This window comes from Lactuca saligna, chromosome 2 (genome assembly GCF_052625555.1).
Source record: "Lactuca saligna cultivar CGN05327 chromosome 2, ASM5262555v1, whole genome shotgun sequence".
NCBI classification, from domain to species: domain Eukaryota; kingdom Viridiplantae; phylum Streptophyta; class Magnoliopsida; order Asterales; family Asteraceae; genus Lactuca; species Lactuca saligna.
In genome coordinates, this window is record NC_136418.1 from 163,390,848 (window position 1) to 163,451,795 (window position 60,948).

At 36.9% G+C, this 60,948-nt stretch overlaps 4 protein-coding genes and 1 pseudogene across 7 annotated transcripts; 3 read left to right on the forward strand and 2 right to left on the reverse strand.

Annotated features, from left to right (window-relative positions):
• Positions 1-17,450: 17,450 nt before the first annotated feature.
• LOC145032506 (5-methyltetrahydropteroyltriglutamate--homocysteine methyltransferase) lies at positions 17,451-22,080 on the reverse strand. 2 transcript variants are annotated; one of them, XM_078981337.1, is made up of 10 exons: positions 21,922-22,080; positions 20,390-20,743; positions 20,212-20,299; positions 19,988-20,115; positions 19,511-19,902; positions 19,181-19,425; positions 18,901-19,067; positions 18,723-18,828; positions 18,376-18,626; positions 17,451-18,292 (listed from the first exon to the last, which is right to left on the reverse strand). In XM_078981337.1, the coding sequence occupies exons 2-10, from the start codon at positions 20,737-20,739 to the stop codon at positions 17,722-17,724; spliced, it is 2,298 nt and encodes a 765-aa protein (XP_078837463.1). In that variant the 5' UTR covers positions 20,740-20,743; positions 21,922-22,080; the 3' UTR covers positions 17,451-17,721. The 2 variants fall into 2 exon arrangements, with proteins under 2 accessions (XP_078837463.1, XP_078837462.1); XM_078981336.1 differs by lacking the exon at positions 21,922-22,080 and adding an exon at positions 21,275-21,418.
• Positions 22,081-29,803: 7,723 nt separating this feature from the next.
• Positions 29,804-34,048, reverse strand: LOC145032508 (protein VAPYRIN pseudogene; annotated as a pseudogene).
• Positions 34,049-45,260: 11,212 nt separating this feature from the next.
• Positions 45,261-49,504, forward strand: LOC145032509 (Polynucleotidyl transferase, ribonuclease H fold protein with HRDC domain-containing protein). Its single transcript, XM_078981338.1, has 14 exons — positions 45,261-46,153; positions 46,254-46,409; positions 46,491-46,649; positions 46,717-46,800; positions 46,904-46,983; positions 47,065-47,115; positions 47,212-47,320; positions 47,416-47,498; positions 47,639-47,684; positions 47,779-47,866; positions 47,963-48,132; positions 48,284-48,442; positions 48,532-48,621; positions 48,722-49,504. Exons 1-14 carry the CDS (start codon positions 45,413-45,415, stop codon positions 49,373-49,375), a joined length of 2,670 nt encoding a protein of 889 aa, XP_078837464.1. The 5' UTR covers positions 45,261-45,412; the 3' UTR covers positions 49,376-49,504.
• Positions 49,505-50,894: 1,390 nt separating this feature from the next.
• On the forward strand, positions 50,895-52,316 carry LOC145032510 (membrin-11-like). The gene is made up of 4 exons (XM_078981339.1): positions 50,895-51,217; positions 51,606-51,726; positions 51,842-51,991; positions 52,067-52,316. Exons 1-4 carry the CDS (start codon positions 50,970-50,972, stop codon positions 52,226-52,228), a joined length of 681 nt encoding a protein of 226 aa, XP_078837465.1. The 5' UTR covers positions 50,895-50,969; the 3' UTR covers positions 52,229-52,316.
• A 5,104-nt stretch (positions 52,317-57,420) lies between these two features.
• Positions 57,421-60,637, forward strand: LOC145032511 (uncharacterized). Of its 3 annotated transcripts, none has more exons than XM_078981342.1 (10): positions 57,421-57,610; positions 58,067-58,283; positions 58,379-58,536; positions 58,621-58,766; positions 58,903-58,965; positions 59,075-59,167; positions 59,258-59,419; positions 59,515-59,606; positions 59,720-59,901; positions 59,979-60,115. In XM_078981342.1, the coding sequence occupies exons 1-10, from the start codon at positions 57,502-57,504 to the stop codon at positions 59,990-59,992; spliced, it is 1,236 nt and encodes a 411-aa protein (XP_078837468.1). In that variant the 5' UTR covers positions 57,421-57,501; the 3' UTR covers positions 59,993-60,115. The 3 variants fall into 3 exon arrangements, with proteins under 3 accessions (XP_078837468.1, XP_078837467.1, XP_078837466.1); XM_078981341.1 differs by having other exon boundaries at positions 59,976-60,111; XM_078981340.1 differs by having other exon boundaries at positions 57,423-57,610; positions 59,995-60,637.
• Positions 60,638-60,948: the final 311 nt, after the last annotated feature.

The window sequence follows — 60,948 nt, forward strand, 5'->3', positions numbered from 1 at the left end:
TTAGGTTTTTGAGGGAACTACTCTAGAGGGTGGAGGTTGAAGGTAAGAAGGGTTTCCAAGAGGTTAAGGCCTTTAAATAGGGTCTAAGACACTACGTTGCATCACATTGATCTTGGTACTAGGGTGAATCATAGTGATCACTTAAGTCATGTACACCCAGCGTATAGTTTAAAATCTACCCTATTCAAACTTCTAAAGACCATAACTTAAGAGTCCCAAATCTGTTTTGGCATTCTTTATATGCTCGGAGAGGTAATGAAAAACCCTATAATCTCATCAAATCTCCTTCGACTTAAAACCTTTCGAACTTAAATCCTTAATTCAAGAAAAGGTTTGAAGCATCGTGTAACATCCTAAAAATTGAGGGTAAAAATTTCATTTTTAATATATTGATTCAAACATCCATTTACATTTATCCAAACATTAAGGTATTCCAAATTAAAACAATTATCAGAGTAATTCCCAAAATCATAAGTTGTGGAAAAACATAGGTGTGTGCGCTGTTATCAAGTCGGGCCATTCCCTTGCGAACCGGAAGTGCATGAAACCATAAATCTCAAACTGTAAGCACGAACCTTAGTGAGTTCCCCAAAATACAACATACCATACATAACCATGAGCAAACATATCATCCATATCCAATCAATCAATAGTGTTATGTTCCAACCATAGTCTTGACCTTATGCCACGAGCCACCTCGTGGTCTTCCTTGCCAGGCTAGGGACCACAACCCTGGGTCATACAAAAAAGTGCCAGGAGCCACCTCCGGGTCTTCCATGCAAGCATCACAAAGACAACTAACATACAATCTACACTACTTAACTAATTAACTATCAGAGTTCAGACTCTGGTCTTGCATATAGTTTTCCAGGAGTCGCCTCCTGGTCTTTCATTCAAACTACCAACGGTTACCCCCGGGTCCTCCTACAATACATAAACCAAATGGGTCGGCATTGGTGCCTTCGACCTATAGAACAGTGAGGAGACTCATCTCGAATGCAAAAATTCACTGAAAGAAATCCCTAGTTGTTGCCTTGACGATTCCTCCAGGCTATCAATACCAAGATAACACCTAATTAGCAATTGGGTTCCAAAATATGATCTATAACCCATACTTGGGCTCAAATGACCATTTTACCCCTAACCCAACCTGAACCAAAACTGAGGCCCAAGTCCAAAAACCATAAAGGCCCGAAACCAAAAGTTCCACAAAGGCCCACTAATGGCCCGAAACCAAAAGTTCCCCAAATTGGGCCTAACCCATATGGGCCTTATCCTAAAGCCCAAAAATTCCCTTCATCCAAAATTTGATCTCAGATGGCCCAAAAGGCCCAAAGAAACAAAACCCAAAACCGAAATGACACCATAAGGCCCAATAAGGCCCAAATCAGCAAGACCCACATCCAAAGTTAAGTCCAAGCCCAACAACCAAAAACTCCATTGATAAGATGAACGTAAGGAGTTCCATGGTTGAACGCACGACGTTCGCCTCCGGACAAATTGATAGGGACTCAAGAGGGAACATGTTGTGTTCCCATGGGCTATGCACGGCGTTCGCAGCTAAGTTCCAAATTCTCATTCTAAGGACTTAATCCATTAAGTCCAACATCTAGAACCCATAATAGTCTCATAACAGTGACTTAACCCATAAAGTCGAAGGCTTTAAGCATTTGTATGGCTCAAAAAGGTCCAATCTTGATTTCAAGCACTCAAACTTCACAAAATGACCAATAACTCAAACATGGGGGAACTTAATGCATCACGACTCCAACTTTATATCAAAACCAACTCAGAAAAGGCAATATCTACAAATCCTAGGCTCTTGGATTGACTCAAACTCACAAAGAGCTCTCAAAGGACCATACCATGCATACTTCACGCCCTAACTTAGATCTTATGATGTAGAACCATCAAGTTGAGAACTTTATACCTTTAAATGTTAGATCTATTTGAATAAAGCTTGGAGCCAAAAGCTCCAAGCCAACTAATGACTCTTCAAGAAGCTCCTTCTTCCTCCTGAAGCACTAAAACCCACTTAAACCACTATAAAGCTCAAGAATCACTCAAATGGAGGCTAGGGTTTCGTTCTCATGGTTATAGAGAATGGAGGCTGAAGGAAATGAGGGTTGGAGGTGAGTTAAGGTGTTTAAAATGGTGCAAGACCCTAAATTAGGGTTTCCATCTGATCATACGAATTCCTTACGTTCCCAAATCCTCCCGCATCCGCATTTCCCATGTACGCGATGCGTATATATCTGGTACGCCCAGCGTACCCGGTTCGACCTAAACCCTTCTAACTTCAAATGCTCATAGCTTCCTCATTATAACTCCAATTTTGACGTTCTTTATATCCACGGAAAGGTGGCGAGAAGCCCTACACTTCTAACAACTCACCTTCACCTTAAAACCTACCGAACAAAACCCAAAATCCATAAAATACCGAATTATCAAGTTATGATTATACCCTTGACCTCCGAAGACGCAATCGAACACTTAGATCACTTAAACTATAACACCCACACCCGAGAAGGGCCAAATTCTTCATTTCCCAAAGCCCTAAGTCTCATGACTACTGAAGATTGGGTCGCATCCCCGAATAAAGAAGCAAATCCAAAACCGAGTGTTAAACATCGCTTTTACCATTATACCCTTGGACTCCCAAAACACAAACTGAAAGCTTGGATCACCCAACTGATATATTCCACACCCAATTTGGTCTAAAACCCAAACCCTATTATTCTAGGGCCCTAACTTTATCCATTTAATGCCCATAATTGTAACGCACGTAGATCAGGGCTAGTCAATTTAGAGATGATAAGCGTCAAAAATAACTTTTTGATGAAAGATTATTTAGAATGAGTAATATTAACTAAGTTATAGTATATGTTACAAGCATTCTGTACATATAAAGAACGCCGAAATCCGAGTTATAACAAAAAAGTTATGACTTGTCGAAGTTTCGCGACAGAACCGACACGACACAACGCGATGTAAAAAGTGAATTTATGTTAGAATGACATTTAGCCTTAGCGATCTAAACAAAAGTCGTATAATACGTTAAACCGTGAGTGTGCATAAAAAGAACGTCCAAATCTGACTTCATATGAGTAAGTTATGATTTTTCTAAGTTTCGACTTAGCGGTATGCAGCCCGAATACTCGATTTGAGATCGAGCGGTTTTTAGCCGAAACAATCTAAACAAGAATCAAAGATCTCGTTAATATCAGTGAAACGATAAAAAGATAGGCGAAAATGGACATCAAATGAAGAAGTTACGAATTTATAACGAAATTTTCCTGTCCCGACCTACTAAAAATAAATAATAATAAAAATTCAAAATTAGCCGACGGAGTCTAAACGAAAGTTGTAGAGAGTAGTCTCATTTACGCGGAGATATAAAGAACGTAGAAAATGGAGCTCGTATGAGGGAGATATGAATTTTTGAAGTTTATTCAAATAAATTCGATATTAAACTTAAATATAAATTCCCGATATTATCCAAAGAGGGGGGGGGGGGGGGGGAGTCAGCGAGCTTATCCAGGTTACGCCCAGCGTAATTCGGTGGTTCAACCCCTATACAAGGGTTGCGAAGGCAGCCGAGTTCTTTGCTCATTTCTTCCCTTTCTCTCATGTTTTGGCATTGTTTTTCGTGCAAGAAATATCCCGAAGCCCCGGTATCATTCTCGAGCCCCGAAGCAAGTCCCGAGGCCCCAAAGATCCCGAGAAGTGAAATTCCCGAGCTGAAGCTCTGCCCGCGAAGAACCCGGTTTTTGTGAAGATCTTTCAGATCTACCGAAGAATACTACTTTTACAAGCCGTAGTGTTGTCCGATCATCTTCTGATCAAGTGAGTGTATAGTTACTTTCTTCTAACACATAAATATAAAGTATTAGCTATAAAATATGTGTTATGTGTTATATATATTATTTATCTATTTGAGATGGGCTTGGAATTGATGTTTTTATACGGGTGTTAAATGATTTAAACTGTATATGTATTTTATATCTAGAAATGTGTCGGGTAGAACATGGGTAGATGAAATAGTGTCCACTATGAGACGTAGTGCCTATTGAGTAAAGCCTTGGTGACGATGCGACTTCGTGCCTATTGAGTAATCTTTGCTGACGATGCGACTTCGTGCCTATTTGATAAACCTTTGTGACGATGCGACTTCGTGCCTATTGAGTAAACCCTGGCGACTATGTGACTTAGTGCCTATTGATAAACCTTGGTGACGATGTGTATCTGATAGATAATCTTTGCCAGCAATGGAATTTGTATAAAACTTGGTGACTATGGAGTTAGCGCCTGATAGCTATGGATTTAGTATCTGATAGATAAGCTTTGCCAGCAATGGACTTCGTGCTTATTCCTTAGGTAAATCCTTAGGAATAAATGAATGGAGGTTAGTGGATTCTGTAACGCCTGTGTTTCTAGGCTTTCCATTTTTAGCAATGTAATAGTCTAGGTTAACCTTTGTAACTCAACTTGAAATAATAAGAATGTATTATTTGTGAATTATGTGAATTATGTGATTTATGTGTTTATTTTCTTGATTTTTATAATTTAATGAATTAAGAATGAAATAAGCATCAAAATTAAAGTGTGAAATACGCCCGATATCTTTGCATAAAGTTGTAGTGGTCGAAACAAGGATTTCGGAGATATAAGGAATGCCAAAATCCGAGTTATAACGAAGAACTTATGACCTGTCGAAGTTTCGAGACAGAACCGGCACGACGCCGAGTGACGTAAAATATGAATTTAAGATAGAACGATATTTAGCCTTAGCGATCTAAACGAAAGTCGTAGATTTCGTTAAACCGAGAGCGTGCATAAAAGGAACGCCCAAATCTGACTTCGTATGAGGAAGTTATGATTTTCTGAAGTTTCGACGTGACAGTATGCAGCCCGAATACTCGATTTGAGATCGAGCGGTTTTTAGCTGAAACAATCTAAATGAGAATCGAAGATCTTGTTGTTAGTAGCAAAGCAATGAAAAGTTAGGCGAGAACGGACGTCAGACGAAGAAGTTACGAATTTATAACGAAGTTTTTCTGTCCCGGCCTTCTAAAAATAAATAATAAAAATAAAAGTCAAAATTAGCCAATGGACTCTAAATGAAAGTTGTAGAGTATGGTCTGACCTTCGCGTGGATATAAAGAACGTCGAAAACGGAGCTCGTATGCGAAAGTTACGCAATTTAGAAGTTTGACAAGTCAATTACGCCCCGCGTAATTTGAGTACGCCCCGCGTACTCAGTCGGTTGCAACTTGTCTGACCAATACTCGAGTGCCACCAGTCGACGCACGCAGTGACGTCAAAGTACGCCCCGCGTAACCCGAGTACGCCCCGCGTAATTTGAGTACGCCCCGCGTAATCCCAGACCCAGCAGCCTATAAATAGAACTCGAATTCAGCCATTTTCTCTTGTTCAAACTCTTCTTTCTCTCTAAGTTTTGCCTTGTTTTGCGTGCCGTTTATACCCCGAAGCCCCGGTAATATTCTCGAGCCCCGAAGCAAGATCCGAAGCCCCGAGAATCCCGAAGAGCGTTATTCCCGAGCCGAAACGCTGCCCGCGAGGAGCCCGGTTTCGTGAAGATCTTCCAGATCTACGGAGAAACACCTCTTCTGCAAGCCGTAGTGCTGCCCGATCATCTTCTGATCATGTGAGTGTGTAGTTACTTTCATTCCAACACAATATTATGAAGTATTTCCTATAAAATACGTGTTATGTGTATATATTTGGTTGTTATACGTGTGAGTGTATATTCACTCTCTTCTATCTTATAGATCTGATTATTTCTCTATGAAATACGTGTTATGTGTGTGTGCCTCATCTGTTATGTGAAAAATGTTTTGATTGAGCATGCTATACAGGTTTTGAAACTACGTATAAAAATGTATATTTTATCTACTAATATGTTGGGTAGAATATGGGTAGATAGTTGGTGTGTAATAAACAGATGAGAGGCCTCGATGTTGTTTCGATCCAGTCATCTAGCGGAATTTAGATGACGACCACGGACTTTTCTAGATAGTCCAGTGGAACGCTAGCAGGCTCATAACCTGTAGGTGTTAATGAACTTGGGTGTTCATTCGCTGTATTCCATCCCCCCCATGGTTGCCTTATTTGACTTATATTGCTGAGGAACCCCCGAAGCATGTGTAGTCGCCCCGATGAAATATTCTTAGACTAGGTCCCTTGTGATAGTTATTTTAGGGACATAAAGTGAGAATAACGGGAATGGGTAACTGGGTTATTGTTGGTTGATAATAATTAATTTAATTATTTATTGTGGGTTGAAAACCCTATATGCTCACCAGGCTCCCAAGCCTGACCCACTCAGTTGATTTATTTTACAGGAAGTGGCGCAAGAGCTTAAGATGGGCGAACATCAAGTTGTTTTGTTTACAAGTCTGTATATGCATATATTTGTTGAAAGACTTGTAATGCTATCGTTTATGCTTTATGATCTGTATCGGAACATGACATCCCAACTTTTGATTATGAAATGAAATCTTATTTCTTTATGAAATGTTTTGATAAATATCTATTTTATCATGTTTTGTTTTTGGGAACAAATTCCGCATCTCTTTTAAAATTAAAAGGATTTACTCTGAAAATTATTTTAAAAAGCATAAATGAAATCGGCCTTTTCGGGCCGAGATTTTGGGGATGTCACAGTTGGTATCAGAGCATTAGTTTAAGCAAACTAGGAATTTGTAGGATTTCTAGACTTAAACTTAGAATGCTAAGTGGAATTTTGAGATGTGTCTATTATGTTTTAAGACACAAGCACTAGTTTATTTTAGGAAAGTTGCCTAAAATGCTTTATGTGCTAAATGTTATATGTTGCCATATATGATATTATTTGTTCGGATCTATGGTCTGTTGCCGACCGGATCTAGAAACCTTATGTGTGTAGGATTCTAAGCGTACGTCTACGATATTAGAACTAGCATGTAAACGTTTCGGAGTGATAAGGATGATTTGAATATCTATCGTGAATAAGTATCTAATTTCACCTTATTCGGTGTGTAGATCAAAAATGGTGAGAACAAGAAGTGGAGTTGGAAATGCTGATGAAAATAGGAATCAACCACCAGTGATTGAACAAAGACCTGTTGTAGCAGCAACACCTGAGCCAATAACCATGGCTGGTGTGCAATTGATGATTCAGACAATGTTGGATCGTCAGATGGAGGAAACTAGACGGTTGCTTCAACAAAATCGTGAAGAACTGTCGATTCGTGTGGAAGAGCCTGAATTAAACGAAGGGCACTCAGAAGGTGGAAACTTCAGTGGATCAGTTGGTCAAGCCAACCCACCGATAGTTAGGCAAGATAACCACGATGGAAGGAATGATGGAATGGGATGCAAGTACAAGGACTTTTTGACTTGCAAACCATCGACCTTCAATGGAAAGGAGGATCCGATTGGAGTTATGGATTGGATCTCAGAAATGGAATTGGCCTTCATGACGTGTGGCTGCAGAGGTAAGTTGCAAACTATCTATGCCGTGCGTCAATTCCGAGGTGGAGCCGTTCGTTGGTGGAACACTCTAGGGAAGACTTTGAGCCCTAATGAGCCACTGCAATTGTCATGGGCAGAGTTCTTGGTGCAGTTTAAGCGCAAGTTCTGCTCGGCTCAAAATCTGTTGGAGTTGGAGAACAAGTTCCTGACATTGACTAAGGGCAGTATGTCAGTTGATGAATACACCAATAACTTCACCGATAAGATGGAGTTTGCCTTGCGTATCGTTCCAGACGAGCTGACGAAGGTAGACCGGTATGCGAAGGGACTCCCATGGGAGTATGAGGTGCCAGTACGTCAGGCACATACTTTAGAGGCAGCTATCTGGGCTGCCAAGTCTGTTGAGAACATGATAAAGGGGAGAACCACCAACAAGGTTGAGGTTGGTGAGAAGAGGAAGTTTGAGGGAACATCTGGTTCCGGTAAGAAAAGCAAATTTTCGAAATCTGATTCGAAAAGGTTTGGTGGGGGTAAAGGAGGGGAAGCGAAGTGGTGTGAAAAGTGTAAGAAAAAGCATTTTGGGAAATGTAGCGAGGATGTAACTTGCTACAAGTGTGGAAAGGTTGGACATTTTGCCAATGAATGTCCGAACAACAAAAGGATGTGTTTTGGTTGTAATGAAGAGGGGCATATTTTGAAAGATTATCCGAAGAAGAAGGAGGCAGCTAAGCCCAACATTCCACCAAAGCCGAAGGCGAGAGCATTCCAGATGACACTGGAAGCTGCTAAGGATGAAGCTGATGTCGCTTCAGGTACCTTTCTCGTTAACAATTTGCCTGCCCAAATTTTATTTGATTCTGGAGCCAACTACTCCTTTATATCGCATGAATTTGGTAGAAAACTAGCTTTGCCTGTTGATAGACTAGATAATGCTTTATTAGTCGAAGTTGCTAGTGGCAAGTTTGTACCTGTTAGCCATCGTATGAAAAACATCTTAATCGACTTGAATGGGAATAAGTTCCACGAGGAATTATTGCCTATCGAACTTAATGGTTTCGACATCGTGTTGGGAATGGATTGGCTCAGCGCCAATGATGCCGAAATTTTATGCAAAAAGAAGATAGTTAAAGTAAACCCGCCTGGAAATAAATCGTTTATGGTGTATGGGGACAAACGCCGAGTGAATTCTGGAATCATTTCCCTAATGAAAGCCAGAAAGTGTTTGACCAAGGGATGTACATCATATTTAGCATTCGTGATTGATGCTAAGAAGGAAAAGAAGGTGATGCAGAGTATTCCTGTGGTGTGTGATTATCCGGAAGTATTTCCCGAAGATCTTCCTGGATTACCACCTGATAGACAAGTAGAGTTCAGAATAGACTTGCTACCAGGAACTACGCCAATAGCAAAAGCACCTTATCGATTAGCACCAACGGAGATGAAGGAGCTGATGATACAACTTCAAGAGTTGTTGGACAAAGGTTTCATTAGACCTAGTTCATCGCCCTGGGGAGCTCCGGTGTTATTCGTGAAGAAGAAAGATGGAAGTATGAGAATGTGCATTGATTACAGAAAGCTGAACAAGGCAACAATAAAGAATAGATATCCGTTGCCAAGGATTGATGACCTATTTGATCAATTGCAAGGTTCGAGCTATTTCTCGAAGATCGATCTTAGGTCAGGATATCATCAGCTGAAAGTAAGAGAGCAGGATATAGAGAAGACTGCGTTCAGAACTAGATATGGACACTACGAGTTCTGGGTTATGTCGTTTGGACTAACCAATGCTCCGGCAGCATTCATGGATTTAATGAATAGGGTTTGTAATCCGTTCCTTGATAAATCTGTGATAGTGTTCATCGACGACATTCTGATTTACTCAAAAAGCCAGGAGGAGCATGGCAGACACTTGCGAGAAGTGTTAGAAGTTTTGAAGAAGGAGAAGCTATATGCTAAGTTCTCCAAATGTGATTTTTGGATTCGTGAAGTCCAATTCTTGGGTCACGTGGTCAACCAGGAAGGGATAATGGTTGATCCAGCAAAGATTGAAGCTGTAATGAAGTGGGAACAACCGAAAAGTCCCACGGAGATTCGAAGCTTTTTAGGATTAGTCGGATATTACCGAAGGTTTATCCAAGGCTTTTCTTCGATTGCTAGTCCATTAACAGCTTTGACCCACAAAGGAGCTGCTTATGCTTGGAGTGAGAAGCATAAAGAAGCATTCGAGAAGCTAAAGAAGAAACTATGCGAGGCACCGATACTTTCTCTACCCGAAGGAGTTGAAGACTTCGCTGTTTATAGCGATGCGTCTGGGGTTGGATTGGGTTGTGTTTTAACCCAAAGAGAAAGGGTGATAGCATATGCGTCTCGACAACTAAAAGAGCATGAAAAGAACTACCCGACTCATGATTTGGAGTTGGCAGCAGTAGTTTTCGCTCTGAAGATATGGAGGCATTACCTCTATGGCACTAAGTGCAAACTTTTCACTAATCATAAGAGTCTCCAATATCTCTTTAATCAGAAGGAATTGAATATGAGGCAACGACGCTGGCTGGAATTACTCAAGGACTACGACTGCGAGATACTTTACCACCCCGGTAAGGCTAATATTGTTGCTGATGCTCTCAGTCGGAAAGTCAATCTTGAAAGGAAAAGGCCAAGAGCGTTGAGAATTGAAGTTGTCTCGACCATTGTGGAAAGTATAAAGAAAGCTCAAGAGGAAGCTTCTGAGAAAAATGACCGAAAGGAGGAACGTTTGGGTAAAACGTTGGTGTTTGGTACAAACGGTCATGGACTGAAGGTATTCCAAGATCGTATTTGGGTACCTAAGTCAGGAGGAATTAGAGATCTTCTGATGGAAGAAGCTCACAAGACCATGTATTCGATTCATCCCGGTAGCACTAAAATGTATAGGGACCTGAAACCCTACTACTGGTGGCCGACGATGAAGCTTGATGTTGCAAAGTATGTGGCCGAGTGTGTGACTTGTGCGAGAGTCAAGACACAACATCAGAAACCGTACGGGAGTTTAGAACCTTTACCTGTGCCTATGGGTAAGTGGGAAGACATTGCCATGGATTTTGTCACTAAACTGCCCAGAACAAAGAATGGTCACGACATGATTTGGGTGGTCGTTGATCGATTCACTAAGAGTGCGCATTTCATAGCAGCCAAGGAGAAATGGTCTATGGAAAAGCTTGCGAATTCTTACGTAAAGGAAATTGTGAGGCTTCACGGTGTTCCATTAACAATTGTGTCGGATCGTGATAGCCGTTTCACCTCACGATTTTGGAAAAGTCTACAAGAGGAATTGGGTACCAAGTTGTGTTTAAGTACAGCTTACCATCCGCAGACTGATGGTCAGAGCGAACGGACGATACAAACACTTGAAGATATGTTAAGAGCATGTACCTTGGAATTCCTAGGTAATTGGGATGAACATTTACCTTTGGTAGAATTTTCCTATAATAATAGTTTTCACTCGAGCATAAAGATGGCACCTTATCAAGCCTTGTATGGACAGAAGTGTCGTACGCCGTCTTGTTGGCTTGAGGCTGGGGAAAAGCAGTTTATGGGACCGGAGATGGTTCATCAGACTGCTGAAAAGTTGAAAATAATTAGGGAGAGAATGTTAGCAGCTCAGGATCGTCAAAAGAGTTATGCTGACAAAAAGCGAAGACCGATGACTTTTGAAGTTGGAGATTCGGTTTTGCTTAAAGTCTCGCCGTGGAAGGGACTTATAAGATTTGGAAAAAGGGGAAAGTTAAGTCCAAGGTTTATTGGACCGTTTAAAGTTCTTCAGAGGATTGGGAACCAAGCTTACAAGCTCGAATTACCCGAAGAACTGAATGGAATTCACAACACATTTCATGTGTGTTATTTGAGAAAGTTCACGGGAGAAGTTCCCGATATAATTCCAATTTCGGAGTTGAGAATCGATGAGAACAAAAGGTTGATTGAAGAACCAGAGGCAATTGTTGACCGAAAGACTAAGAAATTGCGACGTAAGATGGTGGAGTTAGTGCTTGTCCGATGGAAACACACGAATGGGCCAAATCTCACCTGGGAGACGGAGAGTGACATGAGGAGTCGCTATCTGCATTTGTTTGTTGATGTGTGATTCCGGGGACGGAATCATTCTAAGGTGGAGAGAATTGTAACGCCTGTGTTTCTAGGCTTGCCATTTTTAGCAATGTAATAGTCTAGGTTAACCTTTGTAACTCAACTTGAAATAATAAGAATGTATTATTTGTGAATTATGTGAATTATGTGATTTATGTGTTTATTTTCTTGATTTTTATAATTTAATGAATTAAGAATGAAATAAGCATCAAAATTAAAGTGTGAGATACGCCCGATATCTTTGCATAAAGTTGTAGTGGTCGAAACAAGGATTTCGGAGATATAAGGAATGCCAAAATCCGAGTTATAACAAAGAACTTATGACCTGTCGAAGTTTCGAGACAGAACCGGCACGACGCCGAGTGACGTAAAATATGAATTTAAGATAGAACGATATTTAGCCTTAGCGATCTAAACGAAAGTCGTAGATTTCGTTAAACCGAGAGCGTGCATAAAAGGAACGCCCAAATCTGACTTCGTATGAGGAAGTTATGATTTTCTGAAGTTTCGACGTGACAGTATGCAGCCCGAATACTCGATTTGAGATCGAGCGGTTTTTAGCTGAAACAATCTAAATGAGAATCGAAGATCTTGTTGTTAGTAGCAAAGCAATGAAAAGTTAGGCGAGAACGGGCGTCAGACGAAGAAGTTATGAATTTATAACGAAGTTTTTCTGTCCCGGCCTTCTAAAAATAAATAATAAAAATAAAAGTCAAAATTAGCCAATGGACTCTAAATGAAAGTTGTAGAGTATGGTCTGACCTTCGCGTGGATATAAAGAACGTCGAAAACGGAGCTCGTATGCGAAAGTTACGCAATTTAGAAGTTTGACAAGTCAATTACGCCCCGCGTAATTTGAGTACGCCCCGCGTACTCAGTCGGTTGCAACTTGTCTGACCAATACTCGAGTGCCACCAGTCGACGCACGCAGTGACATCAAAGTACGCCCCGCGTAACCCGAGTACGCCCCGCGTAATTTGAGTACGCCCCGCGTAATCCCAGACCCAGCAGCCTATAAATAGAACTCGAATTCAGCCATTTTCTCTTGTTCAAACTCTTCTTTCTCTCTAAGTTTTGCCTTGTTTTGCGTGCCGTTTATACCCCGAAGCCCCGGTAATATTCTCGAGCCCCGAAGCAAGATCCGAAGCCCCGAGAATCCCGAAGAGCGTTATTCCCGAGCCGAAACGCTGCCCGCGAGGAGCCCGGTTTCGTGAAGATCTTCCAGATCTACGGAGAAACACCTCTTCTGCAAGCCGTAGTGCTGCCCGATCATCTTCTGATCATGTGAGTGTGTAGTTACTTTCATTCCAACACAATATTATGAAGTATTTCCTATAAAATACGTGTTATGTGTATATATTTGGTTGTTATACGTGTGAGTGTATATTCACTCTCTTCTATCTTATAGATCTGATTATTTCTCTATGAAATACGTGTTATGTGTGTGTGCCTCATCTGTTATGTGAAAAATGTTTTGATTGAGCATGCTATACAGGTTTTGAAACTACGTATAAAAATGTATATTTTATCTACTAATATGTTGGGTAGAATATGGGTAGATAGTTGGTGTGTAATAAACAGATGAGAGGCCTCGATGTTGTTTCGATCCAGTCATCTAGCGGAATTTAGATGACGACCACGGACTTTTCTAAATAGTCCAGTGGAACGCTAGCAGGCTCATAACCTGTAGGTGTTAATGAACTTGGGTGTTCATTCGCTGTATTCCATCCCCCCCATGGTTGCCTTATTTGACTTATATTGCTGAGGAACCCCCGAAGCATGTGTAGTCGCCCCGATGAAATATTCTTAGACTAGGTCCCTTGTGATAGTTATTTTAGGGACATAAAGTGAGAATAACGGGAATGGGTAACTGGGTTATTGTTGGTTGATAATAATTAATTTAATTATTTATTGTGGGTTGAAAACCCTATATGCTCACCAGGCTCCCAAGCCTGACCCACTCAGTTGATTTATTTTACAGGAAGTGGCGCAAGAGCTTAAGATGGGCGAACATCAAGTTGTTTTGTTTACAAGTCTGTATATGCATATATTTGTTGAAAGACTTGTAATGCTATCGTTTATGCTTTATGATCTGTATCGGAACATGACATCCCAACTTTTGATTATGAAATGAAATCTTATTTCTTTATGAAATGTTTTGATAAATATCTATTTTATCATGTTTTGTTTTTGGGAACAAATTCCGCATCTCTTTTAAAATTAAAAGGATTTACTCTGAAAATTATTTTAAAAAGCATAAATGAAATCGGCCTTTTCGGGCCGAGATTTTGGGGATGTCACAGATTCTTAGGGTAAACCCTTGATAAAATAAAGTAGATATGGGGATGGGTATTTGGGTTGATTGTTTGATAATTGAATATAATAAATGTATTATTGTGGGTTGAAAACCCTATATGCTCACCAGGCTCTCAAGCATGACCCACTCAGTTTTCTTTGCATTACAGGTAATGGCACAAGGGTATAAGTTGGTGGACTTGACGAGAGATTTTGGATTATAGATCACTAGTTATAAATAATTGTTGTAAGGTCTATTTTATATTGTTTATGTTTTTGTTCTGTATCGGAACATGACATCCCGAGGTTTTATTATTATATAAAAAATACATTCTCTTTGAGAAATGTTTTGATAAGTTATTATCATATCTTGTTTTGGGAACAAATTTCGCAACCGTTTTCTTTAAACGATTACTCTGATTTATAAAACAAATCATAAACAAATCGGTCTTTTCTGGCCGTGAAATTGGGGATGTCACAATAATTCCCGAAATAAGAAGCTTCTTGAAACCGGATATTACAACATTAGGATTAGGCTAATACTCATTAGGGTTTAGGTTAGGCCAAGAACCCATTTTGTATTCCTACTTATATAATTATATAAGGCTAACAAGCAATATCAAGCTATCTATTATCTTATACGGTATCATAATTCTAGGTTAAAACCTTATTGTTGACCACAACCCGCAACTGCCATCCTATACCTCCAACGACCTTCTTTAATGGTTGTTTGAGGTGCCTTCATTATGCTCAATATTGTTCTCTTTTCTTCTTTTTCCTCCTAAATAATATTACAGTCACCAACACCAAATCAGAGCTCCATTATCGTCTTCTTCTAATGCCTTACTACTTTTGCCACCTCCTCGTATGACCCCTGCCTCCGAGCCTTCTGTCTCCTTCTCGGATGACCTACTCTTCTCTGAAATCCTTTTTCTGGATCAGAATCTTCTTGTGTTGTTGCCTCTCTCTGATGACATCTTCTTCGTCAGACAACCTCTTATCTGCAACCGTCTCTCTCTCTCTCTCAACATTGCAGTCGTCGATCTCGTTGGAATTGGCTTCGTCCGACGCATCTCAAGCCGTCTTTCTTTCTCGTTGTCTTTCTCCAGCATCCTCTATTGTTAGCAACATGATCATCGTCGTCGTTGTTCCTCTCTTATTTTACAATGGAATCGCCTCTAATTGTTGCTTCTTCTCTCTTCTTCTCCGACGAACAATCGTTGTTAGTCGCCATCGACAGAGTTATGCCACCGTCGATGTTGTTGTCTTCATCTATATTTTTATGTTCTGTTGTTTTATGTTTTCAGTTTAAATTGACTCTTCCTTATCAATCCAAGGAAGGATGTTAGTGACTAGGATTATGCTAATACCCATTAGGGTTAGCCTACTATCCATTAGGGTTTATGTTAAGTCAAAATTCTATTTTGTATTTCTATTTATATGAGGTTAAATCATCATTATAATCACACAATATCAAACTATCTACTATCTTACAACGTTTTGTGGTTTGTATATGAAATTTGGTCTGCGCATTTAAGTTGGTTTTGTTTATTTGAATATATATGTTTGTAAATATGTCATAATTATATAATTTGCATTGTTTTCTTATAATTCAATTTAATAAAATGTGATAAAACATTAACGTGAATAACGTTATTCCACCAAATTATTGGAAGGGGCTTTCTCGACTTCTCTCCTCGCAATTGATAATGTGTATATGTAAATTTTTAAAAAGTTCGACAAAAATAGCAAAAAAGTTATGATATAAAATTATAAATGTCTAACTGATGGCTTTTGTTTAATCGCCATATAAATATGATATACATTCTACCTTCTACTTTTTTTATATTATATGAGGGTAGAGGTTGGTGGTGGGAAGTGGTTGACGAGGATGTTAGTAGTGAGATTCCATGACAACCTCACTTGTTTGCATGATGGAACCTCTTTCAATATGATTTTAATTATGCCATAAAAGTAAATTGAATCTAAAATAAATATATGTTTTAAAATTCTTGAAGGTTGTCAAGACCAGCAAATAATCATGACCTATTTAACACAAATAAATTATATCAATTGAAGAGAAGGTCATGTACATATAAATTCAGTTTATCAATTCGTGCTAGAAATTCATGTTAATAAGCGGCAAAAGCCGTTCTCAATTAAAAAAATAAAGGAAAATAAATAAATATATAAAATAAATTAAAGACATTCATGCTAAATAAACTCGCAAAGAGCTAAACAAACAATTACATCAAAATATTCAAAAGTTGAGTTTTGTAACCAAAGATAGCCAAACGAGTGATACTTTTGTTATTCATAGAGACAACCCAATTAAAAGAATATAAAACAACATTTTCGAATAGCTTTTTTTACCTTAAAGTTATTAAGATGGAATAGCTTAGTATTCATTGCCGATCATATTTCTCGTATCGTTGTCAATGTCACCACTTGAATCGCATTTTTCTTCATTGGAGTCGGGAGTTGGATTTAGCGGAGTTTTGTCCGATATGTGTAAGATTTTCTAGAGGGGTGTGTGGGTAGGAGGGACGACTTGACTCTTTTGTTCATTGGAGTCAGGAGTTGGATTTAACGGAGTTTTCTCTTTTGTTGACTTTTCATTAGACTAACATAATGAATTTGTGATTTGATTATAGTAGTATTCCATATACATTATGTTCATGAAAGCTATGATATCAAGGAACACTTTGAGAGATGAAAATATATGCTTAATTGTTGTTTCCTCTTTCGTTGCCTTTTCTTTTTCCACTAGATCATTTTTCATCGAAACGTTTTCTGTTAGATTGGTTCCCAATTCCGACCAACAACTAATTGATTTGGTGCATTACATTAAAGCCTCTTCCAAAGGAGAGCCACCACTATCTACCAGCACTTGAAACTTTTCGAATAATGTTTCTCAAAGTGGTTCACGTATTCTAATTGACTACCCCTATAACATTGCAATTAAGATGTTAGAAATAAAATTTACATTAGGTATGTCTTCCACACCTATCTTTTTGACCAAATTTAATATTTCAGGAAAGTTTATATTTGACCAAAATTTTACACCATAGATCTTAACAAAAAATCTAACGTCTTGAATTTGACCATTTACTCACCGTCATAAACCACCTATACAATTAACAACAAAATACTTGGTAAACTTTGAATTCATAGTGTTTTGCCATGTAAATGATATCGAACAATTGTTTATTAAAAAGGTTTAATGTTTAAGAAAAACTTTTTTTTTTCTTAAATGTGCAATATTAATGTGAGTCGTCGGTACAAAAAATTGAGAAATATAAGATTATACCAGAAAACCTGCAATTTCGTTCCTACGAGAAATCGTTTTTCTTAGATGACATGCAATTTCACATTTGTCATGAGAAAAATGATCTCTCACCGATCATAGTAAATGAAGAAGAGTACGTGTCTAAACCATAAACCGGTCATAATTATTGAAAAAGAGTATGTACCTAAGTTTTGCAATGTGAACTCACTTCCATAATTTTTGCAATTTATCGTTGGTTAAATCCCAAACAAGCATAAGAAATATCATATACGAAAATCATCAATGAACGGTCTTATACATGCAAGCTGACCTTCCATATTCCATTATGCTTACACTTTCAAGACGTAAACCGTTTAAAAAATTCTACACTTATTACTCAACGATAACACATAGAAAACATCAATCACTAAACGACACTTACAATTCATGATATGATACATGCAACCCATTTCCCACATATACCCATATGGTGTACAACTTTCAAGTATACTTTACACTTCTGACTTTTCTTCTTCTTGAAAATCATCAATCAGGGTTGCTCACTTGGCGCTGGCGAGCTCGGCGCGGAGCTTCTTGGCAGCGGTGACCATATTCAAAAGAGCGGGTTTGACCTCGCCGTACTTCCTTGTCTTGAGGCCACAATCCGGGTTGACCCACAAGATGTTGGTCTCCAAAACGGCAAGCATCTTGTTGACCCGGTCAGCAATCTCCTCCATGGATGGGATTCTTGGAGAATGAATGTCATACACACCGGGCCCAATTCCAGCACCATATTTCACTCCCTCACGGAACACAGACAGAAGCTTCTCATCGGATCTTGAGTTCTCAATGGTGATGACATCAGCATCCATGTTGATGATGGAGTGGATGATGTCGTTGAAGTTTGAGTAGCACATGTGGGTGTGGATCTGTGTGGTGTCAGCAACGCCTACATTTGTGATTCTGAAAGAGTGAACAGCCCAATCCAAGTAGAAGGCGTGCTCCGCTTTCCTTAGCGGCAATCCTTCTCTCAGTGCCGCCTCGTCGATTTGGATAACCGTGATTCCGGCCTTCTCAAGATCCTCAACCTCATCCTTGATAGCAAGAGCAATCTGGTAGCAAGTTTCAAATCTGGAGACACAGAGAAAATATGTCAGTTTTAGAAACCTACTTTTTTTTTTAAAAAAAAAAATGATTAAATTTGTGATTTATACCTGGGTTGGTCGTTGCGGACAAAGGACCAGTTAAGAATGGTGACGGGGCCGGTGAGCATACCCTTCATGGGGCGTTTGGTCATTTCCTGGGCCATGGATGACCAGAAGACGGTCATGGCCTTGGGTCGGCTGACATCACCGTAGATGATTGGGGGCTTCACGCACCGAGATCCGTAGGATTGCACCCATCCGTTTGCGGTGAAGGCAAAACCGGACAGCTGCTCACCAAAATACTCAACCATGTCGTTTCTCTGAAACAAAAACATTAAATGCAGTTTTTTAGCCAACCCCCTTTTTTATGAAACCGAAGAAAATGAATTAATTTAGATTGTGTTTATCAAATATACCTCTGGCTCTCCATGGACAAGGACATCGATGTCAAGTTCTTCCTGGAGCTGGACAACTTTGAAGATCTCCTCCTTGATGGCCTTAACGTATTCTTCCTCAGAGATCCTTTAAATATAAACATATGGTTTTATGAGATTTTTTTTCTTTTAATATATAAAAAGTATACAAACCACTCACTTTTTAGCCTTGTACTCACGACGAACTCTCCTGAGCTCGATGGTTTGTGGGAAAGAGCCAATGGTGGTGGTTGGGAGGATTGGAAGGTTTAGCTTCTTCTGTTGGGCGTCCAGCCTGGCACTGACATTGGTGGCACGACGGTGGTCTGAGCCTCTCAAAGCAGCGGCCTGAGAATGCAGGTGTCAGTATCAACTCTTTTTTAACAGTATATATATATATATATATATATATATATATATATATATATATATATAAAGGGAAGGCGGTTTTAATCACTTACAGCCTTCTGCACGGATTCGTTTGTGACTCTTGGGGAGGACTTCCTTGAAGCCTGAGCAGCAGCGTTGGCTGAGAAGTAGGCCTCGTCTTTGTGACCAGCTAGAGCCTTGGCCAATGCATTGACTTCAACAACCTTTTGAGCAGCAAATGCGAGCCATGATTTGATTTCATCATCCAATTTGGTCTCGTTAATAAGATCGACAGCAGTGTGAAGGAGTGAGCAAGAGGTCGAAACCACAAGCTTATCTACATATTTCACATTTTATGTTAGGGGATTCATTTGGGTATATGAAAGGAAAAGATTAATATGGTTAAAACGAAAGAAAAGCACCTTTCCCCACAATGCCCTCAAGAGACTCAAGGACAGTGAGAGAACCAGCAAGATCATTAGCCCAGATGTTCCTTCCATCAACAACTCCAGCAAAAAGGTATTTCCCTGATGGGAAGCTGCTCTTGATCAATTCAAGAGTCTTTTCACCACGGATCAAATCAAAAGTGAAACCAGCAACTCCAGGCAATGAAGTTAGGGTTTTGAATGCTTCAGCGGGAACATCAGCAAAGTAGGTGGCAACAATAACATTAAGACCAGAGCAGGCCGATTCTAGCTCAGAGTAGGCCTTGGTGAAAGCTTCCAATTGGTACCCCTCAAGATCCTTCACAAGGGTAGCCTCATCAAACTGGATCCATGTAGCACCTGCTTCCTTCAACTCGGCAATCACTTCCCTGCAGGGGTAGTTCTCGTTGTAATGAAACTGGGATTCTACTTTATTGTAAACAGCATGAAAATGATCAGGGAAAAGAAGCATACTTGTAGATTGGAAGGATTTTATCAAGAAGGGACAGAAGATCAAAGGTTTTCTCGACACCCTTTGCAGGTTTTGACAGCAATAAGTAGCTGACTGGGCCAACAAAGACTGGTACGGTATCAACTCCAAGCTGTTGCATTACAAACAACCAACCAACATATTAATCAAAAAAGATTACTACATCCTGTTTAAAAGAATCCGGAAAGAGCATATCAAGAGCACGTACAGCCTTAGCCTCCTTGTATTCGGTCACAGCCTTGTGAGAAGCATAAGAGAATTGCACGTCGGGGCCCAACTCTGGGACAATGAAGTGGCTGTTCATCAAGACATCGGTATTATTAGAATCTGGTTACGGTTCAAACCGACAAGATCCAAAAACCTAAGGGGGGCAATATGAAACTTACTAGTTGGTGTCAAACCACTTGGTCATTTCCATAGCTGGGACAGAGGCGTTTCCTCTGGCCATGGAGAAGTAAGTGTCGAAACCAATCTCACCACCATTCCAGTTGTATCTTGAGGGGACAGCACCAAGCATGGCAGTGGTGTCAAGGACCTGATCATAGTAAGAGAAGGTGTTGCTGGGGATGTACTTGATGCCAACACCAGACATCTGTTTCCAGATGGATGATCGGAGATCAGCAGCCACCTTCTGCAAATCCTCAGCACTGCTCTTGCCATCCCAGAAAGATTCAAGAGCAAATTTCAGCTCTCTCTTGGGGCCCATACGAGGATAACCAACAATGTGGGATGCCATTGTCCTGTTTCAACCACAAATCAAAAAATTTAACAAAAACAGCCAATCATATTTTTAACTTTTAAAGGCATGCCATAAGCATCATTCTTGAAAAGAAAAGACTTCTTCTCAACAAATTAATCCTAAGATAGCCAGGTACAGAAGCAATCATGCATGATGTCCGACAAAGTGTATACTCCAGATTAGGTTATTCTACCACTAAAAAAGCACGTTTCGCAACAATATAGAGTTAATCAAATGAAAGAATTAAAACTTACTTATGTCGCTCTAATTATGACCATAGTCAAAACCATCTGCCTACCCACCAACCCCAGATACTACTTTTTTACTATATCTGATATTGACTAGAATTAATTATAAAAAAATAAAATAAAAAAGGAAAAACATAGCAGGGATACGTTTTATCATGAAGGAAGAGTTTTCACTTAAACCTACTTCTATAAATTTTATTCTATTCTTGTAAGAAATGTAAAGGAGCCATCTCAAATCCCCTATCCGGCCCATGTATATAAAGCTTATAGTTAACACGTCACACCTAAAACACAGATCCATTTTAGAAAACTGAAGAGGATGGAAAGTTGTTCTATTTATTGCAAGACAAAATCTCAGCGATCGAACCAAAATCATTTTGTAAGTAAATTGATTTTGATTAGGTATGGAAAACCAAGATCCAATAGTAGATCGATAGCTCTAAAGACCATAGAACACCAGATGTTATCCAATTATCATACCCATGTGAGTACAAATATCAAGTAAAAGTCCATATACAAACAAAAAAACAAAAAAAAAATGCCAGATCCCGTTATCTCGATAATCCTATCGCTTAATGCACATTTACTTAACCAAAAACTTCACAATTATCATAAACATATCTATCTGGACCTACATTGCATAAAATATCGTAGATAAATTACTATATGTCCTCGTCTTCACACATTCAGAACCACAAATCTACATAAATAATGAGAGTTGGGATAAATCACGGATGCTTACATGCAGATCTAATTATTTACTTAGAATTTTCAAATTTCAGTTTAATTTACATAAACACACTAATTAGTGCAAATCGCGTATGTTTTAGCAAAAAGCAGAAGGGACAGTAGCCGACACAAGTCTATAGAGTCCCAATCGAACTTAATACCACCAATTCAAGGAACGAATGACCGAGAGACAGGGGCGTACCTGTAAACGGCGGTAGAAGAGGAAGATACGAATCAAAATTAGTCTCGAAGAGACTATAGTTGTTACTAGTTTGTTTCGTTCTTCGAGTGATAAAGGAGAGAAGAATGGTTGACACGAATCGGAGAGTATGGGGAATGGGGTTATTTATAGAAGCGTGAGGCGGGGTAGGCAGGCGATAGGCGATGGGGGTGGGTGAGTGGGTGGTTGAGCTGGGTAGATCTGAAAGAAAAAAAAAAAATTGCCCGCTCACGCGCCAGTGATTGCGTAAATTTTAGGATGAAAAAACAATATAGTTTTTTTTTCTTCGGACAAAATTTCAAAACTGTCTGTACTTGGCAAAATTATATGATTTTAAGTTTTTAACATTCTTACTGTTGAATGATTATTTTATAGGGAATAGGACTAATTAAGGTAATAAATTTTTCGGTTTGTTTATATGTAAGTAACTATCTTTTTTTTGTACACATATAGGTAACAAATTTTTTGAAACTGTTCACATATGACCAGTTGTAGCAGGTTACATCCGGCTACAGTAGGTCATAATGGTTACATGTGAACACTTTCAACAAGTTCGTTACCTAGATGTGTACAAAAGAAAAATAGTTACCCAAATATGTACAAATATGTACAAAACCAAAAGTAAGAGTAAATTACACGAATGGTCCCTGTGGTTTGGTGAATTTACGCGTTTGGTCCCTAACTTATTTTTTTAATTCGGATGGTACCTAAAAAGACTAGTGTCTCCTTATTAATTTAATTTTTTTAATTATTTTTTTATTTATGTATTTTTTTATATGTTTAAAAAAAACTAATAGATCTTATATATTTGTATCTCCTCACCATTCCATCTTTCATCATCTTCAACTTTTATTTATTTTCCATCTTTAATATAATGAAGTCGTCACCATCTATTCTTTTTCGGTCCTTCAACTCCAGCGAACCAACACCACAACCCAACAAAGTGTAGAGACAGTGGGTTATGGTGTTTGTTCGCCAGAGTTGAAGGACCAAAAAAAAGAATGGTGAAGACTTCCATATCACTAAAGATTGAAAAAAAATGGAGGTTGAAGAGGATGCGAGATGAGATGGTGACCGGTGGGACCCAAATTAAATTTTTCAAATGTGGTTTCAGGTTTACGGTAAGGAGATACATATATGTGGGGTCTATTAATTTTTTTAAACATATTAAAAAAACATAAATAAGAAAATTAATTCAAAAAATAAATTAATAAGGGCATAATAGTCTTTTTAGGTAAGATAGGGATCAAGCGCAACAAAAATAAACAGTTGGGACCATCCGAGTTAAAAAAAATAAGTTAGGGACAAAATGCACAAATTTCCCCAAACCATAGGGACCATTCATGTAATTTACTCTTACTTTTGGTTTTGTTCATATTTAGGTAACTATTTTTTTTGTACACATCTAGGTAATGAACTTGATGAAAACCGTTCACATATAACCACTATGACCTGCTGTAGCTGGATGTAACCTGCTACAGCCGGTCATAATTGTCATATGTGAACAGTTCCAAAAAGTTTGTTACCTAGATGGGTACAAAAAAAAGATAGTTACCTATATGTGAACAACCCGAAAACTTAATTACCATAACAAGTCCTATTCCCTATTTTATATTGAGTCTTTTTACGACCATTTTTGCATATCTTTTTTTAACTTGAGTATTCTATATTTGTTTTTTTTTTTAATTAATTTTTTTAGTTTTTTGGATTATTATATATTAATAAATATTATTTTTAATATTTAATATATTAATAATATTATTTTATTGAAGTATTGAGTTCCTTTAGTTAATTTTTTTAATGAATTTTTTGTTGGATTAATTCTTTTTTATTGTATTAGTATATATTTAAAAATATTATTTTTAATATTATATATATATATATATATATATATATATATATATTAATGAATATTACTTTATGAGATTATTAATTTTTTTTAGTTTTTTTTTTTTAACTTCTATTATATTAAGTCTTTTTTGTTGGACCGAATTTAAGACATATTTTGAATAGATAATATCTTATCATTCAAAATGTCATTCCGGATGAAGTGTCTATTTTTGCTTTAAAAAAATGGTTTTTTCTTCAAATACACATTAAAATGTTGTTAGATTACTTAATTTCTCGTTTATTAATGTACAATAATTCAAATAAATATTAGAAAAAAATAATTATAAATATCAGTACACTGATAAAATAATATTCATTAATATATTAATATTATATATTTAAAAGAGTATTTATTCGTATATAGCAATTAAAAAAAAGAATTAATATAATAAAAAAAGTTTTAAAAAAGAAATTAACTAAAAAAAATTAATCCAACAAAATTTCAAGAACAAAACTCAAAAACACTTCTTCTAATTTATTTTAAATATATGAGAGATAACATATTTTCGACAATACCACCACTATCACTCAGTTCGAAAATTAAAATTTTGTCCAAAATATATCTCAAAACTTACTCCGGTAAAAAAGAATTAATGCAATAGAAATTAAAAAAATAGCTAAAAGAAGTTAATAATCTCATAAAGTAATATATATATATATATATATATATATATATATATATATATATATATATATATATATATATATATATATATATTAAAATTAATATTTATTAATATATAATAATCCAACAAAAAATAATTAATCGAATAAAAGAAAATTAATTAAAGGAAATCAATACTCCAATAAAATAATATTATTAATATATTAAATATTATATATTAAAAATAATATTTATTAATAATAATCCAATATAAAAATTAATCCAATAAATTAAATTAAATTAAATTAAAAAAACTAATATAAAATACTTCAATAAACTTAAAAAGAAGATATCAATAAATGACCCCTATGGTAAAAAAGACTCAATTACATAAATGATCCATGAAGGTAAAATAATCATTTCAAAAAAGTTAACAGTCAACTTGTTAAATTTAACGATATAAGGACTAAATCCGTACAACATGTCCAAAACCGGAGCACTGGTGCACCACCAAACCTTTTTGAACCAAAACCGTATAATTTTAACAACTACATAGACCATTTTTGCAATTTTGTATTTTCTTTAATATCGTTAATAAAAGGCACTTTTTGATCCAATTCCTCAAAATACTTGACATATTCAAGTTCAACAACAATATCTTGGGATATAAAGAGTCGGGCGTTAGAGTCGAACGTTGGGAGAAGGTCGCTAGCAGTTGTCAGGCGCGCTACACACCGCCCCTTACTTGATTTAGGGAGCTCGCCATCGAGGATGCGCCATCATTTCAACAAGATGTGAGAGAGAGAGAGAGAGAGAGAGAGAGAGGTGGTGGGGGTCTTGGAATCTTAGACTTTGAACAAACTTGCTAAACCACATTTGACCATTTTTCAAATAATAATAATAATAATAATAATAATAGTAATAGTAATAAACTCTCTTTTATATAAAAAAAAAGTAGTCGCTTTTTACCCTAAAAACTCAAATTCTTAAATTTTAATCCAACCACTATAAATAAACAATACAATCTCAACATTTCACATACATAATGCATTCACCCGCTAGTTACTATTATCCTACGATGGCTCCATAACTCTATCCACTCAATCTATACTCTTCTCAATTCCAATCTTAACCCATGATATTTTACCAAAACCACCCCCAAACTAATTTCCAATCCCAATCCATACCCTGTCCAAATTTATATCTTGATTTGTTTAAGTCGGTTCAAGAACTCAATTCTTTTCCCAACCGCAACTCCAAACTAATTTTCAACCCGAACCACGCCGTCTAGTTGATGAGTCTACCAATTTTTCTGATGAATGACATGTTCAAGAGACTGAAGTTGAACCAAATGAAAAGGAGATGCAAATGCAAAGGATGGACAAATAAAGAAGAGAATGCATTGGCGCAAACATGGATAGATGTATCGGGGGATCCAATGACGGGGGACGGCCAAAGTGGGCCAACGTTTAAACTTAGAGTTTGGAAAAGTTTTTGTGCCAGTATGAAGAAGGAGTACCGCTTTACTAGTCAACTGTACTCGAAATGGATGACCGCCAACATAAATTCAACGGAATTCAATGACATCTACATGAACACGACACGCAACCCGCAAAGTTGTGCAAATTAGGTGAACATCCTAGCAAAAGTTTGTCAAATTTATAAGGCAAGAGTTGGTAGAGCTTTTGCAAATGAGGCATTTTTGGGAGTTCTGACGGACAAACCAAAATAGCTTAATCTAAAAAGTGATGATGATTTTGCGGGTATGTCCAAACGAAGCAGAACTTCTAAGTCAACCCATAGTCAATCTTTTGATGCGTAAATCGGGATCGACCTTAACAAAGAAGATCCATATGAAGCTCCAAGATGTCCTATTGGACGAGACAAAGCAAAAGAAAGCTGAAAGGAGTTCAAAGTTCATGGAATGAAGTGGAGGAGATAAGGATTGACATCCAAAGGTTGCACACTAAACTTGAAATTTGGAAATGGGAAAGGATAAAGAAAGAACTGTACGCTAAAGGCTTTCTTAAAAAAAAAAAAAGAACTTGTCCGATGAGGATTGTCGGATTTTCAACAATGCAAATGGCGAATATTGCTAAACAATATTAGTGGGATAAGTAGTAGTATTTTTATGTCTTAAATGTAGTTTTAATTTACATTTTAAGACAAAATATTATGCCGTGTTTTAGATATCAATTCATGTTTTTAGGTATTAAGTCAAGTTTTTAGAAAGTAAGTCATTTTTTTATTTACTAATCGTATTTTATGTTTTAATTTATTATAACATTTTTTATTTAATATTAAGTGTTTGTATTTTAAAAAATATAATTTATGTAATATGATATGTTTGCCTATTAAAAATATATAATTTATTTAAATTTAAAAAAGGGAAAAAAATCAAGGAGTATTAGAGGTGCTACCACTCCATATGAAATACTAGCAAGGTGATAAACAAAGGAATCACATAGCAATAAAAAAAATTGATGAGGTATGATGCTACGAGTGCTATCACTCCTTATAGTCATATAGCAAAATATACTTACTATTCAAAATCGGTTTTTATTTAAAACTTTTTTTCATATATTTTTACACCAAACATTTTATAAAATCTCTCCCTGCTTAAGATTTTGCTTTATAATATGAAAGATTTTGAAGATACCTACCATTAAAAAAACTTTTAAAAATATTTGTTAGTAAAAAAATCACAATTTCCATAAAAATATAAACAACGGTGACGGTGTAGTACAGAAAACAATTTTACAATACAAAGCAATTTCACGATTATATAGTCAACAAAAAGAAATTATATAAGGACGTGTATGTGAGACGTTGTGAAGGCGTTTGGGTTTTAACACTCAACAACCTTGTAATTGAATTATTTATTTGCATTTTTTCATGTAATTGAATGGATTACGTGACATAGAACATTAAGATAACATTATTCCAAAAAAAATATACTTTGGATCGTTCGTTCATGTTAATTGTTTATTTGTATAAGTTAATTTGTTTAAAGTTAAAAATAATAATAATAATAATAATAAAATATAAACAAACCTAAGGCATATATATATATATATATATATATATATATATATATATATATATATATATATATATATATATATATATATATATATATATATATATATATATATATATATATATATATATATATATATATATATATATATATATATATATATATATATATATATATATATATCAGTGGCGGATTTAGGGGGGTTCCGGGGTGGCACCGTCAACCCCTAAATTTTCCGGACGCAGTGGAAAAATTTTCGAAATTTTTAAAATTTTTTATTTTTTCTACTATCGTGCAACCCTAATCTTCCTGTGCAACCCCTAGTATGAAATCCTGTGTCCGCTCCTGATATATATATATATATATATATATATATATATATATATATATATATATATATATATATATATATATATATATATATGATTGTAATAAAATATAAATGAATAACTACAGATTTTCTTTCTAATGAAAATATAAATATAAATTTATATACATGAAGATGCTAGTGGTGAGGTTCCTTGACGATCCCACTTGTTTGAATGATGGGATTCCTCTTTCTTATGTTTTAATATTGTTACAAAGGGTATGTATGTCTATGATGTAATTGAATGTGATGTAAAAAGGTCATTTTGGTGTAATAGATATATAGAGTAAATTACAGTGAACCTATAAATTTTGATCAAATTATTTTTTTTAAACACAAATTTAATCTACTTATAAGCTATTTATTAAGGAATTGTGGGTTGCACCTCAATTTTTAGAAAGACATAGAACTAATTTGTAGTTTTCTCTTATTTTTATTTTTATAAAGATGTCACTGAATCAAACCTCAATTTTTTGGAAACACTTGGAACTAATTTGTAGTTTTCTCTTATTTTTCTTTTTATTTTTATAAAGATGTCACCGAATCAAGAGTAAAGTACAAATTTGGGCCTTATACTTTACTTAAATGTCAAAATTGCAACAAATTTTAAATTGCCACATTACATGGTTGATATGGTCCCTATGCTTTACGTCAAAAACAAAAGCACGACTTCAATCAAAAAATTGAAACCATTTCATAAGGATCAAGTTCTATGTTCTCAATAAAATGCAAAGTGAAGGACTATATTGAGACAATTTCAAATTTTGCTATTTTGGACTGAATTTAACTTTTTTGAGAAAGCAAAGGGACCAAGTTTAATTATCAAACGCTTTTGATGAATTATATGTGTAGCCAAAGTGGCAATGTCGGTAGACATCTTTACTCTTTAGCCGTAGTTGTTTAAAATTTCCTAAACAAAAATGAATGTAAAGAATTGAATCCTTTATTATTATTGGTACATTTATGATATTTAAATATACAATAGAAGATGTATGCGTTTCTAATTTTAGAAAGGCACTTAAGCATTTGTTAAAATCGTTTGTTTTTTTAGAAGGCGACTTAAGAGTTAAGCCTTTTTTTTTGGAACAGACTTAAGCCTTTGTTAAAATCGTGTTTAAGACAAACAAGATAAAGTTGTAAAAGACTATAGTAGATAATTAATTTTACAAATTTATTTCGATAGTTATGAATGAATAGACGAACCTAAAAAATAATTTTGAGAACCATCGAAAATAAAGAAGTTATGCATTTCATAGATCGGAGAGTACAAAAATGTCGGTGTCGCCGACAACCGACGAGCACAGGCGGTGGCTCACGTGACACACACCACCCGACACAGTTGTTGCAATAACCCCCCTAAGGTTTTCATTATTATCAAAACACGCCTCTAACTATATATAATTCCTTTTCAAACTTAACTTAAAACTTTTAATACCTAACTATGAAAAAGCACTTCCAAACACCCCTGTGTCAAATGAAAAAAGAATGTACGAAAAGATCGAGATTGATGGTTAATGTATCATTTTCCTGGAGATTTGCACCTACTTGTATCGTTACATGATTATCAACCCTTTGAATCTTAATGGAGCTTCTTTGATTCCAATCCGAATTGGTGCGAGTTTGTTTTTTCGAATTTGTTTAGTTAACTTGGTTGCTCGCCACCTGTTCGATACAATGCCTACTCATGCTTTGTTTCTGCTTCTCTTACATTACGTTTACTTCGTTACACAGTTACACTGTTAATGAAGAAGGAGTATTCTTGCGTCCATTTCTACATTTTAATCATGTACAAGATCAACTATCATGGCTTAGATTAATCTTCAGATAAAAAATTGTTGTTTTTCTTGTATATATGCCTTAGCAAGATCTAGGTACAGAACCATAGAAGAAAAAATGCCCAGATGTGTTAAGATAATGATCCTGATCCTGGTCTATGGTTAACAAAAAATAACACTTTCAGAAGTACATAATATGTAGACACTTTGTAACACAGCATTCACGGAGATTTAGGTCCCCAAGTTACACACAAAGAAGACGATTCGTTATATTACAGTTTTACTACTTGAGAGATCAAGAATCTTACAATAATACAACAAGCATTTATCTTTGAGACTAATATAAGAATGAACAGTTTTTGAATTTCATTTCAGCTACAACAGTACTAATCAAGAAATAAACTGATGAATCATCAGAAATCCAAATGTGGGTTTATCAAATGGCAGCCAATGGTGTAGAAGATAGATCAAAGCTATCATGAAGTGCTTTTGCTCTAGCATTCCTCTTCTTCATTGACCCCATATCCTTCTCTGACCTCCCGCCATTTTTACCTGCAAATGCTGGTGCAATTTTAGTAACATGTGTGAACTCATCCTTACTCGCACCTCCTTGAATCAAAACTCTTTTGATCCCCGAATAGTTCAATGACTCCGCGATCTGCATAGCTGTCGCACCCTTACTGGTCCTCGCTTCCACGTCAGCACCCTTCTTAACCAACAATTCAAGCACATCCACATGTCCAGATTCAACAGCACAATGCAAGGCTGTGTAACCATCTTCATCTCTCACATTGATATCAACTCCTTTCTCAATCAAAAACCTAACCACCTCGGTTCGACCCTTGAACGAGGCCCGGTGCAACACGGTCCAACCATGCTGGTCTTGACCATTGATCAAAGCTCCACTTTCAAGAATCCGGTTAATGGTTCTCACCTCACCTTTTCTTGCAGCCACACACAACCTGTCTCCAAGCCCAAGTGCATCAAAAAGCTTCGTGTGTCCCTGTTCAGCTGCCACCTCATACGCTGTCTTCCTGGATTGGTTTCTGATGTCTTTATAAGCCCCCTTTTGTAACAGAAGCTTCACCATGTACTCATCTCCAAGGGCGGCGGCAACATGCAACGGGGTGTCACCGTCGCCGGAGTTTCGAATATTAACCTGAGCACCGCTAGCCAACAGCAACCGCGCGCAGTCCCTCCTCCGTTCCTCCACCGCCAGATGTAAACTCGTGTTCCCATCTTTTGTCAGCATGTTGACATCAGCGCCTTTAAGTAAAAGAAGCCGGAGAACATCCACATATCCGCCACCTGCCGCCAAGTGGACGGCACCCCATGTGGATGTCTCCGACCTCTCTGTGCTGGCCCGATGGGCCAGCAACAGCTCCACAATCAAACTCTCACCCGAGGCGGCGGCCGCCTCGAGCGGGGTCGAACCTAACCGGTTCCGCGCCTCGATATCTGGTTCAAACTCGAGCAGGAGTTGAACCAGGTCGGGTCGGCTTTGACCGATCGCTAAATGGAGCAGCGGTTGACCTTCGTTATCGACAGAGTCAACCGCTCTCGAATTCGGATCACTTTTCTCCAAAACATCTCTAATTTCATCTATAGATCCATTCTTCACGAGGCTAGACATGACCACGGACCCCACAAACATGACACGGATCCCACTATCAACAAATACTTGCTTCTTTCTTGCGGTAAACCAATCATTAGGGACCGAATCATGAGTGGATGAAGGATTCTTCATGGCTGCACCGGGGACCACCACACTGTGCAACAAGAACGTGTCATCACAGTAAGGGACCGAAGTTGGGAGACTTGAATTCTGATGGAAGTCGTAAGTGATCTCAACTGTGAGAGTTGTTAATGGAGATATAATCCCGGATTGTGGTTTGACCGTGTAACGAGCCTTGTTGACCGGTTGCAGCCGGAAGGCCACCGGCATGGTGTACATAACGTTTTTCAAAGTCAGCTCACCTGAACACTTTTGACCGTGTTCGATTCGTATTACAACCATGTTAGATGGCTCTAAACTGATCAATCTATCCATGTTTGATCTTTTTTTTTCTTCTTCTTCTTTTGATTCTGCTATTTTTATGATTTTAGGAGAGGATCCATTAATAATTTAGGAAGCATTGAAGAAGGTTGGAGTGTGGTATAAGTAGGAAGAGGGTGAAAGATTGCCGGCGATTACAAAGATATGCCAATTGGTGGTGTGAAGTCCAATGGTGACTTGGCCTATTTTTGTTGTCTCAAGTTGTAAACTTCATACAAGACACAGTTGGTAGTTTATACTTGTTCCTGTATGTCACTTTCATAGTGACATAGTGTGTATGTGCCTTAAAAAAGACAAACGCTATTGCATAGGGTTTAAAAACCACATTTGGCATCTTTGTGTTTTATATTAAGTATACAAACGAACAGCCTTGCAATGGTATATGCTATTTTTGTCCCTTTAAATCCTCATATTAAATTGAACAAATGGTTTTCTTTTTCTTTACTAGTTTCGAGTTTTAAATTGGCTTCAAATACTCGATCTCGTTTTCATATTAATGTGGAATGATTGTGTAACCTTGGTTAGGGAAGTTTCTTTTCCAAAAAAGTAAATTTTTTTTCTGTAAAATTGTCAGTTTTCTTTCATTTTCCACCGTCAACTTTTTTTTTTCTTTTAAACCTAAAATACGAATACAATAAGAAATTTCAATTCCGTTTTCTTCATTTCTTTAAAAAAAACTCGATAATACATTGTCACGCAACTTTTACGTCTAAGAAGAAAAAAATTATGTAAAAGATTTCCTTAATATATAACGCGGAAGAGTCTAAATTAAAGTATAACTTTTTATTACATGAGATATAAATTTCAATGATATTACCATTCTGGACTTACTAGATAATTTATGGACAAATAAGCCCATCCTTGACCTTTTAAAACCAAAATAGTTGGACCAATATACGACTTTTCTTACATAAAGCACAAATACTTGCACCTTTGTTGTTTTTTTATTCTCATTTGTGTTGTTTAAAAAGGATTAGCCCTTATGCATTACACTTTTGTGAACATCTTTATTTTTTTGCCTTATAGTTTCATCAGTTATCTTAAATGCACAATTGTTTTGCATATGTATATGTTAGATGCCCTATACACAATGTAACTAGTTTTAAGGTTACTCTGGAGTAGGTAGCAAAAACAATCGGCATTTGTTTTGCATGCCATACAAACACCACTCCCTTAAAGATGGCATGGCGTAATGACAAACTCAAATGATATTTTAGTGCCGATGAGACAGAGAAGAGAGAGAATGTGTATGTGAGTGTGTTTATTTTTTTTTTTTTCTTTTTTTTTTTATCAAGTTCACTCATACTTTGAAAATGACATGTCAATATATACAAAATTAACATGTTACAAGCAGTTTATGGTTTTAAAAATGACGTGGCAAGCATGACCCTCAAGCCTAATAAGACTATATGATGGCCAACCCCATTAAGACTTGATTTTTCAACTTGATTTTTTCATTGAAACATGATCGACGATCACTTGATGATACGTTGTTATTTTAAGTATATGTTAGTTGGATGAACATGTCATTTGATCAATTTAATTAACATTAGTCTTGACCAAAAAGGGTATCAAGGTTTGGTTAGACATCACAATAATCCTAACTACCACCTAACACAAATTGATAATATCATGGTTTTAAAAGTTGGACCGTAGGTTCAAACAGTTTAACCCTAAATCCTAAATCCTAAATCCTAAATCAGTCAGGTTACTAGTATTTTGTTGCTAAAAAACGGTTTATTATTTATTAATGAATTAGGCGAACCAACCCCTCAAGGGAAAACCGGTTCCACCTAAAAACAATTGAATTTGATAGTAAACCCGGTCTAAACCGGGTGAAGAAACCCCTTCCTTGTCTTGTTCATGGACCAATGTGGGAGCTGCGAAAATGCTACAACTTAAAAGCCTTGTTTTCATCGTTTGTCTCAAGTAATTAATCTTTCACTTTTTTTTAATTGTAATAATTATCTTTATTAATTTTCTTTAGTTAGCTAAACTACATAAAAGAATGGGTGTTCCAAAATGTGTGCAACTCTTCTGTTTCTTAGGTTCTTTTATTTAAGTTTCAAATATTATTGATATTTTAATTTTGGATGGTTCTTTTGTGTGTATCTTTTTTATGATTGATAAAACTGCAAAATTGGTTCTTGTGTTTTCAAAAAATTATAGATGGAATCCAAAAAATTTTGAGCTTTCATGGTCCAAAATCAAGAATTTTTCGTAATTTTGGTTCCAAAATTAAGAAATTCTCATGATTTTGGTCCAAAGAGAACTTAAAATAACGGTTTTGCCCTTATTATTATTTTTTTTTTCATTTTTCTTGATTTATTTTACTATTTCTTTAATTACGAAAAAAGAAAAAATAAAATCCCGCCCACCAAACCCCACCCCACCTGTAACCCTCTCTTATCTATCTATCACACTCTTTTGACTCTGTCTCCCGTCGTCTTCTTCCTCATTCTCAGCTGCAAATCAAATCTCATACATACGCTTCCTTTGTATATTCTCCTCAGTAATCTCTCTCTCTCTCTCTCTCTCTCTCTCTCTCTCTCTCTATATATATATATATATATATATATATATATATATATATATATATATATATATATATATATATATATATATATATATATATATATATATATTGCAAATATAGGAGTTATTTCCATGGAGACAAATATGGTATATCTCAAATCGATGGCATCATGAATAAACAAATCGATTTCTGGGTATTGTAGGATTGCCGATTAATATAAACAAACACAAATTGATGGCTGAAGGAACTGGCAGAAGATCTAAAGAGAAAACGTCAAGATTTGGATCTAGATTTGAACTCAAGTTAAAGTCATCGCTGTCATCCTCCACTTAAAATCAAAACCATAAATTAAAACCTAAAATAAAAACCATATTCGATATCTGAAATCAAAACCGAGTAGGATGATGGTGATGAAAAAACATCATGATTCAGGAAATAAAATCAAATGCTAAAAAATTAAAATCCATGGTATCGAAGGTGCAAGGAATTGGAAAACCCTCTGGGGTCGATGAGGGTTCTGGTGCAATTTCACAAGGTTATAATCGAGGTTCATCAAATTACAAAAGCCACCAGAGGATTAAAGTTAATCACGACAGTTATGGCTTCAGTGGGGTGTATTTGATCTCCTGGTGCAATTTCAGAAGTGGCTTACCTGAGAAGGTTGTTTGACATAGATTTGGTGACAATGGCTAAGTCCACCTGTAATCCCCTCTCTCTGGCAAAGGTAGTTAGGGTTCGAGATCTTTAGATGTCCATCGGAGCTTTGAGGCAGGTGTCAAACCTCTAGAAACCACAGGTGGCAGGTTTTTTGATTTATGGAAGATATACACGCCCATTGGAAACACCGTCATGAAGCGTAAGCACCGGGACATTTCTACAAATGCCTATCAGAGATTTTGAGCCGTGTTTTTTGAATTATGGAAGATACAACAAGATGAGTTGAAGATGAGAGGCAGGGAAGAAGATTTGAGGAGAAATCTCTCATGTGTGTATGTATGCATCTATGTGAGAGAGAGAGGGGGCATTGGTGGGGGTGGACCTATTTTTTTCATTTTCTCTTTTAAATAATTATTTAAATTCTAAAAGAAAATAAAAAATAGAAATAGAAATATTAAGGGCAAAATAGTCATTTTTACTTTTTGAGAACCAAAACCACGAAAAATTATTAATTTTGGACCTTCCATGCAAGTTGGAAACTTTTTGGACATTATCCATATTTTTTCAAAAACCACAAGGACCAATTTTGCAGTTTTGTCTTTATGATTCTACATTTACTTATAATGTACTAATAAAATTATCCGGTTTTTTGGACCGGTCCGACCAGTTAAACCATCAAACTGATAAGACGATGGGTTCTAAGATGAATCTAATTTTCAAAATTGAAACGTCTCAATTTCCAAAATAAATTTTCATTTTTAAAATAGAATAAACACTCATTTTCATATGATACATCTAAGTCAACCCATTTGTTCAAAGACCATAATTCAATATAGAGCTATAAGGAAAATAACGCATAATCGAATCACAAAATTGTTGATGCATGTGTGTACAGTCTCACATTTGCAATCCAACAAGTATCTGAAAAACATTTAATCCATATTTGTAAGCCAAAGATTAGCGAGTTCCCCAAAATACTTCACACAACAATACACATATAATGCATACACATCATGCCTGCAACACACGGTTGGACCGCCTCTTGAGCCTACATCTTACGATTGAAACACTCTCTTGAGCCTATAGTATCAACTTGAAACATCCCAAAAACCAGTAATAAAATTTTTCTTTAATAAATTATCATTAGAAATACCACCAAGTCATAAAATCCAAAACATCAAAGTACATATACATATCAAATGCGGAAATCATAAGGGGGGTGTTGTGCTATCACGTCGTGTAACAACGTGAATTTTCAAAACAATTTTTCATTTTTCAAACAATATAAACCATCATATAATACTCTCAAATCTCATATTTAGCAAATGTCATCATAATAAAAATACATCCCAAGATCATAACATAAATCTTCCGTCAGTGTGTACAGATCATGTCGGCGCCTTCCCACAGTCCTCGCTAGTACCTGAAACACATAACACAACATCTGTAAGCATAAATGCTTAGTGAGTTCCCCAAAATACCACTTACACACGTACGCCCTTCCAGGCCATGACCTTCTGGTCCTTGTGTCTCAGGGGATTTCCGTCCCAACCCGGTAAACCTTCCGATCCTACCCGCGTCGACCTTTCGGTCCACATCACAATGCCTTATGGCCCATAACATAATGCCTTCCGGCCCATAACATAATGCCTTCCGGCCCATATCAAGCATAGCATACATAGCACATACAAAACGGGTAACTAATCACATACAATGCATACATCTTATAGCATATCCGACCTTCCGGTCACACATAGGTACCTTTCCAGGTACAGTATAGTGAGAAGACTCACCTTTGATATCTCGGTAAATCACTGACTCGGTAGAAATACGATCTAGCCTCTGCCTAAACACATAAAACAAACACTCCCATAAATATAACCATACTCCAACCTTTCTTAACATCCTCAGAAGGGTAAAAGACCATTTTACCCCTCTTCTGGCTCAAAAGGCCTCACTGCTAGCCAAACCCTAAAAGTCAACCAAAGTCAACGGTCAAACTTTGACCCGACTCGGTGAGTGCACTTGGGAAACTCGGCGAGTCCACCTATGTCCACTTAACTCCTTAGTCTCATTTAACACGTCGAGTCCCTCCCTTTACTCGACGAGTCCCCAGGCAAGAATCGCGGGGCTACCCTAACTCAACTCGCCGAGTCCCAAGAACAACTCGGCGAGTACATGCCATGCACAAGTTCTATTGACCTCCTAAGGTCAGATATGTTCCTCAAATCCATAGATCTGACCTTCTCAAGCATTATAATCACGTAAAGCTCGAAACTTGATGCATGTATATATACATAATGGCATCAAATGGTGATTCATTCCCAAAAATGGCAACCTAAGTCTAACCACCCCACAAGGACTCGAAGTCTCTGGACCTCTTTGAGTCCATATCCAAAGCATAGACTCGATAAGGGACCAATTGCTCCATATAAACATCCTCACAAGAGGTTAGAAAACCCTAATCTCTAAGTTCAATACTAAAACTGGAGAATGACCGAATGAATACCTCAAGTTGAAGTCTCTGGACTCTGAAACCACTTGAATCACACCTCCTTCAGCCTCCTCTTGCTCTTGATCACCTTCTTTTTGCCAAACCAAGGATAGAAAGATCAATTATGGCTTCTCCTTCCTCCTAAACGATATAGACCACTAATGGTGCTCTCAAGGGACTGGTAGCCGCAATGGAAGGCTAAGAGTGCCCTTAAATAGGCTCCAACCCCGAAGGATTAGGGTTTCATTAAACAGCATGGACTCGCCGAGTCCAATGCGAACCCGGATGATCAACCACGACCCCACTCGGCGAGTCTACGCATCAACTCGCCGAGTTCCTTCACATAATCCAAAAATAAATATTAAAATAATATACTTGGGATTCCGGATGTTACACGTCAGACCTTCACTTCTGAACTGGAAGTACTTGAAAACCATAAACATAAACTGTAAGCATAAAGCTTAGCGGGTTCTCCCAGAAATACCACATATCACACATAAAAGAAAATAGATAAAATGGGCCTAAACATATCCATATCATTGTTTCCTGTCATGGGCCAAACCATGGTCTTTCCGTTATGTGCCAAGAGCCAAATTTTTGTCTTACATTCAAGTCCAGGGGACAGATCCTGGTCTTTCATATTACTGTCAGGGTCGGATCTTGGTCTTCCATATAACCAATAACATGGGTCGGATCCTGGTCTTTCGCGTAATAACCCAAAGGCATCTAACATTCTACACAACAGGTATTGGGTTGCCATTAGTCCCTTCGACCCATAAATATAATGAGGATACTCACCTCGGAGACAGAAAAGCAAGCTGAAAAGTACTCTGCTCCGAAACCAACTCTACTAGTCACCTAAGAATTTATTGACACAAACTCAATATACTAACCAAAGTGCCTAAAATACCCTTTAGTCAAACTTGGTTAAAATCTTAGTCAAAGCCAAAAGTCAATCAAGTCAAATCTATATGACTAAACCCTAAAATAAGGTCTCACATCGTGACCATTCCCTGGTCACATCGTGAGGGGCGACCAGGTCCAAATTCAGTGGCTCGCTCCAGACTTAGTTAACTCCATCGCGGGTTCCCCCGGTCTCACGTCGTGAGTACTTATAGTCTCACGTCTTTAGTTCCGTCTAAAGCTAAAAGTCACGGCTTCAAGTCCTTATTCTGCTAAGCCACCAAATCTACTTCATTCAAACGTTAAAAGGGACCCCTAAGGTCCATAAAAATGTTTGCTTTAAGGCCATACTTACAACATGCATCACCCAACTCATTCTAGGTAAAAAATGGGAAGAATACACATCAATTTCCCATGCATGGCTCATATGCTCCACCCACTTCCAGATTTTAAAAAAATGGTGGTCAAGAGCCTTTGAAATCCATAAAGTTTCCAACTTTGTGGATTTACCTCACTCAAGTAAAGCTATGCATAAAGAGATATGGACCAAAAACCTAGATCTACTCAAATGATAAATAAATTTTGAATCTTTGGGACTTATAAATGTCCAACAACAAGTAGAGGTGCAACTGAAGATGATACAAGCATACTCCACCACCTATACACTTCTTCTCCTTTTATTTTCACCTTTCCACAAGTTAGAAGTTCCACCAAAAGACAAAAAGCTTCAAAAATGAATGACAATATGGTTTTTGGAGGCTTGGAGTATGAAAGAGATTGAGGGTTAACAACCCTAGCCCTAACATTCTTGTAAATATTGAACAATTAGGGTTTGGGCCATCAGGCCGCTCTCACGTCGTGAGGGCTAAAAGATGCGGGTCAACCAAAAGTCAATATAGCTCATGACGTGAGAAGCATTTCTCATGTCGTGAGCTTGACCAAAAGCTTAAAATGAATAGACTTCAAGGTTGTACCTCAATGGGTGTTACAACTTCCCCCCCCCCACACACACACTTGAACCTTACATCGGCCTCGAAGTCCTAAGCTTCGAAAAAATTGGGGTAATGCTTATTCATCTCGGCCTTAGGTTCCCAAGTCCATTCGGAACCTTTCTGATGCTGCCACTGCACCTTCACTAGATTCACCTCCTTGTTGCGCAAGGTCTTCGTTTTTCGATAGAGAATCGCAGTTGGCCTGTCCATATAGTTCAATCTATCATCAATCTGAATATCATCCAATGACACAACTGAAGAGTCATCAACCATACACTTATGAAGTTGGGATACGTAGAAAGTGTTATGGATATGGCTGAGCTCATCAGGCAAATCCAGCCGATATACGACCATAGCCACCCGAGCTGAAATCCTAAAAGGACCAATGAATCTGGGGCCCAACTTGCCCAACCCCGAAATCGAATGACACATTTCCAGGGTGACACCCTCAGAAGCACCAAATCTCCCACTTAAAACTCGAGCTCTGAACGTTGCCAATTTGCATAACTCTTCTGCCAGCTTTGCACGATTCTCAGCCTGTCGCGCACCTGCTGAATCAACTCAGTGACCTTGTGTACAGCCTCGGTACTCCCCATGAATTATTTCCATATAACATCTCAAAAGGCGGTCGGTTGATACTGACATGATAACTTTTGTTGTAGAAGCACCAATAGAAGCACAAACAACTTCCTCAATGCCACCGTTGGCCCAAGCAATGGCAACCCAAACACCAATTTTCTTGACATCGTCATTCCTGACAAGTACACCACTCCTTCCCGTAAATTCTCATTAATAACAAGCTACGTCGAAAAACCTACACACCCAAAACCTACCCACGTCATCCAACAACCACTTGTTAACATTACCATTTCCGCAACAAGCATTTTATGGCCCAAATCCTACTTATTATACACCTTACAAAAACTCCGACAAGCGATGCCTCAGAATAGTCCTCGGGAGCGACCTCTATACTCTTCAAGAGGTCGGCGATGCACTGGTTATGAGGGAACAACTTGGGAGTGACGTCGGCAAAAGAGTTCGCATGATACCGTCCGCTACCCACCAAGCCGTGGTTGACCCACAACCACTTGTCTTGCCAGTTTTTAGGGGTCCTCCCATCGGGGACCAAGGTATCCCCCCTGGTCGGATATAAAAGGTACACCTGTCAACAGTGCAACAGAACCTGAAGAAATATTTGAAGACAAAGTAATCTGGAAGCAAACCGTTTGCACGACAAATCATCTCAAACACCACCACCTTATTTATGGCGTTGGGGTGAGCATCTAGACGCTACATCTAACTTTCTGCAAAACTTCCTCCTGAAAGTCCGTGAGAGGAAGACGTAAACTAACGTCGAGAGTTTTCAAATAGACCCCTACTTTGCCAGAAGGGGGAGATAGAATTGATGAACAGGGCAACAGGAACTCAACGCCGTTGTAACGCCCCATTTCTGGTATGTGATTTAAATAAAGTATCTTCATTTCTTGAGGGGTACTTGATGAGTCTGTAGCCCGACTCGTCGAGTAGAGATGAGATGATCACACGATTTAAGCTGGCTACTCGACGAGTCCATACGCTGGGACTCGGCGAGTCTGCCTGTCTGGATGAAGCCCTAACTTTAAGGGTTTGCACTCTATTTAAACTTGAGATATGGAGCCTCTCATGATTCAAACTTGAGATATGGACTCCCCTTTTTATGGAAACTTCAGATCTGGACCCTCATTGTATTTTAGAAGTGTAAAGTTCCAGTCAAAATCGTGATTGAGGTCCCTCTTGAGCTTAGAACCCCATTAAGAGCTTAGTTTTGACATTTGAAGCCTTTAAAGCCATGCATGCACGTAAAGTTTGCAACTTTATGTGATAAGCATGCCCTAGAAGCTTGGATCTGTGATTTGGAGCCGCTGCATTGCTCAAATCGGGTATGCATGGAAAAGGGACTGAATGGACTTGGCGAGTCGCAAGCTTGACTCGGCGAGTCATATGAAGGTAGTCGTGGACTCGACGAGTTGGATGAGCAACTAGGCGAGTTCGATGAAGATTGCCTTAGACTCGACGAGTTGTTTGAACAACTCGACGAGTCGGATGAGTTTTCCCGAGGAAAGTAAGCTTTGAGTGAAATAGCTTCATTCCTTCTTAGTTACACGTAAAGTTAGCAACTTTACGTGTTCAGATGGTTCCAGGGGATCAGATCTACGAGTTAGATGCTCTGGAATGGATTAGAATTCAATTGCATGGAATCTGCACGATAGGACTTGGCGATTTGTTCTTCGGACTCGATGAGTCAAGTCGCGAGTCCCCGTCTTTCTTCGGTTTGTGAGTTCAGGGTGAATCAGTGAGTGGGAAAGAGGACTCGGTGAGTTAAAGTCAGAGTTAGTAAATAAGGGACTCGACGAGTCTGCGCCCTGACTCGGCGAGTCCAGTCAATTGGAAGTTGACTTTGACCAGGGAGTTGACTTTGAATAGGGGTAAAATAGTCATTTTACCCTGAGAGCATTTACTAGTAACTGACCTAGTGTTTTTGGAATTTGTAGCCGGACTGTTCCGGAGCAGCAGCCAACCACTTTTAGAGTTAGCAGATCAGCAGCCAGCACTACGAGGTGAGTCTCCTTCCAGTATGAACGAGTATACGACCACAATGCCGGCCCGTTAGTTAGTAGTAGTTCCGGACATCGGTCCGATGCAGTAGTTAGATTGCTTGGTGTCTTTGTGATTCAAGAATGTCTTTGTGTTATATGTTCCGGACTTCGGTCTGATGCAATATGCAATATATGTGTTTATGCTAGCTGATATGTGTTTATGCTATGTCATGTTCAGTCAGTTCCGGACTTCGGTTCGATGTAGGGGACAAGGTCCCAGTCAGTTCCGGACTTCGGTCCGATGCAGTTAGTTCCGGACTTCCGCTCGATGCAGGGGACAAGGTCCTAGTTAGTTCCGGACTTCAGTCCGATGCAGTTTTCGGACTTCAGTCCGATGCAAAGGGCAAGGCCCTCGTTAGCTCCGGACTTCGGTCCGATGTAGTTTCCGAACTTCGGTCTGATGCAGTGGGCAAGACCCAATATGTGTTTTATATGTTATTGTATGGTATATGGTAGTTTGGGGGAGCTCACTAAGCTTTGTGCTTACGGTTTCAGTTTTAGTTTCAGGTACTTCCGCAAGCAAAGGGAAGAGATCGGGATGATGACACTGTACACACCACAACTTCAACTTTTATCCTGGGAGTTTATTACAGATACTATGTTATGATGTTATAGTTCTTTTGTTATGACACATCTATTATAACTTTTTTTGGGATTTATGATGTACGATTTCATGATATATTATAAATCGTTGATGACCTTAGTATTATTTAAACAAAAAATTTTGGGTCGTGTTTTGGGTTGTTACTGTCGTCCATCAGAGAAAGGCCATACGTGTCTTCAAAAAACTTGAAATCAGTTTCAGAAGGAAGCGTACCAAATTAACCATCCATGAGAGAAAGGATAAAAGAAGAACTCTAGAAGAAGGAAAAGAAGAAAGGAGAGGATGTATGGAAAAAGGGTTTTAAAACATCCTTATAATGAGAGGAAAGGGCGGGATGTTCAAAATCCTTGGCAAAGTGACGTAACTGCCGACCATGATGAGCGGGCATGTTGCCATTAAAAGCGAAGTGGCGGGGGAACCAGAAACGAACACGTATACATGGTAGTTGAGTCCAGAACGTTGTAGCTAGTGCAACAACGCTACGACTACCAAACTACGGGACTTGATAACATTCCTAGAAAGCACGAAAAGAACCACGTCCGGCTGCACCAGAACGCCTGAGGGCCTAGCGTCCCCGGCAGGACATACCTAACGAAACTTAGCGCCCGCCAGCACCCCTGAGAGTAGGACGCTACTACAGAAAGGCTTGCGCTCGTTTAAGGCTCCCTTGCTCCAAGACAAATGATACGGTCAAGCGACAAAGCAGACGATTAGGGCATTACTGCCATAACCAATCGCAACACTTTGACAAATAGAGAAGCACGATCCTCCAATCAGCACCCCTGATCCCGTTGCTTCTGGTGATCCTATCTCATACGGACGATCAGGGGCGCCTAATATAAAAGGTGGTGCACATAGCACCGACAGGTAAGTCTCCTTCTCAAAGTAATACACTCCAAACCCTAGAATACTTAACTGACTTGACCGTCAGAGCGTTTTTCTGGGAGCTCCTCCCGGGAAGCGGCTGACGGCCTTTCCTTCATTGTGACTTTATAGGAACGGTGAAGTAATCGTTGCTGGAGCTCGAAGAAGACTTGAGTTCAAGGTCGCATCATATATATATATATATATATATATATATATATATATATATATATATATATATATATATATTTAATACAAATATTATAGTAAACATTGTAGTGTTTTTATGTTAATAAAAGTTGTAGTATTTATGTTTTTTCATATATTTGTTATTCATTAAATACATAAATCAACATACAATTTATATACAATTTGCAACCTTAAAATGGTCAATAAAATCATCAAATATTTATTTTTTATACTATTTGTTATTCGTTATATATTGAAATTTATATACATTTATTAACATTGTTTTTTTTATTTGTAAATATTAAATCACAATCTATAGAATTAGGAGAATGATTAAATAATTGTGTGGATGTATGTGTTTGCCATTAAAAAAACTATATAAATATATTTTTACGCAACGAGCGGATTTTCGTCTAGTCTATGTATAAAGTATGCATTAAATCTTATATTATATGTAATTAAATTTAGTCTAATTCATATACAACAATATTAAAAATATGGATGTTTTTTCAAACCATACAAAAACCATATAAACCGTACACACCAAATCACACTGCATGATGTGGTTTAGAACTTTGGTAGTGCAATTTGCGGTTTTCAAAAATCTCAAACAGCACATGTGGTGCAGTTTGTGGTTTCGACTTAAAACCGCACCGTGTATACCCCTAACATTGACCCATACCTAGGGCTGTAAACGAACTGAACGTTCGGCGAACCGTTCGTGAACTGTTCGGCGGGAAGTTCGTTTATGTTCGTTTATTTAATAAATGAACGAACATGAACAAAAATTATCGTTCGTTTAGTTAAATGAACGAACATGAATAATGGTCTCGTTCGTTCATTTATGTTCGTGAACGTTCGTTTATGATGTTCATTTACGTTCGTTTATGTTCGTTCGTTTAAGTTTATTTATATTCATCTATATTCAATTATTTTTATTATATTTCTATATTATATGTTCGTTTATGTTCATATATGTTCAATTGTGTTTTTTTTTTTTATCTTTGTTCGTTTATGTTTGTTCGTTTAGCATGTTCACGAACATAAATGAACGAACATGAACAAAGTATTTTGTTAAACGAACGAACATGAACAAGAAAATCTCGTTCGTTTATCCGTTCGTGTTCGTTTGGTTCGTTTACAACCCTACCCATACCCACCGGTCTTAGTGATACATGCCTTCATGGTATGCAACTTGATTTTACATTAGAACATAATCTGATTGATATAAGAAAAACAAAAATGTCACCCATGAAGAATTTGTTTAAACATGCCATCAAAAATCTAAAATAATTGGATTGAGATCAAATATAGTTCAATACATATCGATGTTAGGCAAGCGGACAACAAACTGCGCCGTTAGACCTTTCTGGATGACAAAATTAATTCTTTTGAAAACCATATATGTGTATATAGAAAATATAACATTAGAATGAATGACCCGTTGGACTTTGTTGAGGAGTTCTACCGTTTCTGGCGTGAGAAATCCAAACGCATCAAATGCAAAAGGTACAAAAATATATTGGTTTTCTATACATGAGAAACTCATGATTTTCTATAAAATAAATTTTACTTTGGTCACAAGTAAAAATATTATGAACCATTAAAATTTTAACACAACAAAAATAGAAAGTGAATAGGAAAACAAAAAATTATGCCCAATGCTCTCCGTTTCACTATTCCCTTCCAAGCCCTAATAAAAGTGAAATTCGCTGCGAGAAGAGGCTTGTTCTTCACTTCTATTAACATGACAAAGAATCCCTAAACCCTAACCGCCTAAGGTTTCTCTCCCCCAAAACCCCTCTCTTTCAGTGGCCTGATTAAACCTCCCCTTCCGGAACACATTCATATCATCAAGATTCAGATATGGATCCCTCTCTCACCGAAGAAGCCCAAACCCAAAAATCCTCAACAAAAGCTGAAGCATTGAAACAGTTTTCTTCTTCTATGAAACCCCCTTCTTTCTCCTCATCAATATCAAAGCTATCCGGGTCTTCAAGAGCCATCCCATGCAATAAAGATTTTCACTTCTACTTCAACTTCGAAGAATTCAAGAACCCAATTCAGGAGATGGCCAAACATTCCCAATCGATTCTTGAAACAATTGGGTCATCAGCCGAGCAATTATGGGGCAAAAAGCAGATGAAGTTTCCTAATGGTGATCTTGATGATGACGACGAGGCCTATGATTGGTTAGTTAATTTTAACGACGAGATGTTTGAAAGGTTTGATTCGTCTATTGACGAGTTTAAAAAGATCAGAAACAAAGAAGAGGAAACAGGTGTTAGGGTTACGAATTTAGTTGATGATGATGGGTTTCAGCTGGTTCAAGGCAGAAAAAAGAAAGCGTTCGATAAAGATTCATTAGTTAATAATAGCAATTCAAGTAGAAGTGCTGATAATAATCTGGGCAATGCATCTTCTGTGAAGGTTGTTTCAAGGGACAGTAACGCAATGGGGACACCAAAGGCGAAAGTTTCGTTTCATATACCTTCCATTAGGAGGCCACAAGATGAGTATAAAATACTGGTCAATAATGCCAACCAGCCATTTGAACATGTTTGGTTGCAGGGAAGTGAGGATGGATCCAAATTGATACACCCACTGGTGAGTTACTTTTACTTCTATTATACCCTTTCTAGTTTTACTTTGATTCTATTCATTTTAGCCTTCTTAGCACTTCCCCTTGCTTCCTGTGTATCTGTAGGAGAACCTTTCTGTCATGGATTTCGTTGACAAAACAGTAAGCGATGTAGAGCCTGTAAAACCACCTCCAGTTGAAAGCACATCGTTCAAGATCATACAAGAAGTAAAAGATTTGAAGCAACTAGCTGCTACACTGCGTGAAGCTGATGAATTTGCGGTATTATTTATAACAGCATACTATGTTCTTCATGAGATCCTTTCCAAATGGTTAATATTATGATTTGGTGTTCTTCTTTAGGTTGATTTGGAACACAACCAATATCGATCTTTTCAAGGCTTGACATGTTTGATGCAAATATCTACTAGAACAGAAGATTTTATTGTGGATACATTGAAACTAAGGGTTCACATTGGTCCATATCTCCGAGAGGTTTTCAAAGATCCTACCAAAAGAAAGGTATAAACAATATTTACAAATAGACAGAAAATCTGGAACTGTTTTATAACAACTTAAATTATATCAGGTTTTGCATGGAGCTGATCGGGATATTGTATGGCTGCAACGTGATTTTGGCATATACATTTGCAATATGTTTGATACTGGACAGGTTGTTCTTTTACATTATTAACAAATTTTGTTCCAATTTAAAATAAAAATCTACTGTATCTATTATGTTCTCAATGTGATTGTGAAAATTTCAAATTTTATAGGCCTCAAAAGTTTTAAAATTGGAGAGAAATTCTCTGGAATTTCTTTTGCGACACTTCTGTGATGTTGCTGCAAATAAAGAGTACACTCTCTTCTTCCATTTATATATAAACTGTACAACGCTTGCTATTTTACTTTCTATTTATTTTTTAATTTCTTGTAGATACCAAAATGCAGACTGGCGATTACGTCCACTGACTGATGAAATGCTAAGGTAGTTCTTGTTTATTGTGTACGTTATTATTTTTTTTTTTATTATAAGTAAATTTTTTCTTTTTTGTTTATGTGTGTTTTATTTTTGTTTTAACAGATATGCTAGAGAAGACACACATTATCTTCTGTATATTTATGATCTTATGAAACGAAGGCTGCTTTCATCATCAACAGATCCAGATTGCCCTGAAGCACTTCTGGTAGAGGTAAGCTTTGATTTTTCTTTTCTGTATACATCCAATCTTATGAAAATATTTAATATAAATTTACTTATTCATTTTTTGATAATTGTTGGTTTCAGGTATACCAACGTAGTTATGATATATGCATGCAACTCTATCAGAAAGAGCTTCTGACTGAGAACTCATATCTAAACATATACGGGTAATCACTATATCCGTATATCGGCTTTATGATTTAAAATTTAATGACTTGATTGTGATGCTTTTTTGATTTTTTTTTTAAAATTCCTATTTAGTTTATTGTAAAAATATTAATGGGTACATGTTTTTTCATGGATCCAGGTTGCATGCTGCTGATCTCAATGGTCAGCAACTTGCCATTGTTGCAGTAAGTTGCTGCTTTGTGTTTTTCTTCAACAACAAAATCTAATAATTTAAGAAACACTTTTTTGAAGGTTTATAATTTTTTTAATGGAATGCAGGGACTTTGTGAGTGGAGAGATGTTATTGCTCGTGCAGAAGATGAAAGCACTGGTTTTATATTGCCAAATAAATCACTCATTGAGATTGGTAATTTAATTGTCCTTTTATCTTTTCATTGTGTTTTACTACGAGGTTGATTTCTTTCTAACTTTTTTTTTTTTTTTTTTTTTTTTTTAAATAAAGCAAAACAAATGCCAGTGACACCTAGTAAATTGCGACATGTAATGAAATCCAAACACCCATATATCGAGCGCAACCTTGGTTCTGTTGTCAGCATCATTAGGCATTCCATGCAGAATGCAGCTGCATTTGAACCCGTGGCCAAGAAACTCAAGGAAGAATACATTGAAATTGTAAGATTTCTTGATTTTTTTTTATATATATTCATAAAATTTCGGTCTTTTCCTAACCCCTTTTGTGTATAACAAGAAATAAGGAATACCCGAGATAAAAGATGTGATCTTTATTTGAAATAAGGAGTTTTTTTCCCCTTAAATTGTGCAGATGGCTGCAAGAAATGCTAGAAATGCAGATGCCCAAGAAGCAGCAGAAGTCGCTGCAAGTGAAAATGTTAGTAATGCTGCAGAAGGAGACTCTTTTGAAAAGGAAGTGGGAAACTTTATTGCTGGAGTCAACCAAAATAATAAATTGGATGGGTCTTCTGTATGTCATCGGCTCTCTTTACATCCATTTTGATATAATGGTATATATAATTTTTAATAAAATAATGTAATCGTCATATCATATGCCAGGGTTCCAGAGTAAGCATTGAGGTTCAGAAGAAGCCGAGCCGTGCCTTTGGATCGATGTTTGGAAAGAGGAAACTAAATGCTGAATCAAAGGTCCGGTTTCCTGTAGTCAAGATTCTTTTATTTTGTTATTGTTGAGGGGTATTTTAGTCATTTTTGTTAAAACTATTTGTTCGTTTGGGTTTGGGTACAGGCAACAGAGGAGATTAAGGTGGAACAGATCAAATCTTCCGTGTCCCTTCCATTCCATTCTTTCACTGAAAAACCCGAGTCTTCACGCCCAATTGTACAAGAAACCTCAAATGTCGAGAAGCTTCCGGATGTTTCGCCTGCAACAACCACCTCTAAACCGGAAAAAGACATTATTTTGCTGGAATCTGATTCCAGTGGGGAAGAGGAGCCGGCAGGTGCTCCGGAATCAACAGCCGCCAATGATCAGAGCGGGGAGGGGAAAACGGAAGATGAAGACAAAGTGATATTGTTGGATTCCGATTCCGGTTCTGATGAGCGGAATCATGGGGAAGAAAAAGAAGATGGGGACGAGGGGAATGTGTCACTGTCGGATCTTTCTTCAAGCTTCCAGAAATTGAACCAGGGTGGTGAGGGTTCCTCAGGGCTTGTGAAGGTGACACCGTTTGATTATGAGGCAGCAAGGAAAGAAGTAGGGTTTGGGGAAGGTGGTTCAGGTAGAGCTGAAGGGGAAGATGGTAAGAAGGGTAAGCGTGAAAAGAAGAAGTCGGGTGGTGGTCGTAAGGAGGCTGCTGGCGAAAGGAGTGGAGATTTTCAGTTGGGTAGGCGGCGGCAAGCTTTTCCGGCGACTGGTAACCGGAGTTCAACTTTCCGGTGAATGTTGCACATGGAGACACCGTGTTGTTTGATTTCTATGTAGGACGTTTAAAGAATTTTCACCCAAGAAAACTTGATTAGCAGAAGAACATAAAAAAATTATATATATTGAAAATTGAGTTTCTTTGAAGTTGGTTTCGATGGGATTTTTGCCTTTGATTAATGATAACCCATCGTCAAATTTTATGACTTGTTTGTTAATAGAGACATGCATCTTGGTGTGTGTGTGTGCATGTTTTTTTTTCTTCACATTTTGATACACAATTTGCACATGATTAGATAAAGAAATGCATTACGTGATTACATATATAACGTACTTCGGAATAACTTCAAATTCAAAAAGAACTTTCACACTACAATGTTTTGTATCATTTATCAATAAAAACATCCGAATTGAAACTTAAAGTATCATAAACAAGAAATTGCTTTTCTATATAACAACTAAAAAGAACATGATACTTTTATGACATAATTATTTTCAAAACTACTATTCGATCATTACTCAAATTATAATTTACCTTTAATTATAAAAATGTAAGTATGTTTGGCAACAAGCTTTTTTTTTTAAGAAAAAAAACCGAAAAAAACTTATATACAAAAAGCTTTTCAACCAAGAGTTATATCAACTAATTTTTAATTAAGAAATTAAATTATCTTCTATTTTTTTATGCCTATAAATATTCATACCCACTAATATTATGACACGTGTTATCAATCAACCATTCAATTTAATTTTATTCGATATAAAATATTTAACACCCAATCATAAGAATATTTTAAATGTAAGATGCATTAACTAAAATGAATATTTTTTATAATTAATGTATTTTATATTTATCATAACAATATTTTAAATGTAAGATGCATTAATTAAAATGAATATTTTTTATAATTAATGTATTTTGTATTTTTCAATGACAAATATTTAATATAATTAAAACATTTAATATTTAATTATGGTAATATTTTCTATAATTAATACTTTTTATATGTGTAATTAGGGCACATATTAGAAAATCCTAATAATAATAATAATAAGCTAAAGCATTGTTTATTATATTTTTATAAAATTTTAAAATAATAATAATTACCAAAAATATTAGATATTATATCGTTTACGTTAATAATAATAAAACTATGATAGAACGTGAAAAAAACATAAATAATTGTATAGTTATTAGTTAAGGGAGTTGATTCGTTCAAAACAGGTTTTCTCTGTACACAATAATTTGTATTTTAAATGTTGCATTGTACGATTTTATAAAACACAAATTGCTGTATATGGAAAAAAATATTGTATAATACTCAAATTAAAATCACAAAAAAAAAAATAAAAAAATTAGAAGAATATATTTAATATTATTATTTTCTTATATTTATCTTTCAAACTATTTAAACCACCACGTTAAGATATGTCGTTTACTCATTTAGTAGTGATCGGACGTCCAAGATTTGTCAATTGTCATCATCAAGTTCGACGACCGGAATCAAACGGAAGGAGGTAAAGTGTCATTATTTGAAAGAAAAGGCCCAAAGTGTAACACTTTCATCGCTCCGCTCCATCACTTTAATCACTTGGATTCTTCTTGTTCGCTATGGCGGGGGAAGGAGGAGGGACTCTGTCGGAGCTGTATCAGAGATCGAAGCGGTTGCTGCTGAAAACTAGAGATGATTTGGAGAGAGTTGAGCGGCTCGAGTTTTCGTCATCGGCCGGTGCCATCGGCTCATCGGAACTATCTGTTGCCGTTAGGAGGGATATTTCTCAAATCCAAGCCCTTTGTTCTGAGATGGATGGACTCTGGCGATCCGTTGCATCAAAGCCCCAACGAGATCTCTGGAAGAGGTCAGTGTTCGTTTCCTAGTGTTTCTCTTTTTAAGTTATAATCTCTTAAATTGTATAATATATGATCTGCATTTTCCGTTACCTTTCCTTCTCTCCGATCGAGTTCGAGTTCAATGTTGAAGTAGCAGAGAATTTCGAGATAGAGTTTGAGACCTTTAAAGCTTACGAATCACTGTAACCTAATTGCACAAAATTATAATGTTTCATTCCAAACAAGGGTATTTGTCCCAAAATTCAAATTCACTGATGGAGTATGTCGATCCTGTAACCCTCCAGTGTCGAATAGTCAGATTGTAAAGGACACTAAGAGCTTTGAAATGAAAACTTTATAAGATTTGATCTAAACTTATAATTTGGCAAAACACTGATAAGATCTGAAATGTGGCAGGAAAGTGGAGCAAGTAGCTGAAGAGGCCGATTCTTTGAGAGAAAGCTTAGATAGGTACATGCAGCGGCAGCAGAGAAGGATGCAAGAAGCACAAGAGAGAACAGAATTGCTTGGAAGAGCTGTATGAAAATCATCCATCCTATCTAATTTAATTCATTGTGATTGTGATATACCCTTTTAAGAATGGGAAAATTTTGACATCTCTTTTTTGATATATATGAATTTATGTGGTTTAGAACGGAGAATCATCTCATGTTTTGCGAATCTTTGATGAGGAAGCACAAGCAATGCAGTCTGCACGAAACTCTTCTCGAATGTTGGAAGAAGCATCAGCAACTGGAGCAGCCATTCTTGCTAAATACTCTGAACAAAGGGAGCGCTTAAAGGTTTCTATATTTTCCAAATTTCTTGTATTTACAGTTATATGCAGACAGATTCAGTAAGATTGAATTTTTGTTCAGGGAGCTCAAAGGAAAGCATTGGATGTGCTCAACACACTGGGGTTATCGAATTCTGTATTGAGGATTATTGAGAGGCGGAATCGAGTTGATCAGTGGATTAAATATGCAGGCATGATTCTTACATTTGTGATAGTAATTGCTTTCTTGAGGTGGGTTAGGTGACCTATTTCTTGTTTCTCTTTGACTTGAAATAGGGTTTGTTGTATTTCCTACTTATCTTGCTTTTATACTGAAAAGGTTTTTCTGGTTACCAAGTGCATTCTATGTTTAATCATAACAACCCATTATACATAATATTACACCGAATTTACATGATATAACCTCAATTAAACTGAGTCACATGCATATAGAATCCAGATGCCATGTTTTAACCATGCTCTCCAACATCGATGAACTTGTTGAACAAGGTTCTTTGTACTATTCTGTTAAATTTAGCTATTTGTGTATCAACACAATTATCAATATAAATAAAAGGAAGATGATGAGTAACTTTTGCAGGTGGTTTAATATGATGTCTTTGTGAATATTTTGAAGCAAAAAAGTGAAGGTCACCAAATAGATGTAAAAAGGTCACCAAATTAAATGGCTTGCAATCCTAAAATGAATAAAGAATCAATATATCGTTTCGGTTGAAAAAAAATTCCATTTAAGAACGATTTGAAAGATCATACATTGTTACGTTAGGAAGGTGGGTATTTGTGAAAACGATCTTATGAAATATCAATATATAATTTGGGTTTGGAAGGGTATTCAGGAGTGTATTTGATGCAAAGATAAATCAGAGATATAATCATAAGTCAACCATTTAGTAGTGTATTAATACAAAAGATTAGAAACGATTTAATCATAAATATATGAATTTTCAAAATGTTTTAACAATCATAACAATATATTTGAAACTTTTAATTCGTGAATTCGACTAATATAGTTCAATACATATCGATGGAAGACAAACAAGTAACAAGCTGTACCGTTAGTCATTTCTGGATGACAAAACTAATTCTTTTGAAAATAATATTTATGAATCTTGAAGTTATGACATTAGAATGCATGATCTGAACTCTGTTGAGGAGTTTCACCGCCTCTGGTGTGGGAAAACCAAATGTATCAAATGCAAAAGGTACAAACACGCGTTAATTTTATATACATGCATTCTCGTGTTTTGTCACTTTTCACACAACGATTTTCAAAGCGGCATGCCCTTCTATGGAACCCTCGCTCCTCAAACCAACGAGAGAAGAGATCATGCAAAGACCAAAATGTCAGTCAGTCTAAGTGCGGATCTTCCATCCTGCGGGCCTGTCAAAAAGTTCATTGACACTTCTTCGCAGAAGTACCAGCACGCCGACAAACATCAAAGAGAACATCCTTAACCACATCATGCATGTACTTGAAATTAGTGAGCTCTCTACAATGAACCGTATGTTCCCCAAAGGTATCCAAACATGTCTTGCGACAAACTGGATATATCTCTTTAATTGGGAATAGAAGAATCATGAGGCGGTAACGAATGATAGTTCGGTACTCCATATGAGACATATGCTGGCCAAGGCCATTAATATGAATAGTTAGTAGAAAATCCTGAGCATGAGGTGCACGCAGACACTCAAAGACTGCTTTCTGTCTAATAGTCAAGTCAAAGTCGACTTCCATATCTTTGATAATTTTGCTATAAAGGGCACACACCAATTCTTTTTGGGATTTTCGGGGGGGGGGGGGGGGTCTTTAAGATGTGGTCTTATAATTTTGCTATAAAGGGCACACACCATAGCACATAGGTAATCAGAGTCCATACCACATATGTCACTGTCATGTAAGATGTGGTCTTGTAATGCCCAAGATTGAGACCTCGAGGCTACAAATGTGTAGGAGGAAACCTCGTATGCCAAGTATAAACCCAAATCATCGAAATGAATAGGTAAGGAAGCCAGAAGTCACTGAATGTCTCCAAAGAAGGGGTCTCCACATACCGCCATAACCTCGATAGACCTGCACAATCATTTGTCAAAGAACAAAGTTGCCTCTTCTATGTGCACTGGCTGACATGTCCTTAAACCAAAGAAAAGTTTTGCAATGCCCATACATGATTGAAGCAAAATGAGCTCACTATGCAAGTCACATAGTTGTGGAAGAAGACCCATCAAATCAGCAACATTGGCCGCTTTCTTCATGGCCAGCCCGCTAATAAACTCTGCGTCTCTGCTAACAGCCCCCCCCCCCCCCCCCCCCCCAAGATTTTCACCCCCTAAGAAGGTCTTCCTACCATCACAGGATGGCCAAAAAATCTACGTTTTCTTGATGTTCAACTAAAGATCCAAGCCTGAACCATTCAACCGAATAATGTTCAACACTTTAGCCACCTCCTCTGAATCCCCAATAACAGTCACATCATCTAGATACTAAGCATGGAGAAGGAGCTTACAATTGTCTCTAATCTTGTGCAAAACGAGGGCAAAAAGAAAAGGGCCCAAGGGGTTGCCTTGTTACACCTCAGTGGCAGACCATATGTGTTGATCTCCAATATAAAGTCCCGTTGCTTGCCCGTACAAGAAATTCACCCGAAAAGAAATAGAAGGGTACATCCTCTTAACCTCGTGGAGTAATGATGATCTATCCACCAGGTTAAAGGCATTCGAGAAATCCACTGTCAGCATTAAAAGAGACCCATCAACATGGTGTTCACTCAACACCCTATTGGCATTATGTAACACAACCTCAGCACCCCCGGACACACCAACCCCGAACTGAAAATCATTAACGTACTTGACCATTTCTTTACCCACACCTTTCACGGCAACCTCGGAAACTAGATGCCTCCATATAGTGCCTACTGTAATTGGACGGATCCCGTTGTCAGGTTTAAGCAGAGGCGTGAGAGGAGCAGATGCAACAAACTCAGCCAAAATGGTCGAACATCTTCCCGCTAACCATAAATTAACCACTGAGTGATAGCACGTATGAAATATGTGGCAATAGCAGACCCTTCTCCACAAAGGGCTGCGGTGATACACATTTAAAATCCAACAACTTAACGATGTTTGTCGAATATATGGTGTTTTCTATATTCATCACCGACTTTCAAAATTATTTTATTCGTTAATCATTACATAAAGGAAATGATACACATTGAAGTAGAGACTATTTTGTCATAAAATAAATCATGGTAAACCTAGTGAAATCATGGAGAACATTCAACTTGTATGTAAATTATTCATGTTACTGATGGAAGAGAAAAAATTGTACTTAGAGGGTTTATTTTGACAATAAGGGTATCAAAAAGATTCAAGCCCCCCCCCCCCCCCACATACACACACACACAAATAAAGTTTGTAATTGCCGTTTTGCAAGACTTATCATTTGGGAAAATGATTCAGGAGGACCATTGTTAATTTTTTTTCATATTAGGTCTGCTTTTTTGTTATGCAATGTACCATCTAACTTGTTGTTTGTGTTCAACATAACCATTTTTACTAGCTATCACCGGTTATTGAAGGTTTCCAGTGTCTTTGTCCTCTCCGACGAATCTTCGATCATCTTCTCCGCGCGAGACTCCGATGATACATGAATATCCTGGTGAGTTCTTGGTAAATCAGATATGTGATAAGGAGCATATCCTTAAACTTCTATTTGTTGCATCAAAATATTATTTGACTAGAACCCGTTGCCATTTTCCCATATGTCACCATCATCATAAAATCATCAACAAAACACCATCTAAGAACAATGGATCATCGATTTTGAATATTCTGGAAAACTCTGTGAAATTTGGAACATGTGAAACTTCGATTTGCGATTTCGATTTTAGTAGGTGAACTAGGGTTTCGATTTTGAAGAACTCATAAGAACGATAAATCTTTCGATTTTCGATTTCGATATTAGATTTTGAAGCTCGATTTTGTATATGAAATGTGTTCTTCGTATGTGTTCTTCAAATCTGGAAACAACTTCGTTAAGCTCGATTTTTCCATCTTGTACAAACGGTTTCTGGAAACAATATGTGGGATATGTTCTTCAAATATGATAATGATTTATGGAACCATTTATCTTCATTCGAGTTTAAACCCATGAATATGGAACTCTTCAAACCCATAAATTTGGAAACCTTCAAACTTGTTGGTTTCAAATGTGTGTTCCAGATTGGATGAATTACTTTACTTGGTATAGAAGTAAAGTAATAGCAAATAAATAGGTATTTTAGAAAATATTAACAAGGTAAAAAATAAAATATTTTTGGATGTATTTTTGGTATAGAAGTTTACGATACAGATTGGATGAATTACTTTACTTGCATCACTTTTATACTATTTTAGACGCATAAAATAATATTAAAGTTGGAAAAGTGATACTATATTAATTACTCAAAATAATATTAGAGTTGAAGATGGTCCATATAATCAACTAGGTGTGCGACCCGTATGTTATACGGGGTTGATAAAACAAAACATTAAATATGAAAGTTTAAATAAAACTTTATTTAAATTTGAAATTTTAAATTTGATATTTAAAATTTAAAATTTGAATTTAAAAGGAAACATATTAAATATATATCAATACTAATATTGTAATTTATTGATTATTTTCAATTAAGGTAATTATTAATTGAGGTGTAGATATGATGTGTTAATTAAGAAAATATAAAAAAATAACAAATGACAAATGGAGAAAACAATTATTCAAAAATACTAAAAAATAACATGTATCCAAGTTAATGAAAAAGTGACATGTGTCAAAATTATTTTCATTTATTAGAAAAAAATTCTTTCTATTTGCGTGTGTGTATATATGTTTAGGTGATATTTACCTTTAGCTAGTTTTTATGTTCGAACTTGAAATATTATGTAAATTTCTACGTTAGAACTTAGGTATCCATTCAAGAATGGATTACAAAAATCATTCACAATTTCACATATAAACTTAGAAGAAAACGGAATTCAATTATTTGATTCATCTTCAAAAAGGTTTTTTTTCTTCATTGTTTGTCTAATTGAAGGATTAATTGTTCAATCAAATAAAAAATAACATGATATTGACAAAAATAAAAAATAACATGATATTAACAAAAATAAAAACTCAAATGGAAAAAAGAATAATGTTATTTTTTATTTGATTAAAGAATTGAATGTGTTAATTGTTAAATCAAATAAAAGATAACATGATATTGAAGAAAATAAAAATTCATTATGATATGATGTTATTTTTCATTTGAAACATAATTACATAAACTTATTATTTGTTAAAACAAGTATATTAGTATATAAAAAAATCCACCTTAATATTTTTATTATTTTAAAGTGAAATTATATTTGAATTTTTACTATTCTTTAACCAAGCTTACCCGAGACGCAACGCGCCGTCACACGCGGCTTGCGTCCGCAATATATGTGTGGGAGAGTTTGAAATCCCCTTCTTTTCTCTCCTTCGTCGGAGAAACGATCATGGCTGCTGCCGCTCTTACTCCTACTTCCACGCTTCTTCTCTTCTGCACTATCTATGCTGTTCTTTGGATCTCACTTTGCTCGGATCAGAAGCTCACTACACTTAAAGGTACGCACTTCTCATTGTTAATTTCCGCTTCTTCTTTTTTCTTTTGGCTTTTACTTATTTGAGGAACTTACGGACCAGAAAGTTATACTTCGTAATGCGGCGTTTTGTTCAACTTGCTCTTTATTAGCAATTTTGCATTGAGGTAAATGTGGTTGGCAATCGGTGGGTGATCAAAGTTTGATTTAAGAATCCATTTGCTTATGCGATGTTCAATTTAGGGTTTGTAGTTCAATTTCCTGTATAATTATTAATTTAGGGTTTGCTTGGTGCAATTTTGTTATACATTCATTTTTTCTTCTTGTGTTGTTAACGAGAGTAGTCACTTCAGACACCCCCATTGCTGATACCTTTGTTGAATTCAAAAAAGTCTAGGAGCATGCTATTATGAACTTGTTATGCTTACATTTGTTAATGTTTATTTGAGATACTAACTATTCTCAACATTTGAGACCACAGGAATTGAGGTCGGGAATCCAGCTATAGAAGTCATTCCAGCGCCAATATATGGCCCTTCTGGAGGATCTGGAGATGTTTTGTTCTGTGGGCGTGTTCCAGTATCTGGTGTATCCCGATTGAAACTCCAGCATTATGCAAGTGTCTATCAGGTTACATTGGTCCCTTCAGTATTGATCCCTAAGCAATGGCACAACAAGATTCAAGTTTGCTTTCAAAGGTAATGATTGTTTTTTTCCTATGCGATGACTGCGATCAACTCTGAATTTTGATATATGCATTGAGGGTATACTTATCTAATGAAGTTGCTTGCAGGAATTCGTCACTAGGATTATGCCAGTGTGAAAAGGATGATTGGAGATCTCTTCAAAATGGGTTATGGAGTTCCACTATGTCACCTTACGAGCAGACTTTTGTTGATGTGAAGTTTGGTGATGGGGTTTCTGGTTCTGTAACTGTCAGTCTTGATGAAGGTTAGGTGTTGTAAGTGCCTTTATTTCTCTCCATTTGCTCAATCTGTTTCTGTGTTTGCATTAACATTTTATGTTGGTATGCAGTGCAACAAAAATGGCGTTACATATTGCTAGCTGTGGGATTTGTTTTACTGTTTTTGGCACCATTTGTCAGTGAATGGGTCCCCTTTTACTACACCAGTTCTATGGCCATTGGAGTTCTAGCTGTTGTTCTCATACTACTTTATCAGGTACCTCTCTCTCTTTTGCCAGTAGATTGAAGAAAAGAATCATGTCCCAGAAATATATTTTTCTTTTGTTGTGTATGCCATTTTTACCAATATCTTTCATTGCTTTTCTAATTATATTATCTTTATTGTTCACCAGGCAAGGAAATTGCTGCCAACTGGCAGGAGAAATGCATTTTACCTCGGTATAATGTCCACAGTAGTAAGTTTTTTCTCCCTTGCAGTTCATCTAAGTTGATTTGGGGCACAAGTATCTGTTGTGGATTCTAAAATATTATGTTTTATACTTCGTATTCTGTAATTTTTTCCAGCTTGGAGCAGGATCTTTTGTGGTGCATAGCCTCTCAGCATTTCTGAACTCATTTCTCCAAAACTTTGGGATAAGCCAAGAAGTCCAGAACCCAGTAAGCTCCTCATTTCTACACTATTGATTAAATTAGAATCTGTTGATCTTACATAAAATTAATGTTGATGAACTTCAATCAACCTTGCAGGTTTCTGTTTTTGTGGTGCTTGGAATCATCTTGTTAGGAGCTGGTTTCGGATATTGGTTGGTGAGGAAATATATTATTTCAGAAGATGGAGAAGTTGATGTTGGTGTTGCACAATTTATCAAATGGTCCATGCGTGTAGTTGCAGTCACATGTATTATCCTGGTAGGTTACTATATTCATTAATTAAACTCATATTTCCAAAAATAGTTCATGATTTGATGAACTCTATATTTTACTCGCTTGTTATCTTTTTTCAGAGCACTAAAGACACCCCTTTGGCAATGGCTGCAGTGGGGTCTTGTTTGGGTTTATACTATATGATCACAAAGATGAAGTGGCGCTACCATGAGTAAGTTAAAAGCTGTAGAAACTATTTGATTAAGTTATTGTTTGTATTGTTGAGTTGTCAAGTCAAGATTTTACCAGCATTGACCATGGTACTATTATGTTTTGATGATGCAGGAGCAAGAAGGCTGAATCATATTCTGGAAAGCAGAACCTCTGGGGTAAGAGTAAGAGCAAAGAAACAACCCCAAACCATGGAAAACCTGAATTCCTTAGTCGGTCAAAAAAGAACACCCCTTCAAGGAGTGGTCAAATGAATAGTTTCAGGTGGTCAAACTCAAACTCTCCCACCACCAAAGGTGCAAAATCTTGACTTTCCACAACTTTTAAATAGGATTCTACTTTATTATAAAATTTTAATATATATAAACAGTAGTTGTTTATTTGTGAAGGCGTATCGACTGGAAGTGGAAGGCAAGGTGATGTTTACTCGACATTTCACAAGACTCCAAACAGGAAGAAGTTTTCAAAGAAGGAATGGGAGGAATTCACAGAGGAATCAACGAGAGAATCAATTGCGGAATTGGCATCGACTCCTGAATTCACGGATTGGGTAATCAACAATGCTGATAGAATCAAACTCCTTCCGGAAGATAATTCCGATGGAAGCGGAAGCGGATCGGATTCTACTGATGAGTATAATAATAATGATCATAATAATGTGCAACAGAGTGGAACTGGCCAAGGCTTTTTTAACTGGCAAATGCGAAAGTGAATAAATATGTGTTCAGCTGTTATATATAATCTAATGACAGTAGGGTACTAATTTCTTCACCAACTTACTGCTTTTTTTTATAACAACATTTGTACAGTTTTCATTTTCCTGGTGTAGTTTTGTAGGCTCAATGGTAAAATACGAACCTACCCTTTTCGCTTACGATTCCTGATTAGGTTCCGTTTTATGCAAATATTTTGTGGGAAACTGTAAAAGACGGGACTACCCTTTCTAGGTTACCTTGCTTTAGAAAATTTATTTTTGACTTTTTAATGGTCAAAATTAGTACTCTTAAGATTCGTATGTATCTTTTTGTTTTACTTGTGCAGCTTTTTTTAATTATTATTCAAGTATTTATGTAGTTCATTTTTGAAACAAACGTGTTGTCGAGATTGGACCTTTAGTTTTCACAAGAAAGCTTTTGGTTAGCTGTTTGGATTCATATATGAGAATTGATGAAAATTGAAGGGAAGCGTTCAGTGATCATGGTCGGTCTTCAATTTGACTTTGTTGTCACTCATTAAAAGATACAAGGTTGACACTATTTTAATCCTGTGTTACCTACTTGATTTTTTTGGTAAAGCGTAATCAAAAACTTTACGATTCATTGCTTCTTGCTATCTTTTTATTT

Bases quoted from the DNA above. Each gene is read 5' to 3' on its own strand.
- LOC145032506 (XM_078981336.1), bottom strand. From the start codon at position 21,366: ATGATTTTGGTTCGATCGCTGAGATTTTGTCTTGCAATAAATAGAACA. The intron at 20,116-20,211 runs GTACGTGCTCTT...GTAATGCAACAG, and splicing joins AATACAAGGAGGCTAAGGCT to CTTGGAGTTGATACCGTACC. The intron at 18,627-18,722 runs GTATATTTGATA...TTTTTGTTTCAG, and splicing joins TTGTCCATGGAGAGCCAGAG to AGAAACGACATGGTTGAGTA.
- LOC145032509 (XM_078981338.1), top strand. From the start codon at position 45,413: ATGGATCCCTCTCTCACCGAAGAAGCCCAAACCCAAAAATCCTCAACA. The intron at 46,154-46,253 runs GTGAGTTACTTT...GTGTATCTGTAG, and splicing joins CCAAATTGATACACCCACTG to GAGAACCTTTCTGTCATGGA. The intron at 47,321-47,415 runs GTAAGCTTTGAT...TGTTGGTTTCAG, and splicing joins CTGAAGCACTTCTGGTAGAG to GTATACCAACGTAGTTATGA.
- LOC145032510 (XM_078981339.1), top strand. From the start codon at position 50,970: ATGGCGGGGGAAGGAGGAGGGACTCTGTCGGAGCTGTATCAGAGATCG. The intron at 51,727-51,841 runs GTATGAAAATCA...TATGTGGTTTAG, and splicing joins CAGAATTGCTTGGAAGAGCT to AACGGAGAATCATCTCATGT. The intron at 51,992-52,066 runs GTTTCTATATTT...ATTTTTGTTCAG, and splicing joins AACAAAGGGAGCGCTTAAAG to GGAGCTCAAAGGAAAGCATT.
- LOC145032511 (XM_078981340.1), top strand. From the start codon at position 57,502: ATGGCTGCTGCCGCTCTTACTCCTACTTCCACGCTTCTTCTCTTCTGC. The intron at 59,420-59,514 runs GTAGGTTACTAT...ATCTTTTTTCAG, and splicing joins CAGTCACATGTATTATCCTG to AGCACTAAAGACACCCCTTT. The intron at 59,902-59,994 runs GTGCAAAATCTT...TTATTTGTGAAG, and splicing joins AAACTCTCCCACCACCAAAG to GCGTATCGACTGGAAGTGGA.